The sequence below is a fragment of the Helianthus annuus genome, chromosome 8 (assembly GCF_002127325.2).
Source record: "Helianthus annuus cultivar XRQ/B chromosome 8, HanXRQr2.0-SUNRISE, whole genome shotgun sequence".
Classification (NCBI taxonomy): domain Eukaryota; kingdom Viridiplantae; phylum Streptophyta; class Magnoliopsida; order Asterales; family Asteraceae; genus Helianthus; species Helianthus annuus.
This window is the reverse complement of record NC_035440.2, coordinates 67,019,507-67,091,595: the sequence shown is the minus strand read 5'-3', so window position 1 is coordinate 67,091,595 and position 72,089 is coordinate 67,019,507. Positions and strand designations below refer to the sequence as shown.

The window sequence follows — 72,089 nt, the reverse complement described above, 5'->3', positions numbered from 1 at the left end:
CATCTTCTTTAGGACATCAAGCTGGATGATGTTCACAGAGCTTCCTCCACCTATAAGGATCCTGCGAACAAAATGGTTAGAAATAAAAAGAGTAATAACAAGGCCATCATGATGAGGATCCTGAATATCAAGTTATGACTTTATCCTCGGTAACACTGGATGTTCGAATGGGTCTGTCTCCATTATCCATCTTGGTTTCCTTGGCATGTCTTTTGGCCGCTGAAAAGGAAGTACCGCAAATGTATGATCCTCCAGATATGAAGTTTATAACTTGTGCATCTGCTAGAGGAGCTGGAGCCTTTTATGGGATCCTTTCAGGATCTTGGGTTCTTGATTTCTTTCGTCCCAAAAGTTCCTTTAAATGCCCCTTGCTCAGCAAATAACCAATTTCTTTTCTTAGTGCAATGCACTCTTCAGTGAGATGCCCAAAATCCTCGTGATAAGCACACCATTTTGATTTGTCTTTCGTAGCAGCTGGTTTATCACTTTTTCTTGGCCATCTAGCTTTTTCCCCTAAATTCTGCATTGCAAGAATCAGTTCATTGTTATCAACAGAAAAACAGTATTCAGAGATTGGAGGATAATCATCATCATTATCCTCTTCCTGTTCCACAGCATGCACATTCTAGTTATCAGACTTGTTGTAGGATTTGAACTTGTTGTTCTTGAATGAGGATCCTTGCTTCTCTTGTTTTGAGGATCCTGGTAACCTCTCCTGGATCCTTTTGTCATCCTCTAACCGGATAAACCTAAGGGCCCTGGTTCTTACTTCATCTAGATTCCTGCAAGGTGTCATAACAAGATCATCATAGAATAATGAATCCCTAAGCAATCCCATTTTAAAGGCTTCTACAGCCGTTGCTATATCCAAGTTAGGGATATCCAAGGATTCTTTACTAAACTTAGTGATACAATCTCTAAGTGATTCGTTATGACCTTGGGTTATCCTATATAAATCACTAGTTAAACGCTCAAATTTTCTACTACAAGAAAATTGGTTATTAAACACGTTAACTAGATTAGCAAATAAAGTAATAGAGTAGGGGGGAAGACTTAGCAGCCATTTAAGAGCCGATCCTGTAAGTGTGAATCCAAATCCCTTGCATAGACATGCTTCCTTTAACCTTTCTGGGATGGGGTTGATCTTCATCCTTTCTCTGTATTGTGCTATGTGTTCTTCAGGATCCGTGGAGCCATCATATAACTTCATGCTTGGTATTTGGAACCTCTTGGGTATCTTAGCATCACAAATAGGTGGTGCAAAACGAGATATCTTATGGCTCCCATCTGCAATTTCAGGAATTGGTTTAACTACTCCTAGAACACTGGATATCATATCCTTGAGCTTTTGCAATTCTCTAGCCATAGCTTGATTGATACCTGTATCCTGCATAAAGCCATGGTTAGTGGTATAAGAATTATTGAAAGTGTTACCTCCCGGTGGATTCAAGCTTGGAATCCCGGATGTGAATCCATATTGTCGAGACTCTGGAATGACTGAAGGACCAGTAGAAGCAATGGTTTGCATTGGAATGAAATCTCCTTGATGGACATCCAAACTTCTAGGTTGCAAACTTCTTAAGGATCCAGGAACCTGAAAGGATCCTTGAACCTGCGAGGATCCTTGAACATGCGACGATCCTTGAATCTGAGAGGATCCTTGAACCTGAGAGGATCCTTGAACCTGCGAGGATCCTTGAACCTGCGAGGATCCTTGAACCTGCGAGGATCCTTGAACTGGCCAGAATCCTTGAACCTACTGCGTCCCTAGGTACCCTCCTGAGCTAGCGAAGGATCCTAGATGCTGAGGGAAAGATCCTGCTGGTTGAAAATATGATCCTAAGGCCTGAGTCATTGCTGATGATCAGTAATGCATTCCTCTTGTTCCTCCGACGTATTGAACATCTGGAGCTGCCGAATGTTGAGAGGTTATGACCGGAGTGTCGAAATTCAAAGATCTGGGCATCAATGGGGGATGATCCTCTGCCGATCTCTTCTGTTTCTTGATGTCTCCAATTTCTCTGAGAATCCTTTCGTTGGTCTTATCCAGCTGCTGTATATGGTCCTTCATCTGCAAAATTAAAGTAAAAAGGTCACTAGTAGTAGGAGTATAAGAAGCAGAAGAAGTTGGAGGTTTTGAGAAAATGGGAGTCGGTTTCTTTTCAGCATTCTTCTGGGATCCAAAAGGTGGTGGAGGCAAAGGTGGAATGCCCTGGGATGAATTGACTACAGACATCGCACTTGAAGTGTTCTTTGCTGAAGAAGCCATCTGCTTGGTTGAAACGAACCGAGATGATCACAAAAACAAGAATTCCTTAGGAATGAAGCACCAATTGCCCCACGGTGGGTGCCAAACTGTTTTGGTCAAAAATCAAGCAATGATAATGCAACCAAACTTTCTGTTGTGAGGTATGATGCTTGAATTAATGAACAATATAGAGGATCACTCTGAAATGCAATGAACAAATGACACAGAGATTTATACGAGGAAAAAGCCCTTGATCAATGAATGATCTCCGGCATAAAAAACCTCGGGTGATGGAAACTACCGATCACCAACTCAGATTAAACAAGAAATCTATTACAACTTCGGATGATAGCGAGCTAATTACAAGGATCACTATGGTGTAACGTGTATGAAAGTGTGTAATCGCCAAGTGAATGGTCAAGAGCTGGTGAGAGCAGTTACTAGTGTGTGTTAAGCTAAAATTAGCCAAGTGTTTTTATTTAGCTCGCTATCCCCTTTAAAAATAGAAAATATCTAAGCTAACAAACATTCCGCATTTGGTGCAAGTCCTCCACGACCTCCATAACGTCCATTTCAGTCATGCACGTGCGGAATAAATATGGAATATGCTCCAGGAATATCGCCAAGACCAAGTCCAAGCTCGTACTCCTGCAAAACAACATCATATTCAAAGTAGACAATCGTTAGTATAAGGATCCTTACTATGATCCATGATCCTGATCCTGCGATACTTCTGAGGATCACTAACTGAAACAGAAGTAAGGATCACTAAACCCAACAGTAATTGAGGACCACTGTTCATTGGTAAATCCACCCCTAACACTGACATCTCAGGTTTCCTAAGTACGTTTTTAACAGGATAATTGGTTTTAACATGATTCCTATGTGTTTCAAAATAATGTCTAAGCTTTGTCGATGCCATAACTAGGGCTAATATTAACTTTTCTAAGTGTGAATATCTAGTCTCAACATCTAGTAAGCTTTTACTGACATAATAAACAGGATACTGCTGACCTTCATGATCTTTTACAAGGACAACACTTACTGCATACCCTGATACTGCAAGGTATAGGGATAGTTGTTCGCTATCTTCAGGTTTCATTAACAGAGGTGCGGTTGAAAGATACTGCTTCAAATCCTGCAAGGCTGTTTCATGCTTCTCGCCCCATTCGAATTTCTTATTTTTCTTCAGAATATCATAAAATTCCTTGCATTTTCCGAGGATCTCGAGATAAATCTATTCAAGGCTGCTACTCGCCCTGTTAATCGTTGAACATCCTTCATATTTGAAGGTGACTGGATATCCAAGATGGCTTTAATCTGCTCTGAGCTTGCTTCTATCCCCCTTTTAGTCACCATGTACCCTAGAAACTTTCCTGCCCCCACTCCAAAGTGGCATTTAGTAGGATTCAATTTCATGTTGTACTGGTCCAGGATATCAAATGCTCCCTTAATATCTTGAAGGTGATCCTCAGCCTTCTTGGATTTTACTACCATATCGTCGATGTATACCTCCATGGTGTCCCCTAGTTTGTCTTTAAACATCATATTCACCAGCCGTTGGTATGTTGCACCTGCATTTTTTAAACCAAAAGGCATAGCAGTATAATAATAAATACCTGTGGGTGTCATGAAAGCAGTATCCTCCTGATCAGAGGGTTCCATTTGGATTTGCTGAAATCCTGAAGAGGCATCCATGAAGGTTAACATCTCATGGCCAGCGGTAGCATCCACCATTGAATCAATATGAGGTAGAGGAAACGAGTCTTTGGGACAAGCTTTATTCAAGTCGGTGTAATCCACACATACTCTCCATTTCCAGTTTTTCTTTTGCACCACAACCACATTAGCCAGTCATTTGGGAAACTTCACTTCCCTAATCATCTTGCTCTTTAGTAGCCTCTCAACTTCCTCTTGGATGATCATATTTCATTCCGGAGCAAATTTCCTTCTCTTTTGTTGGACTGGCTTAAATGATCTGTCAATGCCAAGCTTATGTGTTATAATATCCTTGGAAATGCCTGTCATATCCTCATGTTTCCACGCGAATGTCGACATCCTACATTTCAAAAAGTTAGTCAATTGATTTTCAATATCCTGAGGGATATTGGTTCCTACGAGCACCGAGATATCTGGATTATCCTGGTCTAGGATAATTTTCTTTACATCCTACTCTGAAGCCTCCACGATATCCTGGGCCCGCCTCTATAATTGCTATGCTGCATTAGGCTTGGTTGAGGATTTCACCGAGGATGAGTAACACTCCTTTGCCTCCTGCTGATCACTATCTACCTTGACAACCCCCAAGGGGTAGGGATTTTGATGCATTGATGATAGGTTGACGGTACAGCTTTCATGTCATGGATCCATGGCCTACCCAATATGATATTATAGTAGGATAGGGAGTCCATCACATAGAAGCGTTGTATTGAGTTGACCCCTTCAACATATAATGGTAATTTTATCTTCCCCACTGTGTTCCTAGCTTCTCCACTGATCCCAACGAGCACGGTGGACTTCGAAGTGATATCTATTGGAGATACATTCATCCTTTTCAACGTCTCTAGTTGGATTATGTTGACCGAGCTACCGTTATCCACTAGTATCCTACGTACAAAATGGTTAGCCACATATAATGTTATTACCAGAGCATCATGGTGAGGATCCAGGACAGTATCCCTGTCATCACTATCAAAAGTGATCATTTTATCAGTTGTGAGCGTCGTCATCCTGGTCGGCTTTTCTCCTCTTTCTGCTTTAGCTTCTCTTGCATGTCTCTTGGCTGCAGAATATGAAGTCCCACAAATATCGGACCCTCCTGAAATAAAGTTAATTATTTTGGCATCCGCAGGAGGTGATGCTGCTCGTTCGGGATCCTTCTCAGTATCCTGCCTCTTGCTCTTCTTTTTTCCTATGAGATCCTTTAGATATCCCTTGCTTAAGAGATAGCTTATTTCTTTTCTCAGGGCAATGCAATCCTCAGTAATATGTCCGAAATCCTCGTGGAAGGCACACCATTTGGACTTATCCTTCCAATCAGCTTTTGATTGATTTTTACGAGGCCACCTGGCTTTGTCCCCTAAACCCTGCATAGCATACATCAGTTCAGGTATGTTAACAGAAAAACAGTATTCAGATAATTCAGGATACTCCTCAAGATCCTCGTCTTCAACAGCATTCACTCTTTTGTTGTTACTTCTACCATATGGCTTGGAGCGATATGGCTTATACGAGGATTCTGATTTTCTGTTGGTTGACTCATAGGTTGTGGACGAATTCATTTTTTCTTGCATCTTTTTATCATCCTCCAGCCGAATGTATCTCAAAGCCCTGTTGCGAGCTTCGTCCGGATTCCTGCAGGGATTCATTACAAGATCCTGGTAGAATTGAGAATCTTTTTGCAGCCCCATCTTGAAGGCTTGCACTGTCGTTGCAATGTCAAGATGTGGGATATCCAATGATTCCCGACTAAACTTGTTCACATAATCCCTCAAGGATTCCTAAGGTCCTTGAGTTATCCTGTAAAGGTCACTGGTTAATTTCTCAAAACTCCGGCTGCAAGAAAATTGACTATTAAATAAATTAACCAAATGAGCAAAAGAAGTAATTGAGTGAGGAGGAACGTTTAACAGCCATTTTAAGGCTGATCCTGTTAAGGTAGAACCGAAACCCTTGCACAAGCATGCTTCTTTGAGATCCGGGGGAATAGGGTTGATTTCCATCCTTTCCCTATACTAGGCGATATGCTCCTCAGGATTCGTAGTTCCGTCATAGAGTTTCATGTTGGGAGTTTGAAATCTTTTTGGGATTTCAGCATCACAAATGGGATGTGCAAACCGTGATATCCTGTGGCTATCCGGGACACTTCAGAAATTGGCTGAACCACCCCAGTTACACTGGATATCATGTCCTTCAGCTTCTGGAGCTCCCTAGATAATGCTGACATCATACCTCCATCCTGCAAAGATCCAACACTATTAGTGGCAAGAGTATTATTATTATTATTAGATACATTACCGTTCTGAGGATTCTGGCCATATCCTGAGCATATCCTGAGCTTCTCACAATTGATATTCTAACTGACGAGGGTATCTCAGGAGTATGATTCTGGGAATGGCTAGGCACAATATTTCCTTGGTTATCCTCGGCATAGACTGCAGAACTGAAGTTCAAAGCCCTGGGTTGCAAGGGAGTGACAGTATCTTCAGCAGGCCTGCTTGTAACGCCCTGCTTTTTCATACTTTCCATGATTAGAAAGCTCACCTTGTAATGCTATTTTTGGAAATCTTGTATTATTGTAGTCGTCTTTTCGTTGTAAAATCCGAGACTTGGATCATAAATAAAATTCGTATTTCTTTAAATTCACCATCTACATATTCATACATGTTCATACGTTCGAATTCATTGTACATCGAATCCTTATTTGTAATTCATACTTATACGATACTTATTCACGATGCATGTCCATACTTGTCCTTAAATTGTTGATACCTAAAAACCCCTAATAATATGCTTATTTATACAATGATTAATCATCTAATATGTGACATATACTTGTCACTTACAAACATGTTACATACTTGTACATTACACTTTTTACCTAGTTAAATCATGTTTTATTTCATATTTCACCTTGTTACAAGTTAGGGGAAACATTGTTGCATATTATTACACAACTTAATTAACAAAATTACTCATTATAATGTCTTAAAAAAATAAAAAAATAAAGAAATATGGCAGCCCCAATTCAGCAAAATTCAGCCCCATATAGTTGGGTTTTGTGGGCTAGTTTCAAGGTGTAACCCCTTCTAAACACTTACAAAGCCCAACCCATTGAAACCCTAATCCTTCCCCCTATAAATACCACTTATAACCAGCCTCCCTACCACTTTTGCAACACTAAAAACTCTCAGAAGTTCCTCCAAACCGTAGCTGAAAGCAAGGGTTCGAGCAGATTGACACCCTTCACGAAAATGAGCATAACTCACTCATTTCTTAACGAAATCACTTGATTCTTTTTCCTACTTACTTGGATAATCATGGGGTTCGATTCCTAGACTTCTCCTTGGAGAAATCAGACCTGGAAATGCCCCGAAATCGTCCATAAACTTTCTGTTTGTTTTTATGTTCATCAAAAACTTGTTTAAACCTATGTAACTTGTGTTCAACACATCTCATACCTATGTCCTAATGCTTACAACTTATCCCATGGTTGGTTAAGCTTAAAAAAAAGGTTGAGACATTTAAAATCAGAGGATTAAACCTCATAAACTTGGTGTTTTGTTTAGGGTTTCAACCCACAAATCATGTCAAACATAGCCTTTGATACATGAGTGGTTATGGAACAACTTGGGTTGTCCTACATACAATCCTCACATGATTTGATGATTTCTCTATAGTTAGGTTGTTTATGTTATTGTGCAAATCCTAGTTCGTGACCCTCCTTGGTTGTTGTTACACCAAGTGAAGTGGTGAACATTCAAGGGGTTCCTAAATGGAAGCATGTCCTTCCTACCCCATACATGACATCTATGATAACACGAGGTGCCTAAATGAAGATCCTAATCTTCTACCTCCTACTTGAATTATTGGACTAAATAATATGTAGTACTTAACCTAGATATATATATACACTCATTCGAACCTTTGATGTTGAACTCATGTTTATATATTAAAGTAGTAGAACATCACCTAAGACCTAAACCTTGTTGTGATTCTTATGGGTGTTCAACTCATGAAAACATTATCATAACCCTTCTGGTTACCAAGTGTCATACAAGTGTTAAGTGTTGAAGATGATTATTTTCACATGCTATTCACATATCTTACTTTTATGTTGTTTTAAATACCGAATCTCGACTCTAAGCATACTTGAACTTTAACCCTACATATTCAATCTTCCAACCTCATCAACTCGCCAATAATTGGATAATCGGAAAGCATATGCAAACTTTGTGAGTATACTCGTATTTCCCCTTTTTTTTACTTTTACCACTTTTGGGGTATAACATGTTCACTTATCAAAAACTTACACATGAACATTTTGCTTAAACACATGAACATTCCTATAACATGCTTGTATACGTGATGGCTTGATACTTTAAACTTGGGTGAAACTTATGTGTTGAATTTATCATTAACTTCGTACGAGCCAAACCGTGACATATGTAGCGCTATAGGATTAACGACCCGCCCTTTATCATCGGTTATGTCATGAGCATATTGCGTTTTCTTGGTTTGATATGTTAGACACATGCCATGTTTAAACGTTTATCTTCAATCACATGCTTGCTATGAGGAATTGTTCAAACTTATCTATTGCTATGTACGTATCAAACTTGTATACTCGCCTTTGCTTTTGCATTGAACTTTATTTTTAACATGTTACAGGTGGATGTTGACGATGCATGGAATCTAGTAGGATGCTTAGATACACACTTAGAAAGAATTGTATTTGTATTGTATCATTTTATTATTCATGTTGTTGTACTTTGTTTCAAAACCTTATACTTGATTCTTTAGAAATGAAATGAAACGATTATTTAAATACTTGTCACAATTATTAGCGTTATGATGTCTCGAGCAATCTTCACACTTCGTCTCATCCCGATGTTTCCGCCATTGGTTGGGGTGTGACAGATTGGTATCAGAGCCATAACTATAGGGAATTAGGAAAAGTAGGAATGCTTTCACCTAGACTATAGTTTTAGAACCTTATTCGTATGCTTTGTTTGAACCACTACATGATACCTTATTTGTTACTTATCTATGCTTTTTTTTTAAAACATGTATGTTACTCATGTGTAAAATTTGACATGTTATTCGTACGCATTAGTGCTTGTTTTATTATGTGTTAACACTTGTTTCATTGTTTGAATCTTTATGTGTTATTCTTGACATATTTCTCTATGTGTTAATACTTGTTTTATTGTTTCATTCTTTATTCTTTATGTACCATTGTTGATATGCTTTCTTATGTGTTTATACTCGTTTGTGTATTCTTTTGACATACACTTTTCCTCATGCATCTTACTTGACTATTCTAAATCCGTAAACCCTCACATTATACAAATGAGACGAATTCACAAAATAGGCGTGAAACCCACAATTTGGTGAACGATGCTCAATCTATATATTCTTCCTTTTTACACGACATATCGCCATTAAGCTAGGAGTGAAATCCACATCTTAATGGTAAATCTCAAATTTTAAATTCTAGTGGACCCTTGTCAACGTGTCGAAACTAAATTTCGACCCGACAAGTACCAACCACACTTAGGATACGAAACCGTCAAGTTAGGGGTGAAACCCGCACCTTGACGACTAGATCCACTCCTTGATATTTTTTTTTAATCCCGCCAAGTCTCGAAATTTCGATTGATTTGGGACATGTAGTAACCGGAAGGGTAAATACCGTTAACCGACTTGTCGGCGAGAGTATTTTACCTATTAGGCCAAAGCATGCTCCTCAAATTCAAAAGACTTTTCGACCACTTTGGTTAGTCAAAGTTCCGTTTTGGAACACTCCAAACTTTGGTTAAACATGTGTTTCTAATATTTATTTTATACGATGCAATCTTTCAAACTCGAGTATACTTTCGATATTCTCTTTTCATGCACACAACATATTGAACCTTTTCCATACATTTATATATATGCATGATTTCATATAATATAATTTCATATTCCTTGTAACGACGAGTGGAGACATATCATTAAGATTGGAGTGATTTCCTTACCTTGACGACTAACTCCACTCCCCTTTTTCTTAAAAGAAAAAAACGACATCACCAACGAGTTAGGGGTGATTCCCTTACCTAGGTGATCGTTACCAAAACGTCTCTTCAAAATATCTTATTATGCAAACTCGATCATATCTTATACCCAAATTGTTTATCATTATTCAAAATACCCACTCATACCGATTTCAAAATGCATTGTTTTATCAAACGTACTTTTTATTCTACAATCTATTTTCACTCAACTCATATCCGCGAGATTCATAATCATGTCTTAAAACGTTTTATTGCTCGAACTTCAAAACCTTACAAAATGCTACCTATCAATTTAATCGGCTCAATGAAACTCTTGCCCCTGAACTTCATATTCGACTTAATCACTAAAACATGCTCACCTTCTACTTTTAATCAAAATCCAACCAACCTTTCTCAAATACTTATAAGATCTTATAGAAGTTATATGATTGTTTTACCAAATACCCTTTTCAAAATCAACAAATCATGTGTTAATTTTTTTAATCACTAAGTCCTTTTGCTAAATTTCTCTTCTAAGGATCCTAGTTTTCACAAGAACCTCCTAAATTCATAATTTCTTCTTTGATGAAACGAACTTACTTTTTAACGAAAACCTTTTTCCTACACCAATTTACAAAACACGTGGGCAAGAAGACTTCATAGGGACCGACCATTTTTCGGATTACGTAAACCCTTTTAAACAAAAATTAGCATTTCTATTTGTTACAAAATATGTTATGCATAACCAACGAGTACTTTATGTTCCTTTACATATACAAACTATATTCTACCTTTCAAACCAGGCTCAACCTAATTTTGATTCGATAAACTCAACATTATGTTGGAACAACTATACATGCACATCGTCATACACGTTTTAGTCGATATCTCACGATAACACCATTTATATCGTTCGTATCTACATACTTAGCCTTTCTAATCCGCAATGCCTCAACGTACACCATATACGCAATATTTATTTTTCATACCTACACCTATGTTCATACGTTTTATGCTTGTACTCATACACATACTACTTATACGTTTTACGCTTCTGCTTGTACACATACTACTTACACGTTTTATGTTTATGCTCATACATACATGCGTATTCATACTTAAACTTATGCTCATACTTTCATCCTTACTCATGATTCATACATTCGTACCTATACGCGAGCGTAACCGGAGGGATTCGCTTGCGTGGGTCCCACACATACTTAAGCATGGACTTGCTTATATACTATATTCTTGTACGTACACATTCTAAACTTTCTTATGTATACCCCGATTCATACACAACTAGTACAAGCTATGCGGATCATGCGACGATCAAAATAATCACGGGTGCACACGGGATTATAGTGATAGGCGTATGAGAACCATAGAGTGTGCTACTGCGTATGGTAATACACGGAACGTAACATGACACCGAAGACGAAACGGACGTAACATGGTCAAAACATGGTGGATACGCCGCTGGTACTTCCTATATATAAGTGTTTTCACCATGTTACCAAAATTTCGTAAAACGTGCCATGGGAAATTCAGTGTTTTGCAGACCTTTTGACCTAATACAAACTTTAAATAACTCACAAACGCATTATATCCGATTATCCATGACGAGACTTCATCCTTAACAAGCTACTTTCGTCTATCTAATACTTATATTATTCATATACCTGCATTCATTTAGTGTCAATTGTTCGTCCCATACTCCTATTATTCTCCATTATCCTTTCTTTAATACGAACCCCGTTCGCAATCAAGCTTGTTTAAACATTCAAATCCTAACTTATCTCATTACCTTTAAAACCGTCTTCCTATTCTTTATTCGTATGTAAATGTACTTAGTATACCTTTAACGCTTTATTCAAAGTACCAAATCTTTTTGTTACTCTCAATAAACAATTTTTACGAAAGTGTGATTTTATACTATCCTTTAAACTCTCCATGCAAACTACCACACTTTTCATCAAAATACTAACCGCATTATACGAAAGTTATACTTCTTCGATATCATATTTTAAAGATACCTCTCCATTCTGGGACATTCAAACTTATTTAAACTCCTTTGCCTATGCGCACGCATACACGTTTTACCTATGCTTAAACGCCTCAACTCATTTTAGTCAAACAAATTCCTATCCTATCGTTCTTCAAAATTTCGTACTTTTCTAAACGTTTCAAAACTCCCAAGTCTCGATTCTTTTAGCCAAAATGCTTTTTCTCCAAGGTCTTCCTCTTGAATAAATTTCGGGACGAAATTTCCTAAAGGAGGGGAGACTGTAACGCCCTGCTTTTTCATACTTTCCATGATTAGAAAGCTCGCCTTGTAATGCTATTTTTGGAAATCTTGTATTATTGTAGTCGTCTTTTCGTTGTAAAATCCGAGACTTGGATCATAAATAAAATTCGTATTTCTTTAAATTCACCATCTACATATTCATACATGTTCATACGTTCGAATTCATTGTACATCGAATCCTTATTTGTAATTCATACTTATACGATACTTATTCACGATGCATGTCCATACTTGTCCTTAAATTGTTGATACCTAAAAACCCCTAATAATATGCTTATTTATACAATGATTAATCATCTAATATGTGACATATACTTGTCACTTACAAACATGTTACATACTTGTACATTACACTTTTTACCTAGTTAAATCATGTTTTATTTCATATTTCACCTTGTTACAAGTTAGGGGAAACATTGTTGCATATTATTACACAACTTAATTAACAAAATTACTCATTATAATGTTTTAAAAAAATAAAAAAATAAAGAAATATGGCAGCCTCAATTCAGCAAAATTCAGCCCCATATAGTTGGGTTTTGTGGGCTAGTTTCAAGGTGTAACCCCTTCTAAACACTTACAAAGCCCAACCCATTGAAACCCTAATCCTTCCCCCTATAAATACCACTTATAACCAGCCTCCCTACCACTTTTGCAACACTAAAAACTCTCAGAAGTTCCTCCAAACCGTAGCTGAAAGCAAGGGTTCGAGCAGATTGACACCCTTCACGAAAATGAGCATAACTCACTCATTTCTTAACGAAATCACTTGATTCTTTTTCCTACTTACTTGGATAATCATGGGGTTCGATTCCTAGACTTCTCCTTGGAGAAATCAGACCTGGAAATGCCCCGAAATCGTCCATAAACTTTCTGTTTGTTTTTATGTTCATCAAAAACTTGTTTAAACCTATGTAACTTGTGTTCAACACATCTCATACCTATGTCCTAATGCTTACAACTTATCCCATGGTTGGTTAAGCTTAAAAACAAGGTTGAGACATTTAAAATCAGAGGATTAAACCTCATAAACTTGGTGTTTTGTTTAGGGTTTCAACCCACAAATCATGTCAAACATAGCCTTTGATACATGAGTGATTATGGAACAACTTGGGTTGTCCTACATACAATCCTCACATGATTTGATGATTTCTCTATAGTTAGGTTGTTTATGTTATTGTGCAAATCCTAGTTCGTGACCCTCCTTGGTTGTTGTTACACCAAGTGAAGTGGTGAACATTCAAGGGGTTCCTAAATGGAAGCATGTCCTTCCTACCCCATACATGACATCTATGATAACACGAGGTGCCTAAATGAAGATCCTAATCTTCTACCTCCTACTTGAATTATTGGACTAAATAATATGTAGTACTTAACCTAGATATATATATACACTCATTCGAACCTTTGATGTTGAACTCATGTTTATATATTAAAGTAGTAGAACATCACCTAAGACCTAAACCTTGTTGTGATTCTTATGGGTGTTCAACTCATGAAAACATTATCATAACCCTTCTGGTTACCAAGTGTCATACAAGTGTTAAGTGTTGAAGATGATTATTTTCACATGCTATTCACATATCTTACTTTTATGTTGTTTTAAATACCAAATCTCGACTCTAAGCATACTTGAACTTTAACCCTACATATTCAATCTTCCAACCTCATCAACTCGCCAATAATTGGATAATCGGAAAGCATATGCAAACTTTGTGAGTATACTCGTATTTCCCCCTTTTTTTACTTTTACCACTTTTGGGGTATAACATGTTCACTTATCAAAAACTTACACATGAACATTTTGCTTAAACACATGAACATTCCTATAACATGCTTGTATACGTGATGGCTTGATACTTTAAACTTGGGTGAAACTTATGTGTTGAATTTATCATTAACTTCGTACGAGCCAAACCGTGACATATGTAGCGCTATAGGATTAACGACCCGCCCTTTATCATCGGTTATGTCATGAGCATATTGCGTTTTCTTGGTTTGATATGTTAGACACGTGCCATGTTTAAACGTTTATCTTGAATCACATGCTTGCTATGAGGAATTGTTCAAACTTATCTATTGCTATGTACGTATCAAACTTGTATACTCGCCTTTGCTTTTGCATTGAACTTTATTTTTAACATGTTACAGGTGGATGTTGACGATGCATGGAATCTAGTAGGATGCTTAGATACACACTTAGAAAGAATTGTATTTGTATTGTATCATTTTATTATTCATGTTGTTGTACTTTGTTTCAAAACCTTGTACTTGATTCTTTAGAAATGAAATGAAACGATTATTTAAATACTTGTCACAATTATTAGCGTTATGATGTCTCGAGCAATCTTCACACTTCGTCTCATCCCGATGTTTCCGCCATTGGTTGGGGTGTGACACTGCTTGAGCAGGATTTCAAGAGTTGTATCTCTCTCATCAGCATTCGATTAGTTTCCTGTTGCTGCCTCATCTGTTCCTGTACACTACCAAACAAATTTAGAATTTCCTCATTAGAAGCTAAAATAGGACCAGATCCCTGGATGTTGCGAGCGGGGATAAGTGATCAAATTAGTTAAGTGAGGTAGTGTGCTAGAAATGTGTGTTGAAAATATGCTTGTCAAGTTATTTGCAAAAACAGTTTCAGGATACAGCTCAGGATATAAAGTTGTATTTATGATCAAGCAATGAGCAAAAACGTAAAGGGTGACACGAGATGTACGAGGAAAGCCCTTGATCAATCTAGATCGCCGGCACAAAACCTCGGGAGCTAACAATCGCAGCTGCCTTGTTCTTCTATTACTTCAAATGTCAGGATACAGTGCGGGATATGACGCAGATCAACTAGGTGTTACAAAGAGATTTGATTACAAGTGTTGGTGTGTAGTGATTGCTAGTAACTAGAGAGTAAAGTGTGCGAATGAATGTGTGTGTCTTAACTTGATCCGATCATACTATTTATAGTTAAACGAAAACAACTAACTATCCTAAATAACCGGGATACTACGAATATTCCCAAGTGAACGTTGCAGTCCTGGTATTTCGGGATCAACATCTCTATTCCAGCCGATTTGCCCGAGTCTTAGGGGGAAGAAGTCTTCTTGAACGTTGGAGACTTGTAACTCTTAATCTGCACGTGATTAATTCAGTTAGTACCAGGATATCGCACCAGGATGTTACCAATATCCTGATCCGGTATCCTGATCACAAGTAAATAATCAAAAGCATAATATTAGTCAGGATATATGCTCAGAAAATGACCCGTAACAAAAATGATTCATAACTCTACAAGAATGAGTTGTGAATTCGCCACCTAGCAAAAACAATGATTCTCGCCCTCTGATCTCGAAGTTGTTCGCATAAGTCTAGACATGGGCTCATGCCGGTAAAAAGCCGGAATCCACATGGATCTCATCGCAAACATATCATCAATCCATTTATTTTGTGTGAGACCGTACTCAATCATTACCAACTTCCACTGTCTCTCAAATTCTTCTGGCTCAATGGAATCAGTCCATACAATATCTCACTTCTTCCTTTTAAAGTCATCATTATTGTACAACTCGTGTCCAACCTATACCGATAAATGGTATTCATATCAGCTTATAACGAATCTATATTATAAAAAAAAAACGCTAACAAAAGACAATATAGCATGCTATACCTTATCTGCCACTTTTTTCATTATGTGCCACATGCACAATCTGTGTCTGCTGGTAGTAAAAACATCCTCGATAGCCTGTTTCATCGCAGGGTCTTGGTCTGTCACTACAACCTTTGGTTGTCGTCCAAATGACTTTACGAATGAATTTAGAAGCCATTTATAAGAGTTAATGCTCTCCAATGCCAACAACCCAGCACCAAGAGTTACATTTTGACAGTGGTTGTCAATCCCAGTGAACGGAACAAACACCATCTTGTACTTGAAATTCAATAAAATTGAAAATTTAGTAACGTGCAAAGTACAGATTGTAACATGCGAAAATAGACATAATATGACATGCGAAATAGACAATAAAATATGCGATATATTCAACACCTAATCTTCAATGAATATTAACATGCCATATTGCAAGTTTACAAAATAATATAACATGCGAAAAATATTAACATGCGAAGTACACATTGTAACATGCGAAAATAGACATAATATGACATGCGAAATAGACAATAAAACATGCGATATATTCAACACCTAATCTTCAATGAATATTAACATGCGATATTGCAAGTTTACAAAATAATATAACATGCGAAAAATATTAAAAACCATTTATGTAAAACTTACTTGTTTGTCTTGAAAGTTGCATCGAACGATATCACATCCCCGAACTCCATAAAGTTACACTTGCATAACCCATCGGCCCAGAACAAACCATTTAACCGTTTCTCCTCATCGACAGAGTATTCAAACGAAAAATCAACTAAATACTGTTTTTTGTCGGTCAACCTATTGATAACCATGTCAGCGTCATATTCTCCTATATAGATGTTAATTCGATTCTTAAAGTTTTTGCAATCATCAACCGTGGCGCCAACATTCTCGAAACCACCGTAACGTTTCCTCATTATATGAAAAGCTTTGACAGGGCCAAGGTTTAGAGTGCCTAGTTCCCATATCATCACCTCCTGGACATCTGACAATTGCATGTACGCTGGCAGCATATGAATATCATGCAGACAAACAAACTTATGATTATGCCCATCAACGAATTTCTTGACTGTATATGATCTACCATCCACTGAGCAAATCATAAGTTGAGCTTTGCACCCAGTTCTAATGGTCCCCCTGTTCCTTGATTTGAATGGCTTTTTTGACTTCGAATAAACATCGTCAATAAACAATGGCTTATGTCCCTCTTTAGAACAAACAAAATACTTAGTTTTGGTTATACCACCACTATGTACTTCACCACCTTTCCGAGTAGAAAACCCAGCTAACTTAGCATATGTTTGGTAAAACACGTATTCTTGTTCGATAGAGGTAAATTGCATTCTAACCACAGGTGTAGCTGATGGTTCAACCTCCGGAATATAAAGCCTTTCATCTACATAAATCAAAATAAAAAAAGAAACACATGCGATTTGTAGGACTCGTAACATGCAATATATTGAAAACTCCATAATTTCATCATAATAACAATTAAACGTGTGAATTGTTGGACTCATAACATGCGAAAATGTTCATTTTGATAAATATGTTTACACATGCGATTTATGATATCATAACATGCGAAATCAGCATTTAGAAATGAACATCACATGCGAATTCACAGAACAACACATGCGAACTTATACAATTTGATTTCATATCACTTATCCTCTAAATGAACATTCAAATCCTTCAAATCAGTTATAATAATGCAAAATCATTACTACGATTAAACAAAACACATCTACAAACAATTTAAAGATCCTAATTAACATAATTACCATTCGAACACTCATTTACGCCACTTGTATTTGAATTTGGATTTGGATTTTCAGATTCCGGATTTATAACATCATCAATTGTAACTCTCTGATATGCAGTGTCACGGCCCCTGACCCAGTTTTACCCGTTTCAGGAGCCGCGGGACAGAAACCCGTGGTATTTGTATTTAATTTGGCAACAGAAATTTTAACAGGATCTTTTAACTGAAAATGACCAATTATTTATTTCACAATTTTGGAATAAACCCCATAATTTACAATAAAGGAATTTCTCTGGGAAATTCCCTGTTTACAAAACATGTTTATTTATTTATTGAGCCACATTCTTCAAGCTGGTTGTGCTACGCGGCACGTTTCCCTGATTCACAGTAAATCACCTGAAACATGTTTAAAAAGATTTTTATCAGCGGGGAAATACTGGCGAGTCATTCATTTTGCACAAAAGACACGTTGTAAATTTACAGCATTAAGGGTTTTTATATTTGCTCCTATCATATAATTAGCTGGTTCATCTGTCACTCGACCGAATCTATGACTGTGGACATATCACTAATTAGGCTCGCCCACCTAAAGTGATAAATCGTTAGTAGTAATGTGAACAAAACCCCCACATACTGCCAGTAATTAAAGATCAGCAAAGACTTAATCACTGCAAAGTATAACTGAAAAACATTTAGGGTTTTGTAAAGCAATTTGATAAAAAAGAGAATGACTCACATTGCAAGTTTAACTGGACAGAACCTTGCCTACTGATTTAGTCTTGTAACCTAGGTAAATAACAATACACACGAAACTAGGTCAGTAACTTAATACAACATTTACGATAAGCTCACGAAATCAAAACCCTCACGACGAATGACAAAGTATAGCCCGTATTCGGGCAGCACTTAAACATCCATCGGATCGGTTTCAATCGATCGGACATTGTGTCGTAGCAGTGATCGAGTTATTACCCTGTGGTCGCAGTAGAGATTCGTGCTTGTGTGTGTTTTTGAACGAAGCAGTGAATAACTCAACGTACGGAACGAATTTGAATGTCGAAACAAGACCCCCATGCAAGTGCCAAACCCCTGCATTATATACTGAAATTTGGCTCCTCTCGCGCGTCGCGCTAGACCCACCTGGTCCTGGCACGTGGCGCGACGGCTACCCTTTTTGGGTAGGGTAGCCTCGTGTCCCACATAGCCCAGGTGAGTCAACTTTCGACAAAATTCATGATTTACATGCGTTATTATGGATAATTATCAATTAGGGGATACCCCCCTTGAGTTTTAGGGGGCCATGATCCTAGTTTCGATTGTTCTGAAAAATTATGGGTCATGCCATACTACTTGGGGGGTCTCAGTTAGGGTTTCCTAATGGACATTAATAAAATAAGAAATAGTAATTTTGGCGAGAGTTGTTACATCCTTGTTTAAATATCGTCCTCAAGATTTACTAGAACAAGTAGGGATATTTTCGCTTCATCTTTGATTCCAATTCCCAAGTGTACTCAGGTCCTCTCTTTGAATCCCACTTGACTTTGACCAGTACTAGTCTTTTGTGTTTGAGAAACTTGTTCTTTCTGTCTTCTATCTGAAATGGTTTCTCCACAAATTTGAACTTTCATTTACCTCTATATCTTGAAGAGGTGCTACTAGGGATTCGTCAGATAAACATTTCTTGAGGTTGGATACATGAAATACGTTATGTACCACGGCTAGCTCCTCTGGTAGTTGTAAGCAATAGGCAATTGGTCCTACTCGCTGGATTACTAGGAATGGTCCTACGTACCTTGGACTTAGCTTTCCTTTCTTACCGAACCGAACTACCCCTTTCCAAGGAGAAACTTTTAAGAGTACCTTGTCTCCAACTTGAAATTCTAGTGGCTTGCGTCTATTGTCGGCATAACTTTTCTGGCGATCTCGGGCCGTTTTCAATCTTTCCTTAATTTGAGTTATCTTGTCGGTGGTTTCTTGTACGATTTCAGGACCTGATAATTGACTTTCTCCTATTTCTGCCCAACAAACTGGAGTTCTACACTTTCGCCCATACAGTGCCTCGAACGGGGCAGCTTCAATGCTTGTATGATAACTATTGTTATAGGAGAATTCAATTAAGGGTAGGTGGTCATCCCAATTTCCACCAAAATCTATTACACATGCCCTGAGCATGTCTTCCAGGGTTTGGATCGTCCGTTCACTTTGCCCGTCTGTTTGGGGATGATAAGCAGTACTTAAATTCAGTCGGGTTCCCATGGCTTCTTGGAAACTTGTCCAAAAATGTAAAGTGAAACGACTATCCCTATCTGATACAATGGAGAGTGGAACTCCATGTAAGGATACTACCTCGTCTACGTATAACTTTGCTAATCTTTCCATGCTAAAGGTTTCCTTTATTGGCACGAAATGAACTGATTTGGTTAATCGATCCACAATTACCCAAATCGCGTCATTACCTTTCCTGGTTTTGGGCAACTTAGTAACAAAGTCCATTGTTACTAGTTCCCATTTCCATACAGGCATTTCTAACTGTTGGAGCAACCTTGAAGGTTTCTGGTGTTCTGCCTTAACTTGTGAACAAGTTAGACACTTAGATACATATCTAGCTATGTCCTTTTTCATTCCTATCCACCAGAAATTATTTCTTAAATCTTGGTACATTTTATTATTACTAGGGTGCATGGTATATCTAGATTTATGGGCTTCCTCTAAAAAAAATTTTCTTAAATTTCCTTGCTTAGGTACCCAAATCCTTTTCTTGTGGAATCTCCAAATTCCATCATTCCCTTGCTCTAAATCTTTTGTTCTTCCTTTCATTCCTTCAGCATCATTCTCAATTGTTGTTGCTTGAACATTCTTCAGTTGTTCCATTAAATCTAACTGTAGATTTAATCTAAGAGCACGAACTCGCTTTTGCTTTTCATGATACTTACGACTTAGGGCATCCGCGACTACATTTGCTTTTCCATCGTGGTATTGAATATCACAGTGGTAATCACTTAGAATTTCCATCCATCTTCTTTGCCTCATGTTTAATTCTTTTTGCCCAAATATATATCTTAAGCTCTTATGATCTGTATAAACAGTAAACTTACTTCCATACAGATAATGTCTCCAAATTTTAAGGGCAAAAAACATCGCTCCTAATTCTAAGTCGTGAGTCATATAATTTTCCTCGTGCTTTTTCAATTTCCTTGAAGCATATGCAATTACCTTTTTGCGTTGCATCAGCACACATCCTAATCCTAGCTTAGAGGCATCACAGTAAACTTCAAAATCTTCTGTCCCTTCTTGTAAGGCAAGAACTGGGGCGTTTGTTAACATTTGCTTTAAAATCTTAAAGGCCTCTTCTTGCCTAGGTCCCCATTCAAACTTCACTGCTTTACAGGTTAGCTTAGTTAATGGCACAACTATTTTAGAGAAATTCTTAATGAATCGTCTATAGTATCCAGCTAACCCTACAAAACTTCTAACTTCCATAGCTGATTGCGGGACCTTCCATTTTGTGATCGCTTCTATTTTGGAGGGATCTACGTGAATACCTTCGTGATTCACCATATGTCCTAAAAATTGCACTTCCTGTAGCCAAAATTCACACTTCGAGAATTTGGCGTAAAGCTTTTCCTTCCTTAACAAAGTTAAGAGTGCATTTAAATGTTCACAATGCTCGTCCTGGCTTTTGGAATGAATAAGTATATCGTCGATGAAGACAATCACAAATTTATCCAAGTTCGGCTTACAGATCTTATTCATCATGTCCATGAATGCTGCAGGAGCATTCGTTAGTCCAAAAGGCATGACTGTAAACTCGTAGTGACCATACCTAGTTCTGAAAGCAGTTTTAGGTATGTCTTCTTCTTGTACCTTCAACTGATGGTATCCGGAGTGTAAATCTATCTTAGAAAAATATTTAGCTCCTTGAAGTTGATCGAAAAGATCATCAATCCTAGGTAATGGGTATCGATTCTTAATTGTAACCTTATTCAATTCCCTATAATCGATACACATTCTCATTGAACCATCCTTCTTTTTCACAAACAACACGGGTGCTCCCCAAGGAGACGAACTAGTTTGTATGAATCCTTTACTTAGCAATTCATCTAACTGCTTTTTCAGTTCTAACATTTCGGTGGGTGCTAGCCGATAGGGTGCCTTGGCTATTGGTGTAGTTCCAGGAATTAGGTGAATTCTAAACTTTACCTCCCTATCTGGTGGCTGATGTGCACAAAATGCAACATATAAATTACATCAATTGTGGCATAAAACTAACCCTTTTTTAGTACTAATGTTGGAAAAAGTGTGCTTTTGTCTTCCTTTTTTATTTTCAGGATTAAATGAGCTCAAATAAACAAAAGAAGCAAAAAGGCAGCTAAATCTAACATAAATACAAGAAAGGGAACAAACGTGGCATGCCCGACCTCCCGACAGCATCTTCCCAAACAAAACAAGAAGACAGAAGACTGAACACGCCCCGTGCTCAGTGAGCACGGGGGCGTGCCCAAGTGTCAGCAGAAAAGACAAAGTGGTAGAAGCTTCCATCGCCTACCACGGGGCCATGCTCAGCGGACACGAGGCCGTTGTCAACTATAAGATTCGCGGAATCCAGACAAATCTTGATAGTACAGATATGCTTCTGCACACGGGGTCATGCTCAGCGGACACGGTGGCATGGTCAACTAATGCAGACAAACTGCATTTAATGAAGAAAGAGAGTAAGATGGACACGGGGGCCGTGCCCGAGCTTCTGTTCAGCCTATAAATAAGAGTGCTTGGAGCTCTTGCAACTCATCCCTTGGCACACCACCTCTCTCACACTTCACCCACCACCCACCACCATCACAACACCATCATCCACCACCATCATCCATTGTCCATCATAGAGTGTGTGAGTCGTCTCGGGATCCAAGATTGATCGTAAGAGTTCTTGACAATCAAAGGCCATGTTTGCCTAAGTCTCTTACATCACTTGGTGAAGACAAGTGTTTAGTGTAATACTTTTTATTTTTAATCTTTTGCACTTTTTAGTTGGTTTTGTATTAATGACTTTAATTACTAGTTTCTTATGTTGAAGGTGATTCTTCCTTATCGTTTGTCCGTGGTGTCTTGGCATTATTTTACTGTCTATATAAAATAAAAGATTTTCACCATTCATATCTCCACGGTCTATATGGAGGTATGTTGGCTACCTGGTCGGGGGTTAAGGGAACGGTTTGGTAAGAGTCTTGCCATTGTTCAGTGTATAGATCCTGCAAAGGACCTGGGTCAAATTTAGTAGGACCTCCTTCAATACCCAACGGTATTGGATGGCGGGGGTCCAAACTCTTTGATCTCCTCCTAAGTTAAACTACTATTAAAACTTTAACCCAGCTACTTAGGACTGTATCCCTGCTGACTCAGACTACTTAGCCGAGGGTAACGTCACCTTCAAAAGAGGGGCCTACCACATTATGCATTAATAAATTAATTAATTATCTTTCAATAATCCGACCCTTTAGGATTGTATCCTTGCTGACTCAAACTACTGGGTTGAGGGTAGCGTCGCCTTCAAAAGAGGGGCCTACTACAATAACTAAGATAATCTCTTAAACAAGTGCAAAAGTGCGAAAATAATCAAAGGTTACACTACACACGAGTCGGATCAGAGTGATTCATCTTGTCTATCTGTTTTTACTTTTATTTACTTTTCAGCATTTTAGTTAGTTTTATTTTTCTAGTTTTAAAAACTTTTTTTCTAACATTTTGATTTGATTAGACGTTGAGGATAAACCGGTACTAAAAGCTCTTGTGTCCTTGGACGACCTCGGTATCTTACCAACACTATACTACGTCCACGATGGGTGCACTTGCCCATATGTGTGTTTAGTGTTAGTGAATATCGTGTTTATAAATTTAAAACTTGGCTAAAAAGTGTAAAAAGGGCTTAAAATATACACCTAAATTATATACACACTGACACGCATCAAGTTTTTGGCGCCGTTGCCGGGGACACAAGGATTGTAAGAAAGCTTAAAATCGACGGCCTAATCAGTTTTACAAAACTTTTTCAAAACGCGCGCACATTTTTCTGCATTTTAGTTTAGTTTGCATTTAGAGTAGCCTGAACACGGGGCCGTGTTCACTGAACAAGGGGCCGTGCTGCATATTTTTCATAAAACACCCATATACAGAGTCTGAACACGGGGTCGTGCTCACTGAACACGCCCCCGTGCTCAATAAGACCAGTAACTTTAATTAAAACGCCGAGATACAGATACTGAAAACGGGTCATGTCCAGCCTCTGTTTCCGTCTTTATTTTTGTTTTCTGGTGCCGAGACTCTGTTGTGGTCTGTTGAGTGATCCTTATGGATCAATACTTAGGAGGCTACAACTACACCTGTCACTCCCCAACCGATGGCGGAATCATCGGGGCGCGGCACTGAGCGAAACAGATTGTCCAGAAGTTTCCACAACAACTATTATATAAATTTAGTTTAAATGACACGTCCCATACCGTGTCCCAAATAAATAACAAGTTATCACAGAAAACAACAAGACAAGTAACTCCGTTCCGACTACTCAGATTTAATTATTACAGACAAATGTTTATTGTTTCTAGACTCCCTAGCCTTGATTTCATCACCCTGCACCTAAGCATCCTAGCAACTTAAGCACCTGTCACATACGTTAAAATAAAGTCAATACATATAATGTAAAGGTGAGCATACAAGTTTAATAATAGCATATAGAGTTCGAATAGTTTACGCATAACCAGCACGTACACAGATAGTAATGATGCATGTGAATTATCGACATGGTCCTATCAATACCAGTGACTGCGGGTTGACTGTCCGAGACAGTTCGCAATACATGATCACCACCATAAATCATGCAAGTAGATTGTCCTTAACAACCCCCGTGCGAACGGGCGCTGAGTCCAAACTATATTACTACGTTGCTAAGGCAGGTAGACAGCTTTCCACGTGTAAACATAATAACAAGCATACATTTAATCACGTAATACATGCAATCGGTTAGCGTTCAAATAGTTTGAATAGTGTGTTCGATTGTGATTTTGATAAGTAACGTATGTAACACCCAGAAGTGCTAAAGCAAAAAGGGTTCGAGTATACTCACAGTGATTGTTTATGGATTGAAGGGAGCGCTGAGAGTAGGGTTAGCCTGAATAGTTCGATAGCACAACAATGAGTAACGTGGAAAGTAAACAAGTGTGAATGGATCGAATAGGCTGGTCGATCGAATGATAGGTTCGATCGGACGGCCTGCTCGATCGGCTGGTATATCCGATTGGACAGTCCCGTTCGATCGGCCAGTTGGCTCGATCGGCCGGTTGGCTCGATCGGCTGGACCATTCGAGTGAATTGTTTCTTCCTCTGGTGTGTTTGTGTTTGAGGATTTGAACTTTTGAAGTTTTCGTTGCAGCATTTGAAAACACTGAAGTGTTCCTACCTTTCAAGTCGATCGATCGAGCGGTTCGCTCGATCGGCTAGCTCACCCGATCGGCTAGGAATTTCAGAAGTGGTCCTCAAATGAATGTCACTCGATCGAACAGTCTGTCCGATCGGCTGGCATTCCCTACTACGAACGAGTTGTGAAAACGATTAAGTGTTGAAGCATAGTATCTCATGATCCGAACAGTAATGTTCACCAATCGAGTGCCATGTTCGATCGAATACTACTTCGTCAATACTATACCTCATAAGATTTTGGAAGTGTGGGACCATGTGCTAGCCAATCGGCTGGCCCGGTCGATCGGCTGGCATGTCCGATCGGCTGGGCTGTTCGAACAGCCTAGCCGTTCGGCCAGCATTTCTGACCTGGTCGGCCTTTCGTCTAACACTTGGCTGTTTGTTTATTTGTCATTCTTTCAAGGTATCTTGCCAACGTGTTGAACTATGATAACCCTCGTTCCTACTTGTTCCCTTGGCTCGAACAGGAATCACCCAAGTCCGGCCGGTGAACGGTTCGGAATGTCGGTTTAGAGTTTAACCCGAAATCGGTGAACCTTGTTCATAGAACCCGAATCTTGAACCTTTTAAAACACATTCGGTTACCTCGATTCTTGCTGATTACAACACTTACTCCACATAATACAACTAAAATATAAAATCGACTATCTACAGTCAAAGAAAGTCAAAGTTGACTTGGACTTGGACTTTGACTTTGACATTTGAAAACACGGGGTGTTACAGCCTCCCCTTGTTTAGGGAATTTCGTCCCGAAATTTGGCTCGAAGGCTACATAACACCGTGATTTACCAATTTGATGCTTCAGATCTATTTATTTAAACAATTGCGGGTACTTGGCCTTCATGTCGCTTTCGAGTTCCCAAGTGAACTCCGCGCCTCGTTTGCCTTCCCATCGGACCTTCACGATCGGGATGCGAGAGCGCCTGAGTTGCTTGGTTTGGCGATCCATGATTTCGACAGGCTTCTCCACGAAGTGTAACGTTTCGTTGACCTGAAGATCGTCGAGTGGTACGATTAGATCATGATCAGCAAGACATTTTCGGAGGTTAGAGACGTGGAAAGTCGGGTGGACGTTACTAAGTTCCTCCGGTAATTCGAGTCTGTAGGCGACTTTTCCGATTCTTTCCAGAATCCTAAAAGGTCCAACATATCGAGGCGCGAGTTTCCCTTTCTTGCCGAATTGTACTACACCCTTCCAAGGTGATACCTTTAGGAGTACGTAGTCACCAACTTCGAATTCAAGGGGCTTGCGTCTTTTATCGGCGTAACTTTTCTGTCTGTTACGAGCTTTCACCAAGTTGTCTCTAATCTGGTGGATTTTGTCAGTCGTTTCTTGTAAAATCTCGGGACCGGTTAATTGTGAGTGACCGATCTCGTGCCACACAATAGGCGATCGACATCTTCTACCATATAAAGCCTCAAAAGGTGCCATTTGAATGCTGGCATGATAGCTGTTATTGTACGAGAATTCGACCAATGACAGGTGTTTGTTCCAACTACCGCCAAAATCTATGACGCACGCTCGGAGCATGTCTTCAAGAGTACGGATCGTTCTTTCAGTCTGTCTGTCGGTCTGTGGGTGGAATGCAGTACTCAGATTAAGCGACGTACCAAGGGCCGCTTGAAACGTTTCCCACAATCGCGAAGTGAACCGGGCGTCACGATCTGAAATGATGTCACGAGGCGTACCATGATTACGAATGATCTCGTCGGTGTAGATTTGGGCTAGTCGTTCCACCTTGTAGTCTTCTCGTATCGGCAAAAAGTGGGCTGATTTCGTTAGACGATCGACTATGACCCAAATACTGTCGTGACCTAATGGCGTGGGCGGGAGTTTTGTTATGAAATCCATAGCTATGTTCTCCCACTTCCATATAGGTATCGGCGGTTGTTCGAGTAAGCCGGAAGGTCTTTGATGTTCAGCCTTGACTCTTGCACAAGTTAAACAGCTTCCAACGTACAGAGCGATATCCCGTTTCATACCCGGCCACCAGTACTTATAACGAAGATCCTGGTACATCTTGTCTGCACCGGGATGAATAGAATATCGGGACTTGTGGGCTTCGTTCATGATAATCTTTCGCAAATCGGTCCGCTTAGGGATCCAAATTCGGTCCAGATAATAGAATCTCCCATCTGATTTGCTTACTAACTGAGCTCCATCGTGATAGATCCTTTCTTTCTTCAATGTACGCTCGTTAAAGCAAGCATGTTGGGCTTCACGAATAAGGGTTTCGAGGTTGTGCTGGGCTTGGACGTTTCGAGTACTGAGCACGTAACTCTTTCGGCTGAGAGCGTCAGCAACCACATTCGCCTTGCCTGGGTGATAACGAATCTCACAGTCGTAATCATTGAGAAGTTCTACCCATCGGCGTTGACGCATATTAAGCTCTCTCTGATTAAAGATGTTTTGTAAACTCCTGTGATCAGTGTAGATCGTACACTTAGTGCCATACAGGTAGTGTCGCCAAATCTTCAATGCAAAGACAACCGCGCCTAGCTCGAGGTCATGGGTTGTCTAGTTCTTCTCGTGGATCTTGAGCTGACGAGATGCGTAGGCTACAACCTTGTCTCGCTGCATGAGAACACAGCCGAGACCAAGGTTAGAAGCATCACAGTAGACAATGAAGTTGTCGCTTCCGTCGGGCAGTGTAAGAATCGGTGCGTTGCACCGCATATGCTTGAGGGTTTGAAAGGCAGTCTCTTGTGCGTTTCCCCACACAGAAGGCTTGTCCTTATGGGTGAGAGAAGTAAGCGGCACAGCGATCTTGGAGAATCCTTCAATGAATCGTCGATAATAGCCCGCTAGTCCGAGAAAAGAACGAACTTCAGACGGGTTCTTAGGCGTAATCCAGCTTTTGACGGCTTCAATCTTCGCAGGATCGACATGGATACCCCGACTATTCACTATGTGACCCAGAAATTGAACCTCCTCCAACCAGAATTCGCACTTGGAGAACTTGGCATAGAGTTGGTTCCCCTGGAGTAACTCGAGAACCAAACGTAGATGTTGCGCGTGTTCGGCTTTCGATTTGGAATAAATCAAGACATCGTCGATGAACACGATGACGAAACGGTCAAGGTATGGCTTACACACGCGATTCATCAGATCCATGAAAACCGCGGGTGCGTTGGTTAAACCAAAGGGCATAACAACAAATTCGTAGTGGCCATAACGGGTTCGAAAAGCAGTTTTAGGAATGTCTTCCTCCTGAATCCATAGCTGATGATATCCTGAACGTAGATCGATCTTAGAGAAGCATGCTACACCTTATAGTTGATCAAACAAATCGTCAATTCGGGGCAAGGGGTATCGGTTCTTAATGGTTAGCTTATTCAATTCCCGATAGTCGATGCACATCCGGAACGACCCGTCCTTCTTTTTGAAGAAAAGGACTGGCGCGCCCCAAGGAGAGGTGCTTGGGCGAATAAAGCCTTTTTCGAGTAATTCCTGGAGTTGATTCGAGAGTTCCCTCATCTCGGATGGTGTGAGTCGATAAGGGGCTTTGGCGACAGGGTTAGCTCCAGGAATGAGGTCGATACGAAATTCGATATCACGACTTGGTGGTAGCCCGGGAAGATCATCAGGGAACACCTGAGGAAATTCACGAACCACTGGAACGTCTTTGACTTCAACTTTCTTTTTCTTTCCCTTCTCCACTACTACAATTTTGGCCAAGAAGGCTCGGTATTCCTTGTGAATATACTTGCTGGCTTGAATACACGACATAAGCTTGAGACCCTTCGACGCTGTTTCACCGTATACACATAGAAGATCACCATTCGCGAGCGAGAATCGAATCATCTTTTCAAAGCACACAACTTCAGCATGGTTTTCACGAAGAAAGTCCATGCCTATTATGACGTTAAAGCTTCCGAGTTGCATCGGAATGAGGTCCATTGGGAAGATGTGATTGTTGAGTTCGAGAGTACAATCACGGAGTATTGAATTGACGGCAATAGTTCTCCCTGTAGCAACTTCGACTTCGAATGACGAGGAAAGATAAGAGCGCTTACGACTAAGGAGCTTCTCGAATTCAAATGACACAAAGCAGTTATCGGCTCCAGTATCAAACAAACATGATGCATAAATACCATTCACAAGGAACGTACCATTAACCACGTTGTTATCCGCCTGAGCCTGGTGGGCATTGATGTTGAAAGTTCGGGAATGGGCTGCTTGCTGCTGCTGCTGAGGCTGCTGTTGTTGCTGTTGCTGCTGGGGCTCTTGCTTGACTACCCTGTTCGGGCATCTGTTGGCAAAGTGGTTAGGGTCACCACATGCAAAGCAGACTCGAGCATTGACTGCTGGTGCTGGAGCTGCTGGTTGGCCCTGAGGGGCAGGGAGCAGAGCTTGGTTGGCAGTAGCTTGAACTAGGGCTTGACGGGAACCATAACGGCAGTTCGCAGTGAAATGACCGTAGAGGTTGCAGTGAGCGCAAAATCGACAAGCTAGACCCACTGGATGGTGATACGAACATGTCGGGCAGAGTGGGTGAGGGCCTGTGTATGCACGCTTTGCTGGCGGTGCATTGATTACTGGAGCTGAGCGCTGGTGCTGCTGCTGTTGAACTAGCACAGTTTGTAGAGGAGTGGCATTTGTCGCTGCGGCACAACTCTTGTTGCTGGAGCTGTTGTTGTTCTTCTTTTTCCTTCTTGAGGACTTGGAGGATTGAGCAGATGAGTCGGTGGGTGTTGCAGTGGCTTGATGCAGGGACTTGGATTGCTTATCCCAGAAACCAGACTTGACTCGCTTATCATTGATCTCAGCGGCGAGTAGGTAGGTTTCCTCGATTGTTGCTGGCTTGGCGGCATGAACAAAGTCGGCTACACAGTCAGGTAGGGCTCGGATGTATTTCTTGATGGCTTGATCGGAGGTCTTGACTTGATCAGGACAGATAATGCTAAGCTGCTTGAAGCGAGTAGTGAGAGCAGCATTGTCTCCATCCTTCTGCTTGATTCCCCAGAACTCGTCCTCCAGCTTTTGGCGTTCATGAGGAGGGCAGAATTCTTCGATCATGATCGCTTTCAACTCCTTCCATGATAGCCCGTAAGCCGCATCGTTTCCGCACTTGTTTCGTTCGGCCGTCCACCAGTCTAGAGCACGGGACTGGAAGACGCCTGTTGCATTGAGTGTGCGGAGATGCTTGGGACATCCGCTCTGGCGCAGAGTGACTTCGACCGAGTCGAACCAGTGAAACATGGCTGTAGGACCATCTTCGCCAGTGAACTCTTTTGGTCCGCATGCTTTAAACTGCTTGAAGCTGAAAGCAGCCTTGCTTGAATCCTTAGGGATTTCGGCTCGGGATTCTTCTGACGACTTGCTAGCATTTTCATACACCTCACTCACAGCTTTCGCCACAGTTTTGGAGATGATAGCAGCGAGACGTCTGTCCCTCTTTTCCTGACGGGTAAGTGGGGCTCGAGGTCGGGATCCAGACGACGACATGGTCTGCATTAGACATCGTCACGAGTCTCAACACAACGAAATCGAATCTCACCTCACACGTCTACTACTATCTAAAGCTTAGATCCACGTCGAAATACGTATCACATAAACACATAAGCACATCACCACAGATACACATAAGCACAGAAGCACCTAGAACACAGAAGCACAGAGCACAAAACACAGACACACGTAAATTTCTTAGGCATTTAATCACTGAGGTAGTCAGAAAACAGAAACCTATCCTTCAAAGCTCGAGTGTCGTTCGAATATCGTATCGAATAGCATCATATAGTATAACCTAACTCAGTCGTATAGCACAGTATAGTATGATATCGTCTTAGAGTTGCGATAACTGGGTCGAATTGAGATAGAGCAGCAATTGTGAGTCGTGTGTGTCGATAGCAAAATCGAATAATATCCCAAAACATAAGCGTAAAACAAGAAGGCACACATAAACATATAAAATCAACAAATCATCAGAGTACACAGTTACGGTTCTCAGAATCGAAACACATAAAATCGAGAGATAGATTGTCTGCGGCTACTAGACATCGACTACCCAAGGCAACTCGACTATTCACAGTAGACTTGTCGTCCTTTTCGACTCTAGAGGTCGTGCTTCTGCCTCGATTCTTGGGCATTCCGCAAGCGCTTCCTAGGTCATACTTGTGAGTTCAGGTCGTTGGAGTCCATCGAGGCCTTGGTGAGATAAATAAAATCCAGGACAAACTTCCAAGGTCAGGGTTTCACCCCTTGGCTTAGCAATTTCTTCCTTGTTTTTAATAAAATAAAGGAGGTTATTCGTCAAAATATGGATTTCACTCCTGATTTGGCATAACCTCCTTGGTTTGTTGGTGAAAATAATGAGATGAGCATGAATAAACGAATAAAATCAGTATAAGTCGGGCAGTTTGGTCAGGAGTTTGCGGCTTTCACACCTATTCCCACTAAATCTACCGACTTTATTTGAAAATTCGAGTGCAGTGATAGTGGAGGATTACAGAATAAGCACATAAACTTGGTCTGATGGTTCCTAACTATAGTCTAGGTTTCTAAGACAGCGACCCGGACTAGGTCGTGTCTGCCTAATTCCCTATAGTTATGGCTCTGATACCAATCTGTCACACCCCAACCGATGGCGGAATCATCGGGGCGCGGCACTGAGCGAAACAGATTGTCCAGAAGTTTCCACAACAACTATTATATAAATTTAGTTTAAATGACACGTCCCATACCGTGTCCCAAATAAATAACAAGTTATCACAGAAAGCAACAAGACAAGTAACTCCGTTCCGACAACTCAGATTTAATTATTACAGACAAATGTTTATTGTTTCTAGACTCCCTAGCCTTGATTTCATCACCCTGCACCTAAGCATCCTAGCAACTTAAGCACCTGTCACATACGTTAAAATAAAGTCAATACATATAATGTAAAGGTGAGCATACAAGTTTAATAATAGCATATAGAGTTCGAATAGTTTACGCATAACCAGCACGTACACAGATAGTAATGATGCATGTGAATTATCGACATGGTCCTATCAATACCAGTGACTGCGGGTTGACTGTCCGAGACAGTTCGCAATACATGATCACCACCGTAAATCATGCAAGTAGATTGTCCTTAACAACCCCCGTGCGAACGGGCGCTGAGTCCAAACTATATTACTACGTTGCTAAGGCAGGTAGACAGCTTTCCACGTGTAAACATAATAACAAGCATACATTTAATCACGTAATACATGCAATCGGTTAGCGTTCAAATAGTTTGAATAGTGTGTTCGATTGTGATTTTGATAAGTAACGTATGTAACACCCAGAAGTGCTAAAGCAAAAAGGGTTCGAGTATACTCACAATGATTGTTTATGGATTGAAGGGAGCGCTGAGAGTAGGGTTAGCCTGAATAGTTCGATAGCACAACAATGAGTAACGTGGAAAGTAAACAAGTGTGAATGGATCGAATAGGCTGGTCGATCGAACGGTAGGTTCGATCTGATGGCCTGCTCGATCGGCTGGTATATCCGATTGGACAGTCCCGTTCGATCGGCCGGTTGGCTTGATCGGCCGGTTGGCTCGATCGGCTAGACCATTCGAGTGGATTGTTTCTTCCTCTGGTGTGTTTGTGTTTGAGGATTTGAACTTTTGAAGTTTTCGTTGCAGCATTTGAGAACAGTGAAGTGTTCCTACCTTTCAAGTCGATCGATCGAGCGGTTTGCTCGATCGGCTAGCTCACCCGATCGGCTAGGAATTTCAGAAGTGGTCCTCAAATGAATGTCACTCGATCGAACAGTCTGTCCGATCGGCTGGCATTCCCTACTACGCACGAGTTGTGAAAACGATTAAGTGTTGAAGCATAGTATCTCATGATCCGAACAGTAATGTTCACCAATCGAGTGCCATGTTCGATCGAATACTACTTCGTCAATACTATACCTCATAAGATTTTGGAAGTGTGGGACCATGTGCTAGCCGATCGGCTGGCCCGGTCGATCGGCTGGCATGTCCGATCGGCTGGGCTGTTCGAACAGCCTAGCCGTTCGGCCAGCATTTCTGACCTGGTCTGTAACGCCCTGCGTTTTCAAACTTCCTACATTTAGAAACCTTACGTGAAATTCTATCTTTGGAAAGCTTGTGTTCTTATAACCATTCTTTCATCGTAATCATTGTAAAATACGGAACTTGCTTCGTAAATAAAACTTGTACATTACACTTTTTACCTAGTTAAATCATGTTTTATTTCATATTTCACCTTGTTACAAGTTAGGGGAAACATTGTTGCATATTATTACACAACTTAATTAACAAAATCACTCATTATAATGTTCTAAAAATAAAAAAAAATAAAGAAATATGGCAGCCCCAATTCAACAAAATTCAGCCCCATATAGTTGGGTTTTGTGGGCTAGTTTCAAGGTGTAACCCCTTCTAAACACTTCCAAAGCCCAACCCATTAAAACCCTAATCCTTCCCCCTATAAATACCACTTATAACCAGCCTCCCTACCACTTTTGCAACCCTAAAAACTCACAAAACATCCACCAAACCGTAGCTGAAAGCAAGGGTTCGAGTAGATTGACACCCCTTCACGAAAATGAGCATAACTCACTCAATTCTTATCCGATTCACTCGATTCTTTTTCCTACTTGCTTGTATAATCATGGGGTTCGATTCCTAGACTTCTCCTTGGAGAAATCAGACCTGGAAATGCCCCGAAATAGTCCATAAACTTTCTGTTTGTTTTTATGTTCATCAAAAACTTGTTTAAACCTATGCAACTTGTGTCTAACACATCTCATACCTATGTCCTAATGCTTACAACTTATCCCATGGTTGGTTAAGCTTAAAAACAAGGTTGAGACATTTAAAATCAGAGGATTAAACCTCATAAACTTGGTGTTTTGTTTAGGGTTTTTAACCCACAAGTCATGTCAAACTTTGTCTTTGATACATGAGTGATTATGGAACAACTTGGGTTGTCCAAACATACAATCCTCACATGATTTGATGATTTCTCTTAGTTAGTGTGTATATTTCTTATTCTTTATTGTATGTTCATGACCCTCCTTGGTTGTTTTTTTTACATCAAGTGTAGTGGTGAACACATAGAGGTGCCTAAATGGAAGACTTGATCTTCCTACCTCCTACATGACTTCTATGACATTTAGAGGTACCAAAATGAAGATTTTAATCTTCTACCTCATGCTTGAACTATTGGACATATATTATATAACCTAAATATATTATTCGAATAATCGAATCTTTGATGATGAACTAGTGTTCATATGTCGGGGTACTAGATTACATCATCCTAGACTATGATAACTTGTCACGATTCTAATGGAACCTTGTTCCATGAAAACATCTAAACTCCTTCGAGTTTCCTAGTGTCAAGAACAAGCATCATATGTACTAAATGATTATTTTCCATGTTATTCTCATATCTTATTTTTATGTTGTTTTAAACACCGAATCTAGACTCTAAACATACTTGAACCTTAACCCTTATACATTCGGACTCTAAATCTCTACTCGTCAACAATTGGATAATCGGAAAACATATGCAAACTTTGTGAGTATACTCGCATTTTTCCCCTTTTTACTTTTACCACTTTTGGGGTGTAACATGTTTACCTATTGAAACTTACACATGAACTTTTGTCTAAACACATGAACATTCCTATAACATGCTTGTATATGTGATGGCTTGATACTTTAAATTTGGGTGATTCTTATGTGTTGAACTTATCATTAACTTCGTACGAGCCAAACCGTGACATATGTAGCGCTATAGGATTAACGACCCGCCTCTACTGAAACTTTGGTTATGTCATGAGCAAGTTGCGTTTTCTTGGTTTGATATGTTATACACATGCCATATTTAATGTTTATCTTGAATCGCATGCTTGCTATGAGGAATTGTTCACACTTTTATCTTATGCTATGTATGTACCAAACTTGTATACTCGCCTTTGCTTTTGCATTGAATTATTTTAAACATGTTACAGGTTGATGAGGACGATGCTAAGAAAAGAAATAGCGTTGATGCCTAGATACACATATAGACGTTAGGGTTTAATATGTTGTATCAAATTTTGTTATGTTATCATGTTGTTTCGTTAAACTTGTTGTATTTGAATTTCTTGTAATGTTGACTATTTGAAGTTATGAAATGAAATGAAATTTGGATTTTCTAAATATTGTCACAAATAGCGTTATGATGTCTCTAGCAATCTTCACACTTCGTCTCATCCCGATGTTTCCGCCATTGGTTGGGGTGTGACATGGTCGGCCTTTCGTCTAACACTTGGCTGTTTGTTTATTTGTCATTCTTTCAAGGTATCTTGACAACGTGTTGAACTATGATAACCCTCGTTCCTACTTGTTCCCTTGGCTCGAACAGGAATCACCCAAGTCCGGCCGGTGAACGGTTCGGAATGTCGGTTTAGAGTTTAACCCGAAATCGGTGAACCTTGTTCATAGAACCCGAATCTTGAACCTTTTAACTATTTGAATGATTAGTTAGCCGGTTCAAGCTCCGTTTCTATTGATTGAAGGCATTGAGTGTAAAAGAGTTGAAAGAAAGTTGGAATTCTTCCTTTCAATCCTTCACAACTTGTGGATGTTTAGATCTTTGATAGATCTTAACTTGTTCATGTGGAAATCGGTTAGATCTAAGCTAATCATAGTGGAATGAGGCCAAAACATGATGTTCTTCAAGAACACCATGATGACATCACCCAAGAACACTTAGATCTTGGTGATTTCACTGTTAGAATCCAAGTTTTGAAAGATAGAAAGGTGTAGAATCAAGTGATGATCAAAAACGTACAAGAATCAGAGTGAAAACTTACCGGGATTGAGAGAAATCTGAGAAAAGGTGAAGAAGATAGCTGGTTCGGTCAGAGCTTTCCAAAAATGGAAAGTATGACAATGACAGCCCAATTTATAGGCTTCCAAAAGAGGAAAGTGGCAGCCGATCGGCTGGGAGCTCCGATCGAGTGGGCTGCTCGATCGGCTGGCAAGATGCTAGCCGATCGGCTGGCCTGTTCGATCAGGATGCTTCCTGTCCGATCCGCCACGCACTTCGAGTATTTTGCGATGATTTTCGACGTTTCGATTTCGATGGACGATGATACGGATACGATAGAGTTCCTAGTCGAATTACTTTTAATCCCAACCACTATATCTAACATACAATCTCCTATAAGTCACGTTTCAATGTCGGTTTCGATTGAGTTCGATTGCTTTTCGAGTTTCGAGTTGATTTTCGATTGATTTGCTTGAATACCACACCAAACATAAAGTAAACACGCACAAGTAACACATAAGGCACACACACACGTATAACACTACCACAATTCACATAATTCGAGTCTCGAGTTCAATTGATTGTTAGATCGGTTTGATTGCTGATTAGGTTAACTTTATCGCTTTGTTACTTCCTATCATTCACAGTCGTAGATCGGTTCGCATTAAAACACATTCGGTTACCTCGATTCTTGCTGATTACAACACTTACTCCACATAATACAACTAAAATATAAAATCGACTATCTACAGTCAAAGAAAGTCAAATTTGACTTGGACTTTGACTTTGACTTTGACATTTGAAAACACGAGGTGTTACAACACCTATGAGGAGGATGATTATAGGGAAGACTATTGCACTAATTGTGGTAACCCGCACTCGGTTCAATATTACAACTCATCCCAACCATCCACTTCATACAACTATTATGAGGAGCCCAAGTACGAGCCATCGACTTCATACACATCCTATGAAGACCAAAGGTATGAACCTTCTCCCTCATACTCATATTTTGATGAACCAAGGTATGAGCCTTCATACTCATACTTCGAGGAATCAAGATATGTGCCACCACCTTCATCCTCTTATTATGAGGAACCATGGCGTGAACAACCCACCTCATATGAGTACTATGAAGAACAAAATTTCGACCCTTATCCATCATATACTTACAATGAGGAACAATGGTGTGAACCATCTACTTCATATGAGTACTATGAGGAACCAAGGATCGAATAACCGGATTCAAGCTTTAAGGATCCCGATCCTTTTTCTATCACCGAAGTGACCGATAGGATATTAGAAAAACTTAAAACTATCGAGCGATACATAAAAGAATCTCGCGCAAGGGAAGAGGAGTCCCACGCAAGAAATGAATTAAATAAAGAAACGATAGTTGAAGAGTCAAAAATGGAAGAACAAATAAGTGAAAAACCGACACATGAGTTAAACAACAAAAGGGGTGAGGACGATGACGTTAAAATTCAAGAAGAGTCTAATTTTGAAGAAATTAATCTCTTGTCACCTTCTTTTGAAAATCATTGTTTAGTACCCACTCATGCTAAGTTTTTAAAAGAGTTAAACACTAACATTAAAATTGAAGAAATGGTAAGTGTTAAGTTAACTAATGATCAAACTTCACTAATAAAAGAAGACCCTTTTGAAATTAACATTACACTGGTTCCATGTTTCTTTCAAAATTCATTTATTAGTAACGTCACCATTGATAAAGATCTTTGTGTTAACATAATGCCTAACTACATTTTCTAAAAAATAAGTATTCGTGATTTTTCTCCACTTCAAATACCCATTTTTCTATCCAATCGGAAAATAATAAAATCAATCGGTGTAGTTGAGGATGTCTTGGTTCAAACAAATCAAATGGTAATCCCAACCGACTTTGTCATCCTCGATGACGCTCCTCTAGTGTTTGGACGACCTTTTGTAAAAACTCACGAAGCTTTGAAAAACCGGAAGTTCAATAATCTACCTCTTCAACTAGGGGCATGCAAGAGGAGCATAGATCTTGAGCGCTCAATGAAATATCCTTTTGGCAACAATGACCCCCTAATTGAAGATGAAGATGAACCACCCGATACAAGTGAAAAGATTGACCACTTTGTTGAAGAGGAGGTCGCCATATAACAAACGTTTAAAGTTCTTGATCAAAATGAGCAACAGAATAAGGAGTCTCCTAAAGACCCACCTCTTGAGCTCAAAGAACTTCCAAAAGATCATGCAGCCATTCGATACCTTTTCAAGAAACAAGACGCAAAACCCCGTTTGATCAGGTGGATTCTACTCCTCCAAAAATTTGATATTAAAATCAAAGACAAAAGAGGAGCAGAAAATACAGCAGCAAATCATCTTTCGCGCTTAGAAGACCCAGCTTTGGAGGCAACTAGGGACGAGCTAATCAACGAAAAATTTCCAATTGAGTCCCTAGAAATGGTGGAATACAAGGAAGAACCATGGTATGCCGACTATGCTAACTACTTAGCTAGCGGTATAGTCACCAAAGGATGGCCACATCACCAAAGAAAAAAATTCTTTGCTAATGTGAAGCATTACTTTTGGGAAGATCCTTATCTTTTCAAAATGCGTGCCGACCAACTCATCCGAAGGTGCGTACATGGTGGTGAAGCAAGAAGAATTCTCCGCCATTGTCATGAAGGTCCATATGGAGGACATCATGGTGCCACTAGTACCGTACAAAAGGTATTTGATTCAGGATTTTATTGGCCGACCATTTACAAAGACGCGCAAAGTCTAGTTAATACATGTGATGCTTGCCAAAGATCAGGTAATATTTCTTCCAAAAACGAAATGCCACAAAATGGCATTCTCGTTTGTGAAATTTTTGATGTGTGGGGACTCGTCTTTATGGGACCTTTCCCGCCGTCAAAAGGAAACAAATATATACTTGTGGCAATAGACTACTTGTCTAAATGGGCCGAGGCCGAGGCACTTCCAACAAGTGATGGAAGAGTCGTGGTAAGATTTCTGAAAAAATTATTCTCTCGTTTTGGAACACCTAAAGCATTAATAAGTGATAGAGGTATCCATTTTTGTAATCATCAACTCGAAAAAATCTTAACAAGATATGGGGTCTATCACCGGGTCTCAACAGCATATCACCCTCAAACAAACGAACAAGCCGAAGTGACTAATAGAGGTTTAAAACGAATACTTGAAAAAACCGTAGGATTAAATAAAAAGGAATGGGCTGATAAATTAGATGATGCTTTATGGGCCTTTCGAACTGCTTATAAAACAACAATAGGCACAACTCCGTACAAGCTCGTCTATGGAAAAGGTTGTCATTTGCCGGTAGAAATAGCTTACAAGGCCTACTGGGAAATAAAAAATGTAAACTTAGATTTAGAATTTGCCGGTAAATATCGATTTTGTCAAATAAATGAATTGGACGAATTAAGGAATTATGCATACTCTAACTCTGAAATTTATAAGGAAAGAATGAAAAATTTGCATGACAAACACATTAAACCTAATGAATTTCGAGTAGGAGATCAAGTTCTATTGTTTAATTCACGACTTCGATTATTTCCGGGTAAACTAAAATCTAGGTGGTCAGGACCTTTTTTCCGTCACCCATATTTTTCCTCATGGTGCAGTAGAAATCAAATCTCGGAATGGAATTCCATTCAAAGTCAATGGCCAATGGCTGAAACTCTATCAAGGATTCATTGAGGATGAGGAGGAAGAGATCTCGCTTCATATGGTCGACGAGTAAAGGCATCAACATCATACCTGGTAAGTTATGAACAAACGGATGAACATCAAAACTGGTAAGTCTTCTAACCGAGTTTTGGGAAAACAGGGCACTCACACGAGCACTATAAAAAAAACTTTGCTCGGCACAGGGCCGTGTCCGCTGGACACGGGGCCGTGTCGACGCAGGCGTCGGGTTAAAACCCTTTTCAAAACAGTTTCTTCATTTCAACACGCCCCGTTTCCCCATAAAACTCTCTGGTCCAGGCGATTTTCCGCAGATTTTCAACGTCTCTTGTCGTTCGAACAACATCAAGGTATGATTCTATCCCCATTAGTAGTTAGATTAGTTACTTGCATGAAGTTAACACATCAAAAATTTGGGAAAAAATCTAGGGTTCTTAAAGTTCATCTGGATCAAACCTCAAATTTTTGCTTAAATCTATTAGCATTAGTATAAATTAGTGTTATAGAAAGTAAACCCACTTGTATTGTTGATAGATTTGCCCGATTTCTCACAAAAACCCCCCCAAACCCTTGTTTTTGAACCGAAAAAGATAAAATTGAAGGGGTAAACGGTTTGTTTTGGGAAAAACGGCACTTGGGGTTTCATTTTCGGGGGAAACCGCACATACTTGACCAAAAATTTTCAAGTTTTTGGGACCGGGTCGAAAAATGGAATTTTTGAGTAACAGACGCCTGGACACGAGGTCGTGCCCGCTGAGCACGGGGCCGTGTCCAGCCCATTGTTTTCAGTTTTCTCCGAAAAATTTCATTATTTCGTGCTAACTTTTGGTGTATTCTTTCAGATGTCGAAGAAGTTCACAAGATTCAACGCAAATGAGCTCGATGCTAGAGCCAGATATGACACACTTCAAACAAGACCGGAAGAATTCCCAAGACAAGTGTGCACGGATCTCTTAGCCATGGTGAACCAACTTGACCGGTTTAACAACCTCGTTACCGGCCCACTAAGGATTGCCCTAACCACTAGACTTCGTTCTGTCCATGAGTGCGCTATGGAGTTCTATAGCACCTTCACTTTCAATTCTAGGTGCGACCCTTTCGACAATGATGGGGTGGCATTCAGATGTGGTGGAATGAAGTACTCGATCTCAATGGCACAATTCGGCGCAATAGTTGGGCTGTATACGAAGGAAGATTCGGGGAGTGAAGAGAACACCGGAGGGGTGCGAGATTTGGATGAGAACGAGCGCCAAGCCGCGTGGGCTCAGATTGGTGAAGGGCACTACAACCCAAGCAGCACAAAGAGTACCAAGTTGAGGGACCCACTCTACCGATACATCCATAGGGTCCTCGGTTACTCTCTAAGCCAAAGGCATGATAGTGGTGGCGTTGTTGGGTTGAGAGATTTGATAGTCCTTCACTGTATTCATACCCGAAGACACCTCGATGTTCCATTTCTCCTGCTCCGAAACATGCATCTGAACCGGCTAGCTCATGAACCAACCCCTATCTTCTTCGGGGGGTGGGTATACCGTCTCTTCAAGCACTTCGTGAACATACCTAGGTCTTTCGAAAGAAGCCCATGGTCGGGAAGAGTCGATGTGCACATCTGCCGCTCCGTGAACCTAATCTATGAGGCGGAAGACGGGTCGGTTAGCTTTCAGAGGATGCAAGGGCATGCATGGAACCCGCAAGAGGCGCTAGTCCTTCACGCTCCACAGTTTCAACAACCTCCCCACTACCAGTACCATCCTCACGGTGATCCGGGCCAATCCTCCTCCCAAGGAGGTGGTTTTCCTAACTTTCAGAGTTTACATGATCTTTTGCAGGAAAACCTTATGTGCACCAGGAACACCTACAACCTCACCAATAACACATACAACCGGGTCGGAGCCATTGAAAGAAACATCTTCGATATCCAAGATGATATTGGAAGCATCAGGGAGTACATGGCGGGGCATGGAGGAGGAGATGATGACGAGCACAGTGATGAAGACATGGACTAGGCGGGTGGAGTAGGAGCAGGAGCAGGTGGTTGGTGATCCCACAGGTTAAACCCCCCTTTTCTATCAAACAATTTCCGGCCTGCATGCCGAGTGTTAAACAATTTACTTTCCCTAACTCTTTTTATTTTTCTGCATTTGTTTTTTTTTTTAACTTTGTGACATGGATGTTGAACTTGGTAATCTAGGATGTTTGGTGTGGTGTTTATTGATAAAACAGGCACATACGAGGCTTAGAGTACTAAACATTAGTACTACTAAAGCTGGGACAGGAAAACCAGAGCTAGAAACCTGTTTTTCAATCTTGCAAACTGTCTACATGGGGTCGCGTCCAGCCGACACGCCCCCGTGCCCACCTCCCAGACCTGCTGTTTGTTTAATTTCTGCAGATTTTTGCCAGACACAAGGACGTGTCCAGCCAACACGCCCCCGTGTCCACCTTCTGTAAGTTTTCGTTACTGGCACCTGAACACGGGGTCGTGTCCATCCGACACGAGGTCGTTTCCAGAGTACCAGTAACATAAACTTCTGCTTTTAACACCCTTTTAAACACATTCAATCAACCTAAAAACTTATTTTTTTGGGACACATTGAGGACAATGTGTAATTTAAGTGTGGGGGGATGCTAAAACTTTGAATCTTGCAAGTCCTAATTAACAAGCCTTACACAAAACTCTATTGGAACCGCTAATCACCCCAAAAAAAAATTTTCAAAAATTTTCATTTTATTTTTACTTGTCTAGGTTTAAGTTGGGAATTTCAAGTTCTAACAAGGTTATATTTTTACAAATTTACAACCGATAGCGTCGTGATAAAAAGAACCAACATAAGAAAATTATGAAAAGGCATGACAAGCTTAATTAAAATTTGATTATATATACTTGATCACATAAAAACTCATTCCCACAAAAGTGAGTTTTGAGCCTTTATTGAGCATACAAATACATATCTTTACACTAAATTCTCATTTTTCGTTTCTTGTGTGAATAGCCGCTTGGTTCTTACGACTCTAGAACTTGCCACGACAATACAATCCTGGTCCTTACCAACTTAAACCCGAGTAAGTAAATGATGGAGGCATTAGGACTAACCCTTTTTCTTTCTACACCATTATTTTTCATTTTTTTTACCACCTACCCAAAATCCACCTAGTTAACCCCTTTGAGCCTAAACCTTTTCATTTCTTAACCCAAAACAATCACCCTTTTTACCCACCTAAACTTTTTTATTTTTACCCTTTCTTTTAGTAACAAAGCTCAGTTTTTCCTATGACTTCCTGAAAAAAAAATGATGATGATCAAACAAGTTCAAAAATAACTTTGTTTGAAAGAAATGGTTCATCAAAATAAAATAAATTGTGAAAAATAAAAAGTCTTTCAAAAACCGACGCTTTTTACGCTTTTCGCCCTTTCACTAACCACTAACCCAACCACCCACCTTTAGCCCAAGCCTAACCCTTCACCCAAAAAGTCCTATTGATATTTACAAAGGTATATAGTTAAAAAGGAGGAGGATTGATTGCTTGGCAAGCTTATGGTAGGAGTAAGTTCCATGCCGCTCTCGAGTGATTCACTAAAAATACACCTTCGGCCGAGTGTTGAGTGATCCCCCGTGAGGTATGTGAACTTGTATATAAATAGAATTTTAAAAAGGCATATTATGCCCTGATAAGTAATTTATCTTATGAAACGTTTTTAATAAATCATGACGAATAGGATTGTAAATAAATAAAAATAAAACTTAAATTAAAAATCTTGGAAATCCCGACACTTTATGACAAGCCCAAAAACCTTCTCTTCTACCCATTCCATTTGGGAGTGAAAAAGCCACATTATAAAGAGTTTTGCTTGAGGACAAGCAAAGGTTCAAGTGTGGGGGTATTTGATGTTTACAAAATGCAACATATAAATTACATCAATTGTGGCATAAAACTAACCCTTTTTTAGTACTAATGTTGGAAAAAGTGTGCTTTTGTCTTCCTTTTGTATTTTCAGGATTAAATGAGCTCAAATAAACAAAAGAAACAAAAAGGCAGCTAAATCTAACATAAATACAAGAAAAGGAACAAACGTGGCATGCCCGACCTCTCGACAGCATCTTCCCAAGCAAAACAAGAAGACAGAAGACTGAACACGCCCCGTGCTCAGTGAGCACGGGGGCGTGCCCCAAGTGTCAGCAGAAAAGACAAAGTGGAAGAAGCTTCCATCGCCCACCACGGGGCCGTGCTCAGCGGACAAGGGACCGTGGTCAACTATAAGATTCGCAGAATCCAGGCAAATCTTGATGGTACAGATATGCTTCTGCACACGGGGTCATGCTCAGCGGACACGGGGGCGTGGTTAACTAATGCAGACAAACTACATTTAATGAAGAAAGAGAGGAAGATGGACACGGGGCCGTGCCCGAGCTTCTGTTTAGCCTATAAATAGGAGTGCTTGGAGCTCTTGCAACTCATCCCTTGGCACACCACTTCTCTCACACTTCACCCACCACCCACCACCATCACAACACCATCATCCACCACCATCATCCATTGTCCATCATAGAGTGTGTGAGTCGTCTCGGGATCCAAGATTGATCGTAAGAGTTCTTGACAATCAAAGGCCATGTTTGCCTAAGTCTCTTACATCACTTGGTGAAGACAAGTGTTTAGTGTAATACTTTTTATTTTTAATCTTTTGCACTTTTTAATTGGTTTTGTATTAATGACTTTAATTACTAGTTTCTTATGTTGAAGGTGATTATTCCTTATTGTTTGTCCGTGGTGTCTTGGCATTATTTTACTGTCTATATAAAATAAAAGATTTTCACCATTCATATCTCCACGGTCTATATGGAGGTATGTTGACTACCTGGTCGGGAGTTAAGGGAACGGTTTGGTAAGAGTCTTGCCATGGTTCAGTGTATAGATCCTGCAAAGGACCTGGGTCAAATTTAGTAGGACCTCCTTCAATACCCAACAGTATTGGATGGCGGGGGTCCAAACTCTTTAATCCCCTCATAAGTTAAACTACTATTAAAACTTTAACCCGGCTACTTAGGACTATATCCCTGCTGACTCAGACTACTTAGCCGAGGGTAACGTCACCTTCAAAAGAGGGGCCTACCACATTATGCATTAATAACTTAATTAATTATCTTTCAATAATCCGACCCTTTAGGATTGTATCCTTGCTGACTCAAACTACTGGGTTGAGGGTAACGTCGCCTTCAAAAGAGGGGCCTACTACAATAACTAAGATAATCTCTTAAACAAGTGCAAAAGTGCGAAAATAATCAAAGGTTACACTACACACGAGTCGGATCCGAGTGATTCATCTTGTCTATCTGTTTTTACTTTTATTTTACTTTTCAGCATTTTAGTTAGTTTTATTTTTCTAGTTTTAAAAACTTTTTTTCTAACATTTTGATTTGATTAGACGTTGAGGATAAACCGGTACTAAAAGCTCTTGTGTCCTTGGACGACCTCGGTATCTTACCAACACTATACTACGTCCACGATGGGTGCACTTGCCCATATGTGTGTTTAGTGTTAGTGAATATCGTGTTTATAAATTTAAAACTTGGCTAAAAAGTGTAAAAAGGGCTTAAAATATACACCTAAATTATATACACACTGACACGCATCAGTGGCAATCCGGGAATACATCCTGGTATTCCGATACTACAGGAATTTCCTTAAGTTCCTTACCTTTAGTGTTAATGATTACTGAAATCATATACACTAGCCCTTGTTTTCGTTCATAACTAGCAACTTTCATTACTGAAATGAACTTCATGGGTTTACGCGGCTTATCTCCTATAATCACAATTACTTCCCCTGCGCGCATACGAATTTCTATGGAATTCTTATCACAAAGGATTCGAGCATGGTTGGCTACTAACCAATCCATTCCTAAACGACATCGAATCCAGCTAAATTCATAGGTAGTAAGTTTGTAGAAAATTTTTGGCCTGAAAGTTCTATCTTTCCTTCCTGAAGAACCTCTTCTATTTTAACAGAATTACCGTCTGCCGTTTCTACCATATAAATCTGCCAGAGTTTGGTTAAGGGTAGCTTAAGAGCTCAGCAGAATGAAGTATTTATAAAACTTTGGTTTGCACCAGAGTCAAATAATACTTTTGCGTAAATGTTTTGTACAAGAAACGTACCAGCTATTACGTCAGGAATCAGTTCGGCTTCCTGCGTAGTTAGTTGGAAGACTCTTGTGTTCTTCTTATTAGTTCCTTCAACAGGTTTGGCTTTATTATCAGCTGGCTTGACCAATTTAGGGAATTCTGGTCTGAAATGTCCAGCTTCTCCGCAATTGTAGCAGATCTTTAATTTCTTCTTGCATTCCTCCTCCCGATGGCCCGAAATTTTGCAGAAATTACAATTTTCTCTATATTTTCCAAAATGTTTCTTTTTGCAATTTCCACAAAATGGCGGGGTGGAAGATGATCCAGTTCCCTTTCTCTTGAACTTGCTATTATTACCCATACGAAATCCTTGGGTAATCTTTTGGGCTAACTCCTTTTTCCAGTTTTCTTCCCGTGTACGCACCAGCCCGTCGGTCAAGGTGTTGGCTAATTCCACTGCATCGTCGATTGTGCGGGGTCTCGCAGCTTTGACGATATCCCGAATCTTGCTAATTAAACCCCAAATGTAGCAAGAAATAAGTACCGGTTCTGGCGAAGCCAGAGTTGGCACAATTCTGGCATACTCGAAGAATTTCAAAGTATACCCTCGACAGTCAACATCTACCACCCGGTGGCTCAGGAATTTATTTGCCATTTGCTCCTTCTGATATTCGGGACAGAATTTCCTTTCCATCAATTGCTTAAATTCTTCCCAGTTCATGGCATAAGCCATGTCACTTCCCTTGGCTTGCAACACCGTATTCCACCATTCTAATGCCTCTTCCTTGAACAGGTGAGAAGCATACATAACTTTATCTTCCTCGGCGCATTTACTTATTTTAATTGCTGTTTCGGTCTTTTCCAACCAACGCAGTGCAGCAGTCGCCCCTTCCTTTCCTGCAAATTCAACAGGTTTACAGGCAAGAAATTTCTTGTAAGTGCAACCAAATGTTGTCACTTTCATTTTCTTGAGTATTAGGGCTTGAACCCCATTATTATCATTGTTGCCGCCTCCATTAACACTGTTACTAAAATTGTCGTTGCGAGTACGCTTGCTATGGTTGGCTTGAGAGGGTTCAACGGGGTTTTTAACAACAGCGACAATTGCGGAGATAGCGTTGACTATTCCCTGAGCGACGATGTTTTCTATATTTGTCTATTAAGGAAATAATCCTCATTATTTTGTTCCGATTGATTAACTTCATTGACTGGTTGATTTTCCGCGTTTTCCATCTGAATAATTAACAATATAAATTATTTCCACACAATAAATAACAACCAAACATAATAAGTAATCACACATAATCACGTCAACACATATAGCCAAAATTGTCGACTTTGCGACTTTCATATTTTTATATATTACTATGCATCGATACACACCAGTTATATTACAAAAGTTTTATTTTAAGTTATTTTACGTGGTTATATTTTTATTATTATTAAACACATAACCACACAACCACAGTCAGCTGGCATTTCAGAAACGACGCTCCCTCTCGTCGTATTTCCAGGAGATCTGTTCTCCCACTTCCCGGATTCGATTTCCTGTGTCCACCAGTTCTTCGCCATAGTGAAGGAGTTCAGCTAAGTTTTCTGTATTCATTAATGGGTTTGGTGCAGGTTCGGGGTCGAACTGGGGAAAATAGACGTTGGGGTTATTCATGAAATTTTGAAATTGCCAGTCGCTTGTCCACCACTCTTCCAGCTGGCCTATAACAGGTTGGGGGTTGACAATAGGATCTGGGATAGCAGGTTCCAAATTAACTAGAAGTTGGGATTCAGCAAGGTAATTGAAGAGGTTTTCATCGGCAGGTCCGATGAGGTCACAATTTGCCAGTTTGCGATCGAGCTCCTCCCATGGTGGCATTCCTGGGCTTGGCCAGAACTTTCCCCGATTTTCTTTCCTTTTCCTTTATCCTTAGGATCCTCAGTCGTTTTAACCTTCTGTGCAGCTGGTTTCTTCCTACGCCCACGTTTCCAGTCCAAGATTCTCCTCCTCTTTTCAGGCTTTGGTTTCTCCTGCGGTTGGGCCTGGAACATCATGGGTTCCTCAATATCTGCTTGGTAGCCAGATGGGTTTCCTGTGGTATCCATATCGGTGGTATGGATAGTAAATTTTCGGAGTGCCTCCGATAATTCATTCATGCTGTTAGCACACATGAAGAAACACACACAAATTTAAGTTAAATTTTTATTTATTGTAAATTTTCATATAATCACAAAAAGGCAATCAGAGAAATTAAGTATTTATAAATACTTAATTGGCTTAAATCAGTGGCTCTGATACCACCTTTTTCTGTCACGGCCCCTGACCCAGTTTTACCCGTTTCAGGAGCCGCGGGACAGAAACCCGTGGTATTTGTATTTAATTTGGCAGCGGAAATTTTAACAAGATCTTTTAACTGAAAATGCCCAATTATTTATTTCACAATTTTGGAATAAACCCCATAATTTACAATAAAGGAATTTCTCTGGGAAATTCCCTGTTTACAAAAACATGTTTATTTATTTATTGAGCCACATTCTTTAAGCTGGTTGTGCTACGCGGCACGTTTCCCTGATTCACAGTAAATCACCTGAAACACGTTTAAAAAGATTTTTATCAGCGGGGAAATACTGGCGAGTCATTCATTTTGCACAAAAGACACATTGTTATAAATATACAGCATTAAGGGTTTTTATATTTGCCCCTATCATATAATTAGCTGGTTTAGCTATCACTCGACCGAATCTATGACTGTGGACATATCACTAATTAGGCTCACCCACCTAAAGTGATAAATCGTTAGTAGTAATGTGCACAAAACCCCCACATACTGCCAGTAATTAAAGATTAGCAAAGACTTAATCACTGCAAAGTATAACTGAAAAACATTTAGGGTTTTGTAAAGCATTTTGATAAAAAGAGAATGACTTACATTGCAAGTTTAACTGGACAAAACCTTGCCTACTGATTTAGTCTTGTAACCTAGGTAAATAACAATGCACACGAAACTAGGTCAGTAACTTAATACAACATTTACGATAAGCTCACAAAATAAACCCTCACGACGAATGATAAAGTATAGCCCGTATTCGGGCAGCACTTAAACATCCATCGGATCGGTTTCAATCGATCGGACATTGTATCGTAGCAGTGATCGAGTTATTACCCTGTTGTCGCAGCAGAGATTCGTGCTTGTGAGTGTTTTTGAACGAAGCAGTGAATAACTCAACGTACAAAACGAATTTGAACGTCGAAACAAGACCCCCATGCAAGTGCCAAACCCTTGCATTATATACTGAAATTTGGCCCCTCTCGCGCGTCGCGCCAGACCCACCTGGTCCTGGCGCGTGGCGCGATGGCTACCCTTTTTGGGTAGGGTAGCCTCGTGTCCCACGTAGCCCAGGTGAGTCAACTTTCGATGAAATTCGTGATTTACATGCATTTTTATGGATAATTATCAATTAGGGGATACTCCCCTTGAGTTTTAGGGGGCCCTGATCCTAGTTTCGATTGTTCTGAAAAATTATGGGTCATGCCATACTACTTGGGGTCTCAATTAGGGTTTCCTAATGGACATTAATAAAAATAAGAAATAGTAATTTTGGCAAGAGTTGTTACACGCAGATAATTAAACCTGATCACCAATCGATCGAGCGTCTTCAAACTCAACATCTGTGTTTCGTCCGGTGCTGATCTGTGGATCCATTGAAAAAACAATTGAATCAAACCCTAACGCAGAAGAAAGAAAACTGCAATTTGAGAATTATGAAAAATTTGAAACTGATTCGAATCATAATTACCGGGATAGTAGTGTAACGAACTTCTCGCCGATTGACTGAAAAGACTAGTTTGCCCTTAGCTGATTGAGTGAATTGTCTGATTTAACCTTATGAGAGAAAAACGAATCAGGACACGTGTACGGCCAATAAACTCGCGTATGTAATGTAGGATAATGGCATTTGTATCCTACACTTCCTCTATATATATAGTGTGTGAGGTTAATTGGGGAACACTAAAAAAGTGGGGAACAGTGGGGAACCGACTCAAACGAACTCCGATTGGACTCATTCCAGCGGCGTTGTAACCGGCTCGTCGAACCCTAACTAGGATCTCTTAACCCTAAATCATAACCCCTAAACCCTAAATATATTAGGGTTTGGCTTTTAGGGTTTAGCTTTAGGGTTTAGTTTTAGGGTTTAGGGTTTAGCTTTAGACTTTAGCTTTAGGTTTAGCCTTTAGGGTTTATAGTTTAGATTTTACGGTTTAGCTCACGTTTTAGCCTTATTTTTTTAGCTTTAGGGTTTAGAGTTTAGGAGTTAGGATTTAGGGTTTAGGGTTAAGAGATCTTAGTTAGGGTTCGACGAGCCGGTTCCAACGCCGCTGGAATAAGTCCAATCGAAGTTCGTTTGAGTCGGTTCCCCGATGTTCCCCACTTTTTTAGTATTCCCCAATGAACCTTCCCCTATATATTTAACTAGGTTATCACCCACGAACTTCGCGGGTAGGAAAATTTACATATTAATCAAACTATGTCAGAAACTTGTTTTATAATTGTTTTTAATTGAAAGTGTAGTCATTAGGGTTGCGAAGAAACTTGTTTTATAATAGTTTTAAATTGAAAGTTGTAGTCATGGTATTGCCCATGCCCGAATATCCTTTAAATGCTACTATTGTTGTCGATCAACATAACTTTGACAGAACAACTACCAAACATTATACTTGCCTAAAAAAATAAATAACATAAATATTAACATATTTTAAGATTTCGTACTCTGTTTCATAAAGTGGCTACCAAGTGGGCTAGCCCAACATTGGCGATAAAAATGATTTGATGTCCTATTGAAATTCAGTCCAGCCAACTTTTTAAAACAAAATATTGCAGATGCAACCCGAGATTTGTAGCTATTGGGATCAACTCGTCATGTTGCTTCTCTTTTGTAGTTGCAATGGCAGACTTGTAGGCTTCTTGTGCCTTTTCCATTTTCTTTATTTCCAGCTCATCTATGTGGGCTTCTTATGCCTTTTCCATTTTCTTTATTTCCAACTCATCCATGTTATCATGCCATTGTAGGAAGATGCAAGGCCTGCACGTTTATTAGCAAAAAGATTCATCGATAGATAGAAAATAAAGATTTCGAACTAAATTTTGTATACCATTAATAATGTCGATCAACACCATTCCAAAAGCCTAAATCACAAACATCCCAAATGTAACGAAACCATCCCTTTACCCATGGGTACGTAATGTATCAAATGAAGTTATCACCAAATCAATGAATCACAATAAAATCATTAAAGATATAATTGGATGACTTAACATGAGAAGGGTCTTAGTAATAGCAGATGGCTCCATGTTGGATTGTTGCATTTTCGATTCCCAACACCTATCACTTGATTCTTGTAATCTAGGAAAAAAATGAGTAAATTGCGGTTTTAGTCCTTGTGGTTTATACCAAATCGTTGTTTTTTTTACAAATATGAAACCTATTGCATAAAATACACTAAGGTTTAAGAGCCTTGTTAACTCAATGTCACATGCCAAATTGTGTGTGTGGCAAAAGCGTCACTCCATATCAATTTACAAAAACAAAAGAAAACTTTTACCAGATCTTCAACCACGCCTTTTCCCGTACTCTTCAATTAGAATTACACTATTAGTTGATCAATGCTTTGTTAAAAGAAAGTTGATTAATGCTGATAATTTTGACCCAATATAATCAAAATACTGCAATTATTAAATCTATTCAACCTTTACCTGATTATTATAAATTCAAACGCATTACACAAAGTTACCCCAGCCCAAGAGCTTACATTTATCCAAGAAATTAATTTCCCAGCCCAACTTCATTCCGCATTTATCTCCTCTACACCCCTACAAACACAAAAACTATAATCAGCCCATTGTCGCACATTGTCGCTGATTCACATTTCACACATTGTCACAATCAAGAACCTGAATCGTTGATTCACATTTCACACATTGTCGCAATCAAGAACCTGCTAGAGCATCACCAACCTAGACTAAATTGATTTCTCTTACCTGAATCGCTGATTCACATTTCACACATTGTTGCAATCAAGAACCTGCTAGAGCATCACCAACCTAGACTAAAAATCAAAGTGAAAAAATCCCCCAAAATAAATCTTATTGAACGTGTAATTAGGAGGCAAAGAATACAAATATACAGTGTAAATAAACAATCTCAAAGATTATGGAAAAAAAACTATTATTCCATTTTACCCTTTCAACACACCTTCCATTCAACATGCAAATACACAAATTGAAGCACTTTTGACTAATTATTCCAACAAAAGGAAAAAGAAGCAAATCAGTAATATTCCTTACTGAACTGAGAACACAAATTAAACCGAATATTTCCACCAAGATAACTGAGACTACCCAAAGCCAACATCATCGAAACCATACCAAAATCCGCCATGATTGACTGCATCTGAAATAACCTCCATTCTAGTTCCTATAACAAAAATTGCAAAAAAAAAAAAACAAAAAAACAAACAAACAAACCTGCTATTAGTTAAATCATCCATACCAACCTTTATAGACAACAAAACAATATAGACAACTAAAAGGAGCATGTTGGGAGTCTTACCATACCAACCTTTATAGGAGATCAATGAAGACAAGATTCCCCAATTTCCCGAACAATAGAACCAACTCGTTGTAAATTGACTGTCCCACTTTAGTGTAGCAGCCAAACGCTTGGTCTTGTGTGGAATCATCATGTAACAATTGAAGAAACAAACCATTACCTTCTATATCAGCATATTTAAAAAAAATATAAAATGGATCTTAAAGGTTGAAGGGTTAGTCTGACCCACCTTTATTAACTCGTTACCTAACCCGCCTATTTTTTCCTAATCTACCATTGAGAGTTACCTGGCAAGTTTATCCTTAATTAGTGTAAGTCCTCAAAGTTTTTAGTAGTTAAATCATAAATTATGTAACATTATACTATATATTCACTTTTGATCAAGTAACACAATAATCCTGTGGCCAAATTTTATGATTAATCAAACTGCGACTACTTAACCTATCCCATCACAAAAACTTGAAACTTGGCTCCAAAAGAGTAAAAAGTTAAAAGGAAATCCTCCCAACCCGTAACCCATGTTGCTCAAGTATGATACTTAATATTACCTTCAAGTTGTTCCACCTCCACATACTTGTCAAAAGAAGCATTGACATGCCATGTTCAGCAAGAAGATAGATATTATTATATGTGGCACTTTCAGCCCATTTATAATGAAAATAGGCCCATTGAGATTGTATATGTTTAATAACAGGTCAAACATGTGACCTATGAAAAAAATAGCTAAATTTCATACATGTTAAATAGGTTAACAACTCAAAAGTCACCTAACAAATAAATATTCTAATGCTTTCAACATTCTAAACCGTTTTATTTAAATAAAATGAAATTGTTAATCCAACCCTTTTGCCACCTCTGGATATTCTAAATAAAATGAAATTTTTAAGTAGAGATATGTACCATAAAATGATTCCTTCCTTGTTGATTTGTAGTCTACATTTATGCATACAATCAATGTAGTTCATATAATGCCCTTCAAATAATTGTTAAATTGGGCCTTCCAAAAGAGTTCCCTTTATTTTATCTTCAAATTTCTCACAAAGAATCCTATTGAGTTCTTGAACATCATGCTGCATAAAAGAATCATATGCATCCCAACCAAAAGTTCAAATCACCCTGCATATCGTAATTATTCAAGAACATGATAAAACTGAATCTTTAAATAGAAACTGAAGCAACCATTGTAGCTATGAACACTAAGAAATAATGATACCCAAAAGCAAAAAAGTAATACAAAAAAAATTAAGAATACCCACATGAAGATCTATGCTTCAAATTACCATGAATTTCATAAAATTTCAAGAACATGATAAATTGAATCTTTAAAAAGAAACTAAAACATCCATTTTAGCTATTAACTCTAAGAAATAATAATACCCAAATGCAAAAAAGAAAAAAAATAATATATTTAAAAAATACCCACATGAAGTCTCTCCAGCTCTTCAGGGGTGGACTGAATGCACCTGCACACATATATAATTACTAATTTGTATTACATAATACGGTAAAATACGTGTAAATATGAATACAAAAATAATTGTTGCAAAGCATCGTTTTACAACTTTATTAAACTCCTATCATCACCCGGATGGCTTTCTCGAGAGAGCCATCAAATACTTAGTGCTCAATCAATTGTAAGTCTTGATCTTGAACATGTCACATCTTAGTAAAATTTACAATAATGATTGATTTCAAAATTTGAATTTAAAACTTAAATTAATGATTGACTTCAAAATTTAAAATTTAAAATTTGAAAATCAAATCACTAACATCCAATCCTGTAAATTAAGCAAACTTATTAGGAAAGTCTAACGTTGCCAAGCAAAACCAACCGACATGGTATCAATTTCCCGCAAATCAAGCAAACTTATTAGGAATGTCTAACCTCCAATATAGATGCTGCAAGAAATTAAAATAATGATGAAATCAAAAAAAGATATTTAAGATGAAAATAAAATAAGACGAGGAAAAGTGTAAAAACTAAAAAGTACCAACACATGAACCACAGTCACTGGCGCAATTTGAACCAGGTGGACTATCAAAATGTGCATTTAATAAAACGACAGGGTCTGTATCTTTTAAATCTATCGATGAAATCCTGCAAATTAGCTAAGGTTAAACCCATGATTTTTTTAAATCAGATTACTTAATGCAATGAGTGAAATGCATTACATTAAAGTACCTCGTTACTATGTTTGTGTGATTTCTGTATCCAAGAGATAAGCTGTGACCTATGAACATCATATTGAAAGAGCCATTAACAATATTTTCCTCAATTTCAATCCTGCAACAATAAAAACAAAACATAACAAAAGTTGCATTGAAGGCAGACTCAAAAAGTTACTCGGATCCATACGTGCAAATTAAATAGGAACGGTTTTAAACATATAAAAACGGTATATTATTTATAGAAACAAACTCATAACAGCGGGAAAACATAAAAAACCGAAACAAACAGCAAGGGATTCATAAAAACGTAACACCATTTATTTATAGAAATAGATAACTTAATTTAGGAAAACCATATAATACTAAAATTTAAGGAAATAATGAAATCTTTGATGGATTGATAATTAATACATATTAAAATAGTACAAAATTTATTAGAAACAACCCAAATATTAAAATTTTAAAAAATATCATAGTCAGATTTGCAAAAAAAAAAAAAAAAAACAAAATATTTTACAAAATCATACACATCAACATAAGCAATGAAACCTAAAATTATACCGAATCAAAAAACACCAAAAGAACGATAAAATTATACTCACATCTTGCTCTTCGAGGAAGATTCAGACTCCTGCAGTTGAAAAAAATTTAGGGTTTATCATTAAAAAACAAAAACCAAATAGTAGAAATCAGTATGAACATCACTTTTGAAGACATCAAAGAATAGATCCATTCAAAAAAAACATTATAATCGGACAACTTAAATAATCATCAACAACACAAAAAATACATATAAATGATCAAAAAATATTGCGATTAAAGATTTAAAATACATAACAATCTAATCTTGATTATATACATGCAGAATATGTGGAATGATCTAAAAAAAAGAACAAAGAGAAATAATGCAAATCAGCCGAAAGGGTTTTGAACAAAAAAAAAACTATCCTAAACGATCGAACAAAATCACATACAGAGTATTTCTGTTAGACGAAACATATTTTGGATTTTGATGAAGGATTCTTGAACGAAAGAACATGATGAACAACTTTGGTTTTTAGGGTTTGTGGAGAATATCTAAGCGTGAAAAAGAAGAATTGAGATCATTTAATTTTAAAACTAACCATGTTGCAAAGAACTGGCGATTTCTCCAGTCGATTAGGGTTCCGATGGATACAAAAGCGCAGAAGCAAACCCTACATATGAGAAAATACACCATAATTATTAATAAACAACAAACCAAATCGATATCTTCAGATCTGGAAGCATGAAACAAATCATATTTACATGAAGTCCATGAAATCATCGGAACATCAGACTCCTTATTTGAGGCTTTGTCTGTATACCACTTGTAGGATCGGTTTCGACCTTTGGTGGGTCCCCTTTAGAGGATCTTTTTGTTGATGCGGTTGATGAGTGATTTGCTGATAAATGGTCTTCCTATAATAATCATCTTTCCCAGACGATTCCTTTTCTCCTCTTGGCTGCTGATTCTTGCACTCTCTTTTAAAGTGACCTTTCTCTCTGCAACGAAAACAAACAACTTTAGATTTATCAAATCAAAGATTAGAAAGATTTGCATCCAAGAAATCAGTTCTCCCTGTAACCAATCTAAACTTTTCTGCTCTCCTCAAAACGCTCGCCAAAGCCCACTTGATATTCATCAATTCTAGCTCCTCTGCATCAATCTGGTCATAATCTTCCTTCGTGAGCATCGGATTACCAATTCTTCTGGCAATCAACCCTTCATAAGATTCCAATGCAGTGACCAGTAATCCCATATGATGCTTTACAACTTCTTCAGAATAATTTTGACCATTTTGAAGATGTAGAGCTACATTGCACTGAATCGAATGTCCATTTCCAGCAGATGCACTTTGAACACTTGGAGGATTCGCCGTTGAAAACCCACTAGTGTTGACAGATCCTTGACTGCTTGGTTCAGACTGATTTCCAGCACTAAATGCAGTTTGTATCTTTGGACTGGCTTCAGCAGTTTGAACATTTCCTTTATAATACAATTTAATATCTTGTTGATGAGTAGAACTGTTCATTCTAGCAATTTTCTGCTGCTCCAGATCCTGTGCCTCCAACTTCTCTATAAACTGTGCAATAGATAACTTTTTAAACTGTCCAGAATTTTTCAATATCATCAGATATGTACCCCATTCCTGTTGTGGTAGCACATCAGCAAGCTTTTCAACCCATTCTGCTGCATTTTTTGTAATCTTTAACTGTGACATGGTGCGAACCAGATGACAGTATCTTTCAATAAGAGTTTTCGTTGTTTCACCAGGCATGCACGTAAACAGCTCAAATTCCTTCTTTAGTAAAGATGCTTTACTTTGTAGCATTTCCGTACTTCCCTCAAACTTCTTCTTAAGAGCTTCCCAGATAGAATAAGCATTTTCATCGTGTTGAAGCAACACAAATATATCTTCTTTAACAGCTTGTTATAACAGATTGATCATCATCTTTTCTCCTTTGTAACTCTCTCTTTCTTGCTCCGTGAATTCTGAAATAATTTTATCGACACCCGCTGAATTCTTTGGTCTTTCATATTCAGTTTCGATGCTCTCCCAAGCTTTTAGATGATTCGCCTGAACCCAATTCTCAAACTGTTTCTTCCATCCGTGATAATCTTCAATTCCCATCAGTTTCGGAGGTTTTTGCATCGTTCCGGTTTCATTCTCCATTGTCATGGTCTTTGTAATGTCAGACGGACTAGCAGGAGTTGTAGCAAACGCGTTGTAAAACTCAGTATCCATGCTTCACAGTTGTATCACCTGATGATCTTCGAATTGCCTGACGATCTTGAATTACCTGACGTACACAAACAAACAAAAAAAATGATCAGTTTAAAAACTTATCAACTAACTAAAACAAACTGATACTCTGTGCAAACTGAAACACTCGAACTGATGAATATTCCGTGCGAACTGAAGATTTGAACTGATGAATATTCTGTGCAGACTGAAAGTTGACAAACTGTGCAGACTGAATTTGATGTGAATTGAGTTTGTTGTCAAAACACGCGAACTACTGTGACCCAGATTAAACTCAAACGACCAGATTCACTACGAACGAACTGGTGAACATTTGACAATTGTGAACTCCAAACTGTACTAACTAGAACCGACTTTCAAATGAACTTTGATTGGACCGATTATATTACTAGTCCAAGAAAAATCTCAAGTGACAACATGGGCTAATGATAATCACGTGACTCACATTCACCAATTTGCCGACAAACTATTAATCAATTCATAATATATGTGTATTAAAAACTATTCCAAGTGCAATTCTATTAAATGTCTGACAACAAGCACATGCAAACCTTAACTTTCATCATATCCTATTGGACCAATTAAACCACACTAGCCGGCATTTTGCAATATTCAATTTATATGATCTTCAAAATACAATTCTGACAACAACCTTTTTTAAAACAAACTTTCACTAATAGATCTGTCAAGCTGATTATCGGGCCGATTGTAGGTAGTGGGCTGACGTCTTTTAGTGATTGGGCGGTTTAAACAAATGAAGACACGTGATGGTCTTTAAAACTTATATAAAAAGGTTGACAAGATATAATCAGTTCACATGCAAACTGACACACAACTATTAAAGTATCACACAATTCAATATAATTTTCAAGCGGTGAACTTTTCAAACGGTCAGATCAGATTTCAAACGGTGAACTTTTCAAGCGGTCAGGATCAAATTTCAAACGATGTTTCAAACGGATGTCACATTTTCAAACTATAGGACACATTTTCAAACGATAAACATCAAATTCAAACGGTCAGTCACTGTGCTCGTTCAAACGGACATCAATTTTCAGACCATTTTGACCAGTTTACGTTGAGTTTTAAGCTGAAACTTCCAAGGGTTTGTCAAATGTCAAATCCGAACACTGTGTAAAAATTTGAGCGAATTTTAACCGTGAAAACTATCAATTTTAAGAAAGAAGGTGTAGAAAATCAAATTTTCAAGCTGAATATGGCAAGAACTCCTCGTCCTGAGCTCTGATACCACTTGTAGGATCGGTTTCGACCTGAATGAGTCGTTCGGAAGAGCTCTCGTACGTTTCAGAGGCGGAAACTAAGAAACGAACTTGAAAACAGCTAGAAAATCACTTTAATCCCCTTTTATATTCAATTGACAATGTTTACAGCGAGAGGAAATACCGGCAGCACTTCGGTATCAACTGACCTATCGTTACAAATGTTAACAGTTTGAGATCTATTTATAGTATAAGCTCTATCGTTTGAACCTTTTCAAACGGTCAACTATCTTTCAAACTAAAGGCCTCAAACGACCACCTATTTCAAACGGTCAACAATTACAAACATATTCAAACGGTTGACTTCAACATGATTGGATCTTCAAATGGTGGCATTTCATTGGACCTTCAAATGAAGAGATCTAATTGGACCAAACATCAATTTGTAATTTCATGCAAATCCTCTTTGACTTCACGTGAACATTATAGACTTCATGTGCATCTTGTAATGATGACACTTTGTGATGTCATCAGTATGATGTCACTAGTGATGTCATATTGATGATGTCACGCTTGAACAGGTCCGCACCGAAACTGAGACTCGACATAAGACGAAGACGACAGATGACTGCACCAACATTGTCCTCCTTTCCTGTACTCTCATCTGAATAAACAACATATCTGCAATTTTTATGTTCGGATATGAAAGAAAATAATCGTAGATGAAGTTAATAACAAAATAATTAGTAGCGATAAAAGAAAGATTCAGAAACATCTAAATAACATATAAAAACAGTTGCAACCTTGGATCTCTATCGAATGCTTCAAAGAATCAAGAACACCATTAGGTTAAAGTGATAGAAGATGATTGTCAGTAGGTGAGATTTTGTGGAACTGATGAGGATCTTGGCGGTGGCGATAGGAGGGAGAGAGAGTGCAACTATGTTTTTTAGGGTTTGTGGATGAGTAGTGTGAAAGAAGAATGAGAAAAAAGAATTATAAAGGATCCATTAATCCGACCCATTTTCTTTTGGATCCCGCGTCCAAGAAGAATTTAGTGTATTTAGAATGGTTTCCCTCCTAAAATCACCCTCTACTCTACCATAAGATGCCACATAAGCAAAATGGCTCCACCATTCAAAGACAAATGGCCCAAATCATCTCATTTATTAAGATATATAGATAAATATAATGGGTCCCACCTTTTTTCAATTAAAATTACAAAACTACTGCCGCCACCCCTCCAATGAGTTTTTCGACGAATGGTTCTTCCGATCAATACCCACTTAATGAACCTTGTAATCTCGACAACCATATAATGTCTGGTTGATTCATGTTTAACTGCTTATCATTTGTTTAAATCATGAAAGTAAGCTTTGAGCATGTTTATGCTTTAAAAAATTTATGGAATAAAATTGAGGAAACATGAGCACTTTTAGGCTTTAAAAAATTATGAAATAAAATTGAGCAAAGAGATTTTAGAACGTAGTACCAGCCTACCAGGCGTATATAGTACCTTAGAGGCGTATAAAGTCATTCACCTATAATTCAATCAATCAATGGATTGTGTTGATCATCCTACTTCTGAATATAATTCTAAACTAGTAAAAGGCCACGCGCGTTGCGGCGTGGGTACATCGCAAATATCAAATAGATTAGCGCAAGCGTTATGTAATGTGTAAACCATACAAAAACGTGTGTTTTGACATATCCGATATAAATCAATGTAACTTATATAAGCATTTAAATCAAATAACAAAATCCAAACTGGGTTAGTTCATTTAGTGGGGTTCCACCTAATTACTAAATAACCTTTACATTTTCATTAAGACTTAGTGGCATCAATGCGTATAGTGACTCGTATGTCAAATCATAAACCAACTAAAAACGTACATAAAGATAAGCACGAAAATGTATTATATTTGACCATGTTTATTAACATTAATTTATATTGACATGTACATATAAAAATGAGCATGTGAGAAAATAAAGTGTTTACATCAAAACATATAACAACTTAAAACATACATAAAAACAGGCATGAAAACGTATTATATTAGACTCGACTCATTTATAGGAAAACTTTAGGTGGAAACGTAAATGTGTACTGTTTATGTCCAATGCCGATACATGAATATGTATCGAAATGTCCATAAAAATAAGCACGTGAGGAAATAATTTTTTTTATGTTAAAGAATGAAAATAAGGTGCTCGCGCGTTGTGGCGTGACATTTAAGGGCACATTATCGTTCGTTAAGCACGTTGGCACGGTGACATTAACGTGTTTAAGCACATGAAAGAAACGTATAAAGATATGGTACGATTAAACGAAATGTATTAAGTTGTGACGAACTAACTACCCATTTCGAATTTATAGCAACATGTAAACGTGATATAAACTAAAAACACAAAGGGAAAAAAAGAAAAAAAAAATTAAAAACTAAGGAAGTAAAAGTGAAAAGTTAGAAATTTAGATGATAAATTTGTTATTGTGTAAGTTTTAGGAGAAAAACGAATTAGTTAAAAAATGAGGGAGCCAGAATGGAAAATACCGAGGAGTCAAAATGGAAATTACATTAAAGGACAAATTTGTAATTTGAGGTGTGTTGTCGGTGGCCTTTGCCACGACTTTGTCCTTTCAGATATAGTAGAATGGATTGTGCTGTAATTCTAAATGTAATATAGGATATTATAATATAATATAGATTTTGCTTATATATAGAAGATGCTAGGCACGATCGTGCTTGGTGGGAAAGACGACAGTGCGTCCTTGCTAGGCACAACCGGTGGTTTAGGCACTGCAACATTTGTAGTCCCCTATTTATCAGACTAGGTCAAAGGTTATGCAGGCATAGGAGCGATCGTGCCTAGTCAATGCCCGGCCTCTTTGATCACCAATATTGCACACAGGATTGTGCCCTGAGGTGTGCTTTACAACGAAGTCGGCACACTCATGCTTTGGACTATTGGGTATATCTTTTTATTTTTGAATCTATGCTATAATGTAGTTTTGATTGGGAAGGACGCAAATAGATCACTCGAGAGCCTTTGGAGGAGGAGAAGGAAGAACATAGGGTTTACCCAACATTAGCCATTAGAGGCGAAGCCTGTTTGTTGTGCTGGATCTCTAAGCAAAGTGCTTGGAGTGTGAAGAAAGCTCAGATCAACATTCAAGAAGATATCAGATAAGCACTGTCGTTCTGGTTTTCTTATAAAATCTTATTTTGCCTATACATGGTTGTTTTTGAACGGCAAATTTGGATCACCACCCGATCATATCAATCTCCACGAGGCAATATTGCCTATACACCAATTCAGGAGGAAACCCAATAAATCTAGGAGAAACCCTCTTGTGGGAATTGAACCTTGGACCAATTGGTCCCTAAGCCTTAACTCACCCCTAAGATACCACAAGACTATAATGCCATGGGCCCCTATAAATAGTTTAATTGCTAATCTGCAGGAAAAAAAATGACATTTAACAAAATAGAATTCAAGTATCTTAATATAAAGAACGAGCTCATATGAGGTGCCACGACGAATAAAGAACATATCATTCAATGTTAGCGAACACATCAAAGTGTTCCAATTATAGAAAAGACACGATAAGGTAACCTAGTAAATGATAATATGTTAACTATAACTCGATACATGTTTGTAAAGGAACATTTTTTTGTTTTTGACTCACCACCACGTAAGCTAACAAGTTTTAGCATGCAAAAAAGAGCATACGATCCCTAGTAGCAAGGGTAAACAACTGTAGCATTAAAAAGGCATCCACAGATAATTATGAAGAAGAATGACCTTGCATTGTTAAGCATGTGTAATACTTTACAGAAAGTTTACATTATAAATATATGTTCCAAGTGAAGTTGTGTAAATCCAACATATCAGCATTAACTGGCTTTTTTATATATATTTCATGAAGATGTCACTTTTTATGTGTTACTGAGGGAAATATTCAAACAACATGATCCCTACTCTAAAATTTGTAAAAAAGGTAAATGGGGTTACATGGATTGAGTGTACTTGAAGCGGAGGTAGGCTTTGATGAAGGGATCTAACTCACCATCCATTACTGATACTATATCTGTCGTTTCATATCCTGTTCTTACATCTTTCACAAGCTTGTAAGGGTGGAATACATAGTTTCTAATTTGCTGCCCCCAATCTGCCTTCACTGTATCTCCTCGTATCTGTTTAATTTCCGACGCACGTTGTTCTACTGCGATCACCATTAATTTTGCTTTCAAACGGCTTAAAGCTTTGATCTTGTTAGCTAGCTGAGACCTTTCTTCTGCACAAATCAAAATTTTAAAAAATAAATTAACAATAGACGAGATGAGCAAGCTTATGTACATGTCGAGTTGGGTCCCATTGGGTCAACCTGGAAACACTTACTTTTTTTGACCAATTCTATTTTTACAGTTTCATAAATAAGCAGTGTTTTAAATATTGTAACAATAAAAACAACCATAATAGACAACTAGATAACTTTTTACATTAAAGCTTTCCAAAAAGATATTTTAGTGTAACCGGGATTGACTTGGTGACCAAGTGAATTATATGCACATCAAGCAAGTTAGGAGGTGCGGGGCCGGGAGTGCACACTTGTTTGAGTTGTTTAATTTTATAATAAAATAACTGCCTTCAGGCAGTTACCAATTTCATCCCCAAATTCGAAATTAGGGTTCTTGGTCACTTTCTGGTTTATTACAAATTCACATACACACACTAAAAGTTCGATTTCTCAATCTGAGTTGTATCCGAATGAATTATTCAAGAGAACCACCGAATTAATTTGATCTGAAAGTGATCACACGCCTCTAAGATTATTCGTGGTTTAAGAAATTCCCCAACACAGGTCAATAACGATTTGGGATATTTTTATCCAAAAGAATAAAATGGCTTAAGTTTAAGGATTTAACAAAGAAAACAGGTCAAATGAAGAGAGAAAGCAGCACCTGTACAACGAACGGTTACTCCGGTTGGAATATGGGTTATCCGAACAGCGGTTTCAACTTTATTAACATTCTGACCACCGCTCCCACCAGCTCTCGAGAACCCTATTTGCAGGTCTTCCTCTGGTATTTCAACATTTAGTGAATCTTCTGGAAGAAGAGGCATCACTTCAACGCCAGAAAAGCTTGTCTGCATCAATAAACACAAACTCCGGACTTATTGGAGGGTATTTTAGACATCTGAGTAAATAATAGTGAGTAAAAGTCAATACCTGACGAAGACCTTTTGAGTTAAAAGGAGATTGTCTAACAATTCGATGTGTTCCTTTTTCACCAGACAAATATCCAAACGCATATCGACCTTCGACCTCGATTGTAGCTGACTTGATCCCAGCTTCTTCTCCCATTGACTTTTCAACCACTCTTGTTTTGTATCTTTGTCTCTCTCCCCATCTTACGTACATCCTTAGAAGCATATCAGCCCAGTCCTGCACTGAATATTATCAAGTAAACTTCCATAAAATGTGATATCATTCATGGCCATTGATGATGATGGTATATGAACGAAATGATAAGTGACGTTAAAGTTTTACTTAATTACCTGTGCATCGGTACCTCCAGCACCAGCAGTTATATTGATAACAGCACCTTCTTTGTCATAAGGGCCCGATAGAAGCTGACTCAGCTCAAACTTGTCCAAAGCCTTGTTCAATTCTTTAACAATGGTGGCAGCCTCTTCAAGAAGTGCGGTATCAGTTGACTCCATCTCTTCTGTTAGGTTAACTATGGTTTCTGCATCATCAACCTGAACAACAAATCAAACTTAAACATGACCTCTAACGCATCAAGTAAAGGTGGCAATTTTGACCCGTATAAAAGTCAAACCATGGTTTGGAACTCGTTGAGAAGATTTATCTTGTCTTTAACATCCGTGAGAGCCATAAGTGTTTGTTGAGCGGATGAGCGATCGTCCCAAAAAGAATCAGTTGCTGCTGCTTTCTCTAACTTAGCAACTTCTTCTCCTAATTGCTCCAGACCAGCAGAAGCCCTAATTTCTTCAACACGCTTCGAGGTTGCCTCAACTTCCTTCCTTAAAGTATAAAAATCTGTTTCCATGCTTTAACCATTAATATGTTGATGTACACGGATACAAACAATTTAAAAATGATTATTGTGGATACAGGTAGCAATAATTAGTTTCAAAACATGAACGAAAACAGCCCTTAACCGGTCAACAAATTCATCATGAAATAATTAGTTTCATATTCCAATTGCATGAGTGATTACCTTGCATTGCCCATACGCCTGTTTCAGTGCTAACTCCTGCATCTGGTGTTGCGGACAAAACTGAACTAACTCCAAATGCCAAACAAATAGAACAAGAATGAGCAACCATACAAAACAACTATTGAATATATGTTTAGGAATGAATGAACATAGAAGCCTCCAATGTCCAATCATATATGTATGCTTCTACAATCTACATATGCATTGATATAACTTCTTATTGCGAAGGAGTTGGACTTTGACTTCACCCAAACAGTTAAAAGTTAAAACCATGGCCGGCCCTGAGATTGGGCGGGGAGGACTACCGGCCAAGCCCGATATTTCGATTGGCATTAGGTTTAGAACTCGAACCCAATACCCAATTTCGTTAAGGCCTAAAGGCACGTTTTTCCGAGCTCGGGTACACGAATTCTCAGGCCAGCCCTGGCCCTGGTTAAAACATACACAACGGCCATGGATTTTGCAAGTATAAAGCTGAGATCATATATATATATATATAATAACAAGCTAATCCTTCAATCAAGCAACAAAAGCATCTTATAATTATTCTGGATTAGGAGTTTCATCAATATTGGAAAAAAAAAATGTGAGTATGAAACATGGAATTTATTACCTTTGGAGTGAGAAAAAGAGAGCGAATGTGAAGGGAATGGTAGGGTTTTATATGCAGTGAGTAATGGTTTAGGAGTCAAGTATGGCGATCGAAGCTTGTGGTCAGCAGCAGCAGCAGCAGCAGGTGGTGAAACGAAGAAGCCATGGACAACACTTTCCATGGAACTGGAACAAGAGGATAACGCAGGGAACCTAACCTAACCTAACCTTGATTGTAAAAATCAATTTCTCTTTACCTTTTACTAGTCTACGACTCTAAAAGGTGCGGGTTGTTTTTTTATGAGATAAAATGTATATATTTGGAGAAATTTGTAGAATAACTAGCCTAAGCCGAATATTTCTCTCTCATAATGTATGTATGTTTGTGTTTCGGTTACTTGTACATATTACTCATAACATGATCTCAAAAAAAATTACATCGAGTCAACCAATTAAAACAAAAACACTACCATACTTTTACTAAAAAAAACTAAAACAATGGAAAGACTATAATTTTAAACTGAGAGCAAAATTGTAATTTTTCAGGACAAATGAGCATGTACCAGGCATGCCTGGACGAATAAAAATTATACCTATGCCCGCCCGCGTTGCAGGGTGTTAACTCAAATATTTCTTAGTTTCATAACATGTATGCATACATTTAGGTTACTTGTACATACTACTTATAACACGATAAAAAAATACATCGAGACAACCAATTAAACGAAAACACTACCATAGTTTTACTAAAAAAAACAATAACAGGTCTGTAATTTTGAGCTGGGGTAAATTACTAATTTGTCAGGACCAATAAGCGAGTGTTAGACAACTGCTTGACACAATAAAAGTTACACTGAGTCAACTAAGCAAAATAAAACAGTACTATAGTTTTGCAAAAAAAAAAAAAAAAAGTAAAATGATGGCAAGATCATAATTTTTAACTGGGGGAGAAATCGTAATTTTTGAAATGGGAGGAAAATCATAATTTTGAACAGGGGGCAAAATCGTAAAAAATATTTTTGAACTGGGGGCGAAATCATAATTTTAAACTAAGGGCAAAATCATAATTTTAAGCTATGGGGAAAACATAATTTGATTTTGAACTATGGGCAAAAACGTAATTTTGAGTTGGGGGCAAAATCGTAATTTTGCGCTAGGGGCAAAAACATATTTTTATTTTGAAGGTGAGGCAAAAGCGTAATTTTAGACGGAGGGCGAAACCGTAAATTTAAACTGGGAGTAGAATTAAAAATGGGTTTTTGAACTGAGGGCAAAAGCGTAAATTTTGAGTCAGAGCAAAAATATAATTTTATTTTGAATTAGGGGCAAAGCGTAATTTTAAACAAAAGACGAAACCGTAATTTTAAGCTGAGAATAAAATTAAATTAAAAATGGGTTGGTCCAATAGTGTAACAACTCTCACCAAAACTATTATTTCTTATTATATTTTGTCCAATAGGAAACCCTAATTGAGACCCCCAAGTGATACTGCATGAACCCTAAAATTTTCAGAACAATCGGAATCAGGATCAGGGCCCCTAAAACTCAGGGGGGGTATTTCCTAGTTAGTATTATTCAAACTGTTTTCGATAGAAATTGAATTTTAACGAACCGTCGACTCACCCAAGCTACTGGGACGCGTGGCTACCTCATATTAAAAGTGACCTCTCGCGCCACGCGCCAGGACCAGGTTTTCCTGTCGTGACACGCGAGCGCGCCGTTTTTCCAGTATAAATAGAGGAGTTTGGCACTTGATTTCCTGCGTTGGTTCGACGGTAAAATTCGATTCCTACACCCAGATATCGTCGAAATACCACAAAAACCTACATAATCTCGAAATTCTGCCGCAATAACAGGGTAATAACTCGATCGCTATTACGATTCATTTTCCGAGCAATCAATATGTCCAAAGAATGTCTAAGTGCCGCCCACATTGGGTTATGCTTTGTCGTTGTCGGTAATCCGATAAATGAGCCGAAGCATTGTACTTTGTCGTTGTCGATAATTCGATATACGAGTTGAAGTACTATACTTTGTCGTTTGTCATTTTGATAAATGAGTTGAAGTATTGCACTTGGTCATTCATTGTGAGAATTTGATCTCGGGAAATTATCGTAACTGCTGTATTGATCATTAACCCGGTTTTTGTGAAATTCGTTAAGGTTCGAATCTCATGACTACCGTTAAGGTTTGATTTGGGTTTTACACCAACACGTATTCTATTCTGTTAAACCACCAAAAACACTCCCAACTACACCCTTACAATCAAACAAACTATTAAATCATCAGAAGATCCAGAATAATAAAGTACATGCCTAATTATCGAAAGAAGTAGAATCAAGAAGTTTGTTAACTCAATCCTGCATGATGATTTGTGAGTTATTCTCTTTTTATAAATTCTTTTATCACAGTTTGTGACTATTTACAATACTCCAAATTCATTTTCCGAGATTATAATACCAGTGATTAAGTTGATGTAATCACCAAATTACAGCCAGTATGTGGGGTATTGTGCACAATATTACAGTTTAAATCATTTTAGGTGGGCGAACCTAATTTAATTGATTTACGTCATTCATTGGGGCAGCCAATGGTGATATGACCACTGTCACAGATTCGGTCGAGTGACAAATACTGTGGGTAGTTGGTTGATATCAGAAACATGCGTAAAAGATCTTAACACTGTGAATAATCATAAAACGTGTCATTTTCAGTAAAATGAATAATTCACTCAGTATTTCCCTGCTGACAAAATCTTTTTAAAACGCGTTTCAGGTAATTACAATAGATTGGAGTAAGGATTGGATCCGACACTGAAGGACTTCAAGAAGTGGCTTATTTTCAAATTAAGAAATATTGTTTTATTAAAAGCTACCTTTGTAAAACATGGAGTTTATTCCATCTTTTGAAATAAAATCTGGTGTTTCTAAACTCTGATATTTTTCCTAACTCACGGTCCTGATGAAATTTCCGCTGCAATGTTTTTCAAAATAATCACCGGTACCACTGGACTGTTCACGGCACCGATTCCGGCCAGATGGGGTCGGGGGTCGTGACAGAAGGTGGTATCAGAGCTAAGCCACTACTTTAAGCCTATAAGTGTTAAGCTTAAATAAAAGAGTTAGGAGATTACTATTAACTTAACTGGTAGCACATCTGATAGCATTTAGACTTGAACATAAGAAAAGATGCCCTAGTATAAGCTAAGCCACTTGTTTATGCAAATAGGTGTTATAATAATACCTAAGCTTAAACGGAAAATTAGAAACTTAATATTATTTGATAGCACTCTGAATGATATTTAGACTCGAACTTAAGAATTTTGTCTTAATATAAGCTTCAAAGATAAAATTACTTATATGAGTATAAAGAAGTATAATTGTTATTCAATAAGAATAACAACTAGCAGGCAATAGCATTTAATTGCTACTTATTCTTGTTTATTAGTATTACTTGGTCACGAATAAAGATATATTATGGAAATACAAATTTCCTTGATTCTGGATAAAAGTCCTAATAAAAGAGACACTTTTAAAAAATCTTGAAAAGATACTATTTATGGGAAATAGAAAATTTTCTCCGGCAAAACTGGGTATAGAGTAGCAGACTCTCCAGCTTGTCCGGATATACTGAAATTACCGCTCCGGCGCGAACCGGATAAGACGGGATAAATGGTATGTCAAACCAGTAACAAGATTTCCCTAAATAGTATCATGACCAAATATCTGACTGGTTTTTGGAAATATGAATCTATTATATACCTTTAAACCCTATGAAAGGTATGTATATCACAACATGTGAAATATATAATATAGATATGTATATCTATAAGGAATTCCAAAAGTTAATTAAGAATAAAACACAAGCATATGTATATAGATTTCTTTATCAGGAATCTTTCGCATATATCTTTAATTTTGATGTCAAACATTCTTTCGTTTGATCATCTACCTCGTAACTCGAGCAACAATAATAAATGGAAACCCCTTTTAGTTGGGACACCATCAAAAATATAAGAATTACCAATACGTTACCATAAATTATTAACGCCATAAATTATGAACGCAAGTAAGAAGCATGTCAAGTTGTGCTAATGCACAAGAAAACACATAAAACTTAAATTATACGTCCACAGACGTCAAAGTTTATCATACACACAACTTCCAAGGCAAGACCTTTGAAAAATATAAATTAGGCACAATGACACCAATATTAATTCCATCGGTAAAAGTACTACTAATCAAAAAGCGGTATTTTGCCACATGATCTTACAAACAATCAAAATCTCGCTGAGGTACAATATTTCACAAACATCAGTGCGTAGTCTAACCTGAGTCATAATTATTAGCACTACAAAAGAAGTCATATATTTTTGCAAATCCCTGATTTCATTTCACCTCATTCGACATTCTCTAATAATGTCATCTAACAAATAGTTATCACACGAAATTTCAGATAAGAAGTTCTTATATTTCTTTCGTTGCAATTCTAACTTCTGCCTATAATAAGTTGACTTTCGTGTTCTTTTAATGGTCATCATACCATAAAGAATTCTTTCATAATAGCAAATATTGATCCATTTCGTTTCTTGGTAAATCCACACGATACACATGCACTATTTGTTGCGCATGTGGTTCATTTGAGTTATAAGACCCTAGGAAGGCATCATTTCAATTTGTTGTTTTATCAAAAGTTCAAATATCGTTCCGCTATACTTGATCTCTGCATTGTAAACCGCGTTTTTACAAAGCAATGACTCTTTAATATCGAATCAATGAATTTCTTGAAAAACTCGATTTTCTTTTTTGAAGGGTATACATGGTTTCTGTTGTAATCATGTCCGAACTTCCTTATTAAAACTCGTTTTATCCAAACCCAGTTAACTTGCTCGCAATACGTACTCAATTCAAAGTCCCATATGATGGATTGAAACCATCATATTCAAAATAATCCTAACAAGCACTTCAATTCTCTTAAAACCATAATATGCTTATCAAATCATCTCTTTGATCACGATCACTTTGTGATGACATTTTCACAAAATTAAAGATTACGCTAATCTAAGATTTAATTATTTATTTTGAATCCGCTTTATTGATTTATTTTATAAAAGCAATCTTAACACAATTATGTGCTAAGATAATAATCCACCATTTCATGTCCTAAATTCCGTAGTCCTTACAACCAATCGAGCCTTTCGTGATATTTCTTACCTTATCATCATTAATCGAAAAACATTGTATAAACTTAATTGATTATATATAAAAACTTACAATATAGTATTTCTGTAATTAAAATTTTTAAAACCATTAAGGTAAAGAAATTATATTTTTGTTTAAAGTATATTCTCATTTAAGTTTATGCATTTGTTATTAGTAATTAATATTAGTTTAGTAATAATATATTAATAGTAATAGTGTTAATATTATTTTTAGATACTAGAGTTATTATCAAGGGCATGTATTGAATAGCCTAGCCTTAGTTAGGCATGGACTGGCCACCTATGCTTAAACAAGGCAGCACTAACCAATATCCGCCGTGATAATGACTAGTTAATTAAGTCATCATACTTATTTAGTAAATTTTAATTATATATAAAAATATTTTACTTTGTACTAAAAAGAAAAGACATATTTTTATAAAACAATACCAGAATTAGAGGGACGAATAAAATTATACAAATAATTATGTATCACATATTTTGTGATAACTATGTACTATAACACTCTAGCAAGAAAATAACCATGTAAGAATAATATAGTAGTCAGCGACTACATTGGGTTAGAAGAACATTGTAATACATAAAGAATCATCACCATAACATTTGTAACTACATTTTACAACGCTATATGGTTTCAAAATAAAAATAAGTAATCACATAGAATTGACCCAGTGTTATATAAAATATTTTACAAATATTTTTACCCTTTTTTTTCACAACTTTCATTTAAAAATTATAAATAATAGTGATTCTTTTACAAAATCATAATACTAAAATATTTTGTAAATATAATAACTTCACTACAGTATTTTGTAATCTATATTACATAATAAATATAAGTTATTTTACATAGTATAATAAATACTAAAATAATATTTATTTGAAAGTAGTACCCATTTACATATAGTAAAAATGCGAAACAAATAATATATATTACATTGGCTTTACAAAATATAATATAATGGTTAGTCATGTCAAAACAACTTATTTTTATTATATTTCCATCTCTAGGACATAGCATGAAAAATATAGTCACTAATAGTAGGTACTATCACATTATTTCACCATTTAAAACAATTTGGAACTCTAATACACTAACTCTATTGTCCTTTGGTGTATCTTTGCAATTCACTCATCTCAACACATAGAATTTCTTAACCAACTGGGGTGTCCCAGTTGGCCAGTCCCACCTCCACTCTTCACAGAGACCCGGGTTCGAGTCCAGGCAGGGGGTATTCTGCCACCTTCTTCCCAGAGGGAAACGGACTCAGCTCGGGATGGGGTATTCACCGCCAGGCAGCATTGGGACGTTGCTAGCTTGTGGAGTGGGATCACTCCAGCGGCCGGGAGGTCCGTGCAATAACCCCCCCCCCCAACACATAGAATTTCTCATATCATAATTTACTGTTTGACAAATCATTTTTATGCTTTTATTTCCTTTTGAACCCGTCAATTCTAAGTCTTCCTTAGGTACCAATCAA

The 72,089-nt window shown here is 38.2% G+C and overlaps 2 protein-coding genes and 1 long non-coding RNA gene across 6 annotated transcripts; all 3 read right to left on the bottom strand.

Annotated features, from left to right (window-relative positions):
- Window positions 1-16,591: 16,591 nt before the first annotated feature.
- On the bottom strand, window positions 16,592-46,134 carry LOC118480982 (protein FAR1-RELATED SEQUENCE 5-like). The gene is made up of 2 exons (XM_035976019.1): window positions 45,807-46,134; window positions 16,592-17,355 (listed from the first exon to the last, which is right to left on the bottom strand). The coding sequence occupies exons 1-2, from the start codon at window positions 46,132-46,134 to the stop codon at window positions 16,592-16,594; spliced, it is 1,092 nt and encodes a 363-aa protein (XP_035831912.1).
- A 5,838-nt stretch (window positions 46,135-51,972) lies between these two features.
- Window positions 51,973-52,535, bottom strand: LOC118481223. Its single transcript, XR_004864949.1, has 2 exons — window positions 52,374-52,535; window positions 51,973-52,238 (listed from the first exon to the last, which is right to left on the bottom strand). It is a non-coding gene; the product is annotated as an uncharacterized LOC118481223 (long non-coding RNA).
- Window positions 52,536-62,335: 9,800 nt separating this feature from the next.
- On the bottom strand, window positions 62,336-65,657 carry LOC110941881 (peptide chain release factor PrfB1, chloroplastic). 4 transcript variants are annotated; one of them, XM_035976579.1, is made up of 7 exons: window positions 65,410-65,657; window positions 64,797-64,865; window positions 64,395-64,615; window positions 64,111-64,314; window positions 63,782-63,997; window positions 63,513-63,699; window positions 62,336-62,845 (listed from the first exon to the last, which is right to left on the bottom strand). In XM_035976579.1, exons 1-7 carry the CDS (start codon window positions 65,567-65,569, stop codon window positions 62,559-62,561), a joined length of 1,344 nt encoding a protein of 447 aa, XP_035832472.1. In that variant the 5' UTR covers window positions 65,570-65,657; the 3' UTR covers window positions 62,336-62,558. The 4 variants fall into 4 exon arrangements, with proteins under 4 accessions (XP_035832472.1, XP_022039264.1, XP_035832474.1 ...); XM_022183572.2 differs by having other exon boundaries at window positions 62,421-62,845; window positions 64,797-64,856; XM_035976581.1 differs by having other exon boundaries at window positions 62,421-62,845; window positions 64,797-64,861; window positions 65,410-65,656.
- Between the last annotated feature and the right edge of the window lie 6,432 nt (window positions 65,658-72,089).

Excerpts from the sequence above, each read along its gene's own strand:
- LOC118480982 (XM_035976019.1), bottom strand. The coding sequence starts at position 46,134 with ATGGGTAATAATAGCAAGTTCAAGAGAAAGGGAACTGGATCATCTTCC. Across the intron at positions 17,356-45,806 it reads GATTCCTGACGTAATAGCTG|ATGAAAGGCTTTATATTCCG; the intron begins GTACGTTTCTTG and ends TGATTTATGTAG.
- LOC110941881 (XM_035976579.1), bottom strand. The coding sequence starts at position 65,569 with ATGGAAAGTGTTGTCCATGGCTTCTTCGTTTCACCACCTGCTGCTGCT. Across the intron at positions 64,616-64,796 it reads AGGCGTATGGGCAATGCAAG|ATTTTTATACTTTAAGGAAG; the intron begins GTAATCACTCAT and ends GCATGGAAACAG. Across the intron at positions 63,700-63,781 it reads ACTCAAAAGGTCTTCGTCAG|ACAAGCTTTTCTGGCGTTGA; the intron begins GTATTGACTTTT and ends TTATTGATGCAG.